Genomic DNA, 72,089 nt, shown 5'->3' with positions numbered 1-72,089 from the left:
GGCCAGGGTATGCACCAAAGCCAGCCAGAACCCACTCACTCTAGTCAGGGTGAGGGAGTTACACACCCAAGATAATCCCTGCTCACCCCCTTGGTAGCTTGGCACGAGCAGTCAGGCCTATCCCAGAGGCAATGTGTAAAGCGATTACACAACACACACAACACATGTGACACACTATCCCCACCACAAAGGAAACACAACACCAAGTTACATAAAAAAACTGGACTGTACACATCATTATCAGACCAAACACAACATGTCAGTAATACTCTGCTACTCAAGCGGTTGTCAGGATGTTACACAATACTGGTAGTCTGCGGAACTCAGCAGTAGTCACACATAACACACAGGTTATGTATTATTCTGCAATATAAGCAGTAGTCTGGAAAACATTACTATAGAAATGCACTTGTCATAACAGTATAAATGCCCATACCAGGAACCCTAGCAAACATATGGCAAGTCACAAAACAGGTTAGCGTTCAATGTCCATAAAAGGAACATTAGAAAATATATAGCCCATCATAAAGAATACAGGTTAGCATGGATGCCCATAACAAGGAACATATGCAAGTATTTGGCACATCATAAAAATGCCCAAAACTGCACGTTGTCAGTGAAATGGTACCTGTCTTCTTATGTAAGTGCCACCTTGAGTACTACGATGTAAAAAGGGGGCCACCTGTGCTCCTCTGTGCCAAACGGGGGCCACTCTGGTGATTGGGAGTAGGAGGCCGGCACGCACCCCCTCCACTTCTTATATTGGGACCGATCCTGGGGCCTGCAATCTTTGCCCCCGCAACCTGGGCCACAATGGGCCCTCCTAGGGGAGGGGAAAAAGGCAAAACCCTGACGAGGGGCAAAAGTAAGGGACCTTGCAGTGAAGTGGGCCTCCGGTGGGGGTTCCCCCCACCCACGACCTCCCAAGACAAATTAGGGGTCCGGTGGGGCGGGGGCCTCGGAAGAGACTTCCATCCCCACCTGGCCTCAGGAAACAACTGCAGGGCCCGGTGGGGCGGGGAGCCTCCGTTGAGGCTTCCTTCCCCACCCGTCTTGTCAACACCGACTCGCCTGCACCCGATCTGGTGCACAAGTCTAGGGCCATCAGCCTGGGTTGCAGCAGTGATCCATCTGGTGTGAGGGCCTTCTGGGTGGTGCTCCTAGGAGCACGCTTCGTCCCGAGGGCACCGCTAGGAGTGTGCTCGTTCCAGATGTCGAATCTTAATACCCGGGGGCACCAAACAGCGCGATTCACCCGTGCTTCGGAAGAACAGCCCGGACGGGCTGCGGCGGTGAAATTGGCACAGCCCGCACTTTTAAATCGTGAAACAAATAAAAAGAAAGAGCTCACCAGGCACTGGGGCAAATTGCCAGAGGAGACGCTCCCAAGGTGCCAGCAGCACAAAAAGCGTTTTTCCCAGCGCTATGTCAGGAAAATGAAGCGCTCCTCCAGGCACTATGCAGGTCAGTTGCAGGGGGTCACAGTCCACAGCACCCAGACCCTGGGAAACACAAGGATGGGGCACAGGGCGGCAGCACCCAGCAGCAGGCCAGCACAGAGGGATGCAGACAGTGGCAGTTCCTCCAAGTGACCTAGCAGGTCAAAGGTCAGCACAGCAGCAGTCCAAGGCGGTTCCTGGTGAGTTCCTCCAGCAGCATTCTGTGTCCATTTACAAGCATGTTAAAGTCCAGAGTGTCTCTGTATTGTGGGGAAAAATCCCCTGTACGTATACTCAGTTTTGCAAAGGTTTAACAAAGAGGGAGAGGGGAGGTTCTAACCAGTTACAACTGGTTCTGGGAGTGTCCCCTCTTTCCTCCAGCACAGCCTCCAAATATCAGTTAGGGGTAAACAAGCCCTTTGTGTGAGGCCAGGGCACAGCCTTTACAAATGCAAGTGTACCCAGCCTCCCCTTCTCTCAGCCCAGGAAGACCATTCAAAATGCAGATGCACCTCTGTGACAACTCCACCCTCGCTGTGTACAGGCTGTCTGAAAGGTATGCACAAAGCCCAGCTGTCACTCTGCCCAGATGTGGATAGGAGTCAAGCTACAAAACACCAGAGTCATAAGCACAGAGAAATACACACTTTCTAGAAGTGGCATTTCTGTAATGATAACAAAACTTCTACCTGCACCAGCAAGCAGCATTTCTCACTACCATTAAAACCATACCAAACATGCCTACACTACCCCTCATAAATCAGACAATACCCCCTAGACATAAGGCAGGACCTTTCCAAAGTAATCCAATGAGAAGGTAGCACTCACAGCAGTGAGAAACCAAATTGGCTGTTTGTCACTACCAGGACAGGCCACGCTACCAGGCACATGTCCTGCCTCCTACATACCTAGCACTCTGCCCATAGGACTAGCTAGGGCCTGCTTTAGGGGTGACTTACATGTAGTAAGAGGGGAGTTCTGGGTCTGGCAAATAAATTTAGATGCCAGGTCCTTGTGGCAGTAAACTGCACATGGCGGCCCTGCGCTAGCAGTCCTCGGACAGGTTTAAAAGACTAGTTCTGTGGGTGGCGCAAGCAGCGCTGCAGGCCCACTAGTAGCATTTAATTTACAGGCCCTGGGTATTTGGAAACCATTTTACAAGGGTATTACAGGTAAATTAAACATGTCAATTAGGTACAAGCCAATCATACCAACCTTAGAAGGGAGAGCACCTGCACTTTAGTACTGATCAGCAGTGATAAAGTGCTCAGAGTCCTAGAGCCAACAGCAAGAGGTCAGAAAATATAGAAGAAAGGAGGCAAAAAGTCTGGGGATGAACCCGCAAAAAGGGCCAGGTCCAACACTCACCATGTCATTCCACTTTATGCCCAGCCATACGCACATCAGTCTTGAGCCTGCTCCTCATAGGAACAGTCCAGCCCGAACTGCGAAGCCAGGTCCTCTATGGACCGGAAACAGGACCAGAAAGTGAACTGTAGCCAGATTAGTAACCAAGTACCCTGATGACTAGTTCATGTTCTTGGTGTGAAAAACAATCTCTCATTCTTAGTATAGTTCCCAGAGAGAAAGAGTGCCTGCAGAGCACATGGCCATTAGTAACATAATGGCTGGACCTTCCCCTTATTGCTGCATTAATGAAAAGTACAAAAGCTCTCTTTTACTAGAAACTACTAAGTCAGACACCCATCAAATTTAGGGCATCTAAGAAGCAAGGGTGGGCAGATAAAGTTAGGGGGTAGCCCTTTCATTCCAGCTGAAATGATGCTCACATGACAGAAAATGGGTGCTCCTGCTCGGTGTAATTTTGTTGGCAAACCCAATCTGCATTTTCTAAGAAACTAAAGCAAGTTATAGCGTGGGGTATACAGCTTTTAGCAAACTAGAAGTGAAGGTAATGAGAGGTAGATCTTCAGGGGTTTTAATTAATTGATTGTACAGTGATCTGAACTGTATGTTCACTAAAATCACTGGTTACCATCAGGATATCCTGCAGCGACTACTTTTAAGACTGGAAAGCAATTGTTGATCGTTCATATTTATAATGAGCTAATGAAGCATTGAGATGGAACATCCTTATTGAGCGCCCATCCCGCAAGAATGCATGGTTACATATGCTCCAAAAACATATACTTGGCATGTCAAGGGCAGAACCATTATATCACTGGTGATTTTTGAGCCAGGTACTCCCCAAAGAGTTGGCAGTGACATTAATTGCTGTGTGAGTACCAGTTATCAGCCAGCTTTGATAACTTTGATACACGGCTTACATTCCTGTAACAAGTAAGTAAGTTTGTGTCAGACTTCACGAGGCATTGCACCTTTAACAGCAGGGTGCACAAAAGCACAACTGACTAGTTTAGTTGAAGTTTCATGATGGGTGTGTTTGGCAAGGAGCGTTCTGAAAGTGACTTAGGGCCACATGTAGGAAACTCCAAGATTGCGACTCGGAAATTGCGAGTCTGTCCGAGTCGCAATTTCCGAGTCGCAATCTCGGATGCAGAACGGTGTCTCAGACACCGTCTGCAACTCGCTATTGGGTCGCAAAGACCCACCTCATCAATATTCATGAGGTGGGTCGCATTTTGCGACCCCATAGCGAGTCCCTGCACTCACAGGGATGGTGGCCTGCTGAAGTCAGCAGACCTCCATGTCTGTGACTGCTTTTTAAATAAAGCAGTTTTTTGTTTTCATTTTGCAGCCCGTTTTCCTTAAAGGAAAACAAGTTGCAAAATGAAAAATATACCGAAACCATTTGGTTTCGTTTTTTCAGAGTAGGCAGTGGTCCATAGGACCACTGCCTGCTCTGAAAAAATATATTTGTCGACATTCATAAAGGGGAAGGGGTCCCACGGGGACCCCTTCCCTTTTGCGAATGAGTTACCACCACTGTGACACTGGTGGTAACTGCGAGTTGCTTTGCGACCGCATTCGCGGTCACAAAGCAATTCTGAATTGCAATGCGAGTCGCAAATAGGAAGGGAACACCCCTTCCTTTTTGCGAGTCGCATTCACAAATTGCGAGTCGGTACCGACTCGCAATTTGCGAATGTGCATCGCGTTAGGCCGTTTGCTTGGCGCAAACTGCGTTTTTCGCAGTTTGCACCATGCACACGGCTACCTACATCTGGCCCTAAGTTCTTGAAGTTTTGCATCTATTACAATGAGTTTGTATGCCCCTACCAACTCTTAGTGAAGCCCGTGATTATGTGCTTTTGTCAAACAATCATGGAAAATTAAAGTGGGGTTACGTGAAGGCAGGAGCAAAAAACTGCCTGGTGCAGAAGGGTCGTTAAAATAAACCTATATCTTTTTTTCAATAGTTTGCGAAACAGTCAAGGTTTCTCTACTGGCTGACATTAGAAGTACGATACCCAGGGACATAACAGCAAGTAGGAAGAAAAAAGGCAGAGTAAAAGAAGTGGGAGAACTCACGGTGACTTGACTTACTTGAAGCAGCCAGACCTATGGAGTAAAACTATTTTGCGATCCTAAATTGAGCCTCGAAACTTGATTCTTGGTTTGGTGGTGAAATAAGGCTATTGCACAATAAGGGCTGTAGAAACAAATCCTGCAAACTACTGCCTAATAGGAATACTTGCAATGTTAAAAAAAATGTTCAGGTGTTCTGGTAGTCACACTGGAAACCAAGAAGTATCCTTTCACATCGTCAGACAGGGTTTAAAAAGAACATTGGAATCACAGACCAGGCGTTTAAGTTCCATTTGCTCTTGGAAAAATGTATCACTAATGGAGGAGCCCCTGCATGTGGTATTACTGGACCTTTGGTCCTCCCTCAATAACGGCCTAAACATTTGCTCTACAGATTAATCTGTGATTTGGTTATCCTACGTGGCCTTCTTAGGCTTTTTAGCAACACCTAAGGCAACATTTACAAAGCCCAGAAATTGTGATTCCCTATTTGCAAAAAAATAGCAACTCGCAAACAGAGAATCACAATTAGGTAAGTACGTAGGCCTGGTGTGGTAAATTTGCAACTCACAAAGCATGCATGTCACAATACTAGGAATCGCATTTTGTGATTACCTATCTTGCAAATGCATTTGCAAGTATCAAATGCATTCTAAAAAGGAGAAAAAACACTTCCTTGAACAAGGGCCACACCCAAAACCCAAACACCTGGACCAGGAAGTGCTAATCAGTAGCTGCCAGAGAAGGAGAGAGATAGAGAGAGAGAGGGAGAAGGTGTGGCATACTGCTCTGGCTGCCTAAAAATGTGATTCTCTGAACACAACACCTCTAATTGAAACAACATGGCAAGCCAGGAAGGAGAGGAATTCAGTGAGGAGATTGAAATCCTGACGGATGAGTGCTGCACCCACCACGACTTATTATTTGGGAAAGCCTCCATAACCGTCCCTAAGGTCCACAAGAAGTAAATCTGTACTGACATGCAGACAAAAATCAATGCTGTTGGGGTCACTGAGTGCTCTGTGGAGATAATACACAGAAGGTGGTATGACCTCAGGTCAAGGACAAAGAAGAAGATTGCTAGACACCTTGCAGAGAGGCGTGGGGCAGGGGGTGGATCCTCCGCAGTACCCCCACCTCCAATCATAGACACAATGGTGGAAAGAACCATTAATCCCTAGGCACTCGCTGGATTCGGACATGTGGACACCTCTGCTCCTGAACCCAACCCAATGATGCTGCATGTACAAGGTTTACTGTAACTAAAACACAAAGGTATGAGTAACAATGATAAAACAGACGGTAACTAGATTATTTTCTGCAACACAGGTGTATTGGGACAGTAAGCAGAAGGGGCAGAGTCCGAGGCAGGTGAGGCAACTCACATGGATGAGGGAGAACACACCAAGCAACCACAATGCGGCCCCTCCACATCATATACTCTCCCCACCAGTGCTGCCATTTCACACCAGCCTGCTTCACCAGAAGATGATGACGGCCATCCACAAAGAAGTCTGACTATGAGTCTCACAGTGACACCACACCAGCCACTTATATCAGGACAAGGTCGACAGCGATTCAGGGTACAATCTGTGCCGCAAACACTTCCACCAGTCCCACAGACATCCAATGATACACAGGTGTTTGGAAGGCTGGAGATGTCAATGTTGCAAATTCAACACCTACAACATAAAGAGATGAGGTTAATGAACAGTAAGTTACACAGAAGCATGACTGTATGGCAGTGGGGTTTAAAAATGTTGCCAGACAAATGGCAGAGAACTAAAGCCACCTGGACCAGAAAATGGACAGCATGACAGATGCCCTTGGGAAGCTGTGTCTTCAACTCTTCAACACTGACTCTGATCAAACACAGTGGGATAGACACAGTGCAGCCAGGATGGACACCTTAAGCTGGCCAATCAGGTGAATGGCACATGCTACAGCAACCATGTGCAGGTGGACTGTCAAGGTCCAGGTAGAGATTGCCCACTTTACTGGTGATGTCACAAGGGGTCTGCAACAGACAACATCTTTTGTCGAGGCAATGCAGACTGACTGCATTGCAGGGGTCACAGGCAAAGAAGGGGTTGATAGCAAGGACAGACCTAGGGTCAGCAATATCTCCGCCTCAGATGTCAGTGCTCTGAGATGCAGCAGCTGCTGAACACATGCTTCCACATGACAAGGAGGTAGGCAATCTGGCCATAGTAGCAAGAAACATTGAGCTGTCTATGCAGTTTTGTATGTCATACCTGTGTTCACTCCTATCTAGAGAATTAACCAGCAGAGTTCCTTTAACATACACACTGCATTGATATTGAAGACGTACATCCCAAAGTATTGTGTGGCAATGTGATCCCTGCATCTTCTTCTATCCACTGCTCTGTTCCAATCTTTCCGCTGCTGTACTGGTGGCTCAGGATCTTCCTCTGACAATTCGATGTGTATGCATCTCCTTGTGGCAATATTGTGGAAGATAGCACCACGTTGCTACCATCCTGCAAGCTATTTCTGGTGCATATTGTAACACCCCCAACTCTTGAGCAAGCACCTGAAACATGATTACAATATGCCACATGCCCGCTCATTTACACTCCTTGTGCTATGATGTGCATTTTTATATTGGTGCTCATTGTGGGAGGTGAGAATAAGTATGGTGTTAGGATCCATGAACGTAGAGCATACACACTGTCACCTTAAACACAGACATAGTTGTGAGGCTACATGACATGATGAATAGTTGACTGCACACATACATCTCTTATCAACTCTGTATTTTGTAGCTAATAGATATCCGTCATCAAATTCCCCTCTTTCCAGCCGTCTGTTTATTCCGTTGTGTCTAAACATATAGGAGTCATGGGTGCTTCCTCAATATTGCTGCACAATATCAGTTATGATACTGTGGGCATTGCATACCACCTGAATGTTGAGGTAAGGTGAATTTTTCCTGTTTCTGAAAATGTATTTTAGATGAGATGGGGGACTTTTGGCACATGTGTCCCATCTATAGACCCTGTGATATGGGGAGAATTAGGAATCATGTAAAACTCTAATTTGGTATTATGGATTTCCTGGACATTTTTGTGTAGGTATATGTGTTGGTAAATGTCGATCAGCATGGCATCTAGGAATGCATGGAAGTACAGTGAAAGTGCACTTTGTGACACCCCTCCTGCTACAGTGATCACACCCTGATAATTCCGAGAGGCTAATAGGTGCAATGAGCACAACACCTGTACATAAGTAGGGATTACATTACTGCGCAGGCTCCCTCTTATAAAATATGGGTGTAAGAGTGAAATAATCTCCAAGATGAGAGTGCTACTTAGCCTGTATTTGTCATATATCTCTTCCTCAGTTTGTTTAAAGAATGTAAGCCTGACTCTGAAAATCCGCTCCTGTCTCTGCTTCCTCCTCCTCCTCTGAACAGCAAGTATTTGCATCCTCTGTGCAATAAGGTAAGAAGCAACCATTGTGGCATGCATTCTGGGCCAGTTTACATACTCTCCACCCATCTACCACCTGTTCCAAATTTCTGCTAAATTACATGTGCAAAAGCTCTGTTTTGTGACTGATCGCTATTTGTGAATGCATTGAACATACCGTTAGCAAATTGCAAACAGTGATTTCTTATTTGTGGTTTGGAGTTTGCATTCTCAAATGTTTGACTCGCAAAACAATTGCATTGCAGTTTGGGGATTGCGAATGGCTTCTCCACATCGCAGAATGCCATTTTTGCAATTGCAAACCCATTTATGACAATTTTGCGAGTCGCAAAAGTATTCTACTTGTGGCCCTAAATAAATCAATAACCTTTGCCATAGTACATTGGGAGTACATTGGGGCCAATCTGGGGGAAACACAAAGCACTTTCCAGTAAGTAAAAGCATGTGGCTCAGTTGCTTCATTGTTTTTCCCTATCTATTGATCAAGTAGTAGAGTTTGTGAGCAAGAAGGACACAAAATCACAACCTCTTTATTGCCTGATGATGCTGCCCTACTGGCCTCAAAGATGCCGAGGGGCACAAGGCACTAAATAGGCAAGTTTGGCAAGGTCTAGAGAGTAGATGCGCTAGTCATCTAAATTGCTAAAACCAAGCTGAACACTTTTAAACCCCACACAGGTTTTAAGAATAGCTTTAGGTTAAATAATTCACCCCTCAAGTAAGTACCCAAATTCACGTACATTTGATTAAGGTATCATTGGACATTTAATGAAAAAAAACTGTTTAGATACCAAGGGACTGCATAGCAAAGCAATATGACGTAACAACAGGCTTTGAAAATGAGTTGGGCAGAAGGACGTTATCTTCTGCCCTACAAGTTTACAAGGCGCAGTCTCAGAATGCTTCACTTTATGGAGCAGAAAGGCTAGTTCCTTGGTTTGTTCAGATGCATTTGTGAGCACTCTGGGTAAATAAGTATGGGCCACATGTAGGAAGAAAAATAATTGCGAGTCGGAAATAGCAACTCCTTGCGAATCGCTATTTCCGACTCGCAAAACAAGATGCATGAAAAAATCACAATACCAAATGGCGATTCAGTTCGGAGTCGCACCGCAATTTGCGACCTCACAATTTGTGAAATCGCTATTTGCGAGTTTGCACTTTGCGAGGTCGCAAATTGCACAAGGGTCTGGTCCGGAGTTGCAAATTGCAACTGGGTCGCAAATTGCACGCAGGTGCAAAACAAATAGTTAAAAACACACTTCCTGGTTCTGAGTGATGACATCAGAACCAGAAAGTACCCCAATGGAACAGGGAGGAGCCTACCCAGCACAATCAGCAGAGTCACACCAAGCTGAGAGGAGCTACTACAACCATGGCATCTCAGGACAAGGAGACACCCAGTGCTGGCAGGAAAAGGAAACTGAAGTTTTCTGAAAAGGAGCTGGGGGACCTAACAGAGGAACGCTGCCTGCACCATGATGTCTTGTTTGGAAAAGCAGCAGTGAGTGTCCCTGACACCCAAAAGAAGAAAATCACGCAGGACATCCTTACCAAGATAAATGACATTGGAGTCAGCCATCGAACAATAGATGAGGTCCACAAAAGGCGGTACGACCTCCGGTCCAGGACCAAGGAAAGGGTGGCAGAGCGTATGAGGGAGATGCATGGCAGGAGGAGAACCATATACAGTACCACCCCGTACAGCCATAGAGACCATGGTGGAGACCACTCTTGAGCCGGAGGCAGTAATCAGAATTGGAGACCTTGACAGTTCTGCTCCGGGAACATCCAAAAGTAAGTACCAAAATTAACTTATCTACACCACTCTATGCACCATGCACACAACTACAGTACACATAAGCATGCATCCTCCAGATTTGCTCCATGCCTATGTTGCAACCTATAGAACAGTGCATTATGGGCAATGTAGTACAGTAGTCCAAATTTTGGGAAATATTTATTCTGAGACATCAAACATATGTGAGGCACTGACAGTGTATCCCCTGCGTCCCACAGGTCTCCCACAACGCCCCACCAAGAGCCCTACTGTGCAGGGAGATGAACCACAACACACACAGCAGACGAGGCAGACACAGAAACTGCTGGAGGTTGCATGACTACACCACCCGTCCAACATGCACTGAGAACATGGATGAGACTGATCTGGGTCTTGAGGCAGGCAACCTGACACCAGGGCCACTGATGAGGGAGAGTCGGCCACATAGGTCAGCTGGCTCTTTGCGGAGACGGCAACGCCCAATGCAGTCAGCAAGTGAGGAGGATGTCACCAATGAACAATTTTTAGGACTGGAAGCATCCTTACTGCAAAGTCACCGGCTGCAAAACAGACACATGCGGGTGATAAATAGGAACCTGAACAGAGTGCAACAGACACTCTCCCAGGGTTTTGCCAATGTGGACAACCAGTTTACTGCTATGAACACAAACATGGCAAACATTACAAGCTACTTAAACAACTTGGTCAGGGAATAGTGGCAGATAGGGCACATGCAAGGCGCAAGGAGCGAAACACTGCTGCCCATTTAGACAGATCGAGTGTATCAATTGGGCACCTTGGGCCAGATGTCTGAAACTTTTTTGCACTCGCAAATGGTGCGAATCGCAAAAATCGTCCATTTGCGAGTGCAAAAAAATGGTCTGCAATGCATGAAAGGCATTCACAGACCAAAAATAAGAAATCGCAAAAATTGCAATTTTTTGCGTTGCGACCTGGTTTTGCGAGTCGAATTTGCAATTCGGTATTTCCAGTAGGAAATTGCAAGGCGCAAATTGCGAGTCGCAAAATCGAAGACGCAAAGAGATGCATCCAAAAATCACAAATTGCGATTTTTCGCCAGAATGGCATTTTGCACATGCAAAATACCACTAACTGAAACCAGGTGGTAACCAGGTGCAACCTACATAAAGAGGCCCAGAATGCTTCAGGCTCTTTTCCACAATGTCTGCACTCTACGTCATGGCGAGGAGGGTGAGGATCTTGGCATGTTTGAGGAGAGGGAGGAGGAGACAGGAGCGCATTTTCAGAGTGCGCATTACACTTTTTAACCTGACAGAGGAGGAAATATATGAGAGGTATAGGTTGAACTCAGCCATGATCCTTGATCTGATAGCTGAGCTACAACCCATACTGCAGCGGAGAACACAAAGGACTCATAGCATACCCACCCATGTGCAGGTATTATGCTCCCTCCACCTACTCACCTCAGGGAGCTATCAAGGGGTCATAGCAGCAGCTGGAGGGGTATCACAGAGTACCCTCTCCAGATTTTTCAGTGCAATTATCAACGCCATGCTGAGCAAACTACACCAGTACATCAGATTCCCCCACACCCCACAGGAAATACAGCAGACAAAAACAGATTTTTACCAGATAGCACAGTTCCCCCACGTCCTAGGTGCCATAAATGGAACACATGTGGCAATCTGTCCACCATCCGCCACAGAGTATGTGTACTGCAACCGGAAATACCGGCATTCAATGAATATACAGGTGATATGCAATGCCTCCTACATCATTACTGATCTCGTGGCCAGGTACCCAGGGAGCACACATGATTCGTACATCTTTCGCCACAGTGGGATTCACACAAGACTGCTAGCTGGGGCTTTTGGTGAAGGATATCTACTAGGTATTGTCCCTCTATACAATGGCGCATTGATGGCATGATGATTACAGATGGCCCACTTCTTATCATACCCTCTGTCCCTTCCAGGAGACAGTGCCTACGCAGTGCGCACCTACATGATGACGCCCTACCTCAATCCTGCAACACCTGCTGAACAGAGATACAACGCAGCAGACAGGGCAACCCGCAATGTGGTGGAGCGCACATTTGGACTGCTGAAGAGTCGCTTCCGGTGCCTCCACAAAAGTGGAGGGGCACTACAGTACAGTCCAGAGGCCACATGTAGAATAGTGGCTACTTGTGCTATCTTGCACAATATAGCTACCACCAGGGGCATACCTGTAGAAATATGTGATACTGAATATGATGAGGATGATGATCCCATACCACCCCTACATCCAGCAGACAGGACCAGTTGAGCAGAGGGAAGGCAAAGGCGTGCCGACATCACACACAACCATTTCAGACGTGAGTATAATTGACACAAATCCTCTGACAACTGTACCTGTAGTGAAATAAATGTATTACCTTCAGTCAGGTAATGTTCGTGTGAGGAACAGCAAAAAAAGGTTAATTGATCAACTAGAAACAATGAAGGACCTTAGTAGTGTCACAGTGAAAACATAAGTCCACTGGCAGCTACAGTCATTTTTTGCGGCCACACACACCACTCGGGTGCTCAGTTACCTCACTGGCACCTCTATTGTCCGCCTCAGTGGCAGTGCTGTGCCTGGCACTGTGCCGTCTGGTGTCCAATGCTGGTACAGCTACACTGCTGAGGCTGGAACTGTCCTCAGTGTCCCCCAGTGCAAGCTCACTCGGTGTAGTTGACCTTTGTCCCATTATGTGGTCGATCACATTGGTGATCTGCACCAGTCCGTTCACGACATCTCTGCTGCTGTGTGCTGCCTCCACTTGTGCAGCCACTGCATGACGGGCAATCAGTGCAGTTGCATTTGCCACCCTGTTAGAAGAACGACAGAAGCTGCCAAACATGTTCCTAAATCTGCGCTGGCTCACCCTCTCATGGCGCAGCTCCTGCCAGAGTTCACGGACAGCACTTGTGAGGTCTCTGGTGTCCTGTGATGCCTACACCTGTCCCTCACGCAGCTGTTCTATGTTGGCGTTGAGGGACTCAAGTTGGCAATGCAGGCCCACCATGTTGCTGTTATGTTGGTGCAAATTATTTTCTAATCCCAGGATCCTCTTGTTTTGTAGGCGCTGCTGCTGCAACATAGCAGCTTCCAGCCCACCAAATAAGGAGGGACCCTCACCTGCCTCATGCTGCTGTGCCGCGGAATTTGTCGCCATCCTGTGTTGTGCTGTGGTCTGCTGACACCTGACCTCCTGCATCTGGCTGCGCCTGCCTGTTGGTGATAGGGAAATTGGCCCTTCCTGCTGCTCATCTGAGTCTTGGTTGAGCTCTGGCAGTGGCAGTGCCCTGGGCCTGCGTCAGACAGGCGCAATGGTGAGAGACCCACTGGTGTTGGAATCGGAGGTCGGATGGGTGTCAGTCTCGCCTAGGCGTGCTGATGCTGTGGCTGCTGGGCCTGGCCCACCTGCAACGACAATATGCACCATGTCAGTTATGTTTGTTACATTTACGGTCACACAATGGTAATAAAGGTACAGGTACTTCTCTACACTGTGTTGTGTGTGTTGTGTTCCTCTGGGTGTCACTCTACTTAAATACATTGTATGTGCTACTTTCAGCTCTTACTTGCTAATTCCTAAGGGGCTTTTGTGCATACACATATGTGGTTACAAATCAATATTGCACTTACCTTGGCTGGTACTTGGTGTGCCGGAGGTGTCTATCTCTGTGAACCCTGTCACAGCTTCAGGGAGGAGTGTGGACTCGACTAGGTCCTCTAATGGGGTGGATGGTGCCTCTGTGTGTGGACCGCCTCCTGTGCCCCTGGCCTCCTGCAGTCTCCTTGCCACCCTCTCCTTCGCACGGGACCGCAGGTCATACCACCTCTTCTTAATTTCTTCTACGGAGCGCTGTGCCACTCCAATTGCGCAGATTTTTGATTGGATATCTGCCCATAGTCTCCTTTTCTCACTCTTAGGCACCTGGAGTGAGCCTTTTCCAAAAAGGCGGTCATGACTCCTGACCACCTCCTCTGTCAGCACCTCAAGCTCCTGCTCGCTGAATTATAGCTTGCGCTTTCTTTCTCCCTTCTCCTGTGCTTGGGCTGAGGTGTCCATCCTTGCTCAGGTGTGCTGCCTCCTTCAGAGTGCTGCTCTGTGTGGCTGGGCTGCTCTCTCTCAGGATTCTGATTTGGATGTGGCACCTGAAACGGCCTGGGATGACTCATTTCCTGCTGGTGATGTCATCAGGTTCCTCCAGGTGTGTTTTCTCAAAACTTCTCGCAATTTGCGATTTTTTACCGAATCTCAAATAAATCGTAATTTGTGAAAATGCAAATTGCGATTCAGTAAGTGGGCCTCGCAAACCAAAAATAGCGATTTTTAAGAAATCGCTAATTCCGAATCGCAATTTTGTTACATGGCCAATTGCGACTCGGAAATAGCGATTTCTTAAAAATTGCTATTTGCGATTCGCAAGGCCATTTTTTCATACATATGGCCCTTTGCAACCACAACAACCTGCCTGTCAAGGCGCACAGTGAAGCTGCAGGTGTAACTTGGCCATTTTGCTGGTGATGTGGCAAGAGGAGCAGGGCGCATCAGCTATGCAGTGGACCTGATAGAGCCCAGCCAGGCAGCAAGGGGCATTGGCGATACCCCTCAGGATAGCGAGGAGATCTCCAGTGACAGCAGTGTATCTGCCCCTGATGCACGGATCCTGCGGAGTAGCAGTGCCCGGCAAGGATCAGGGGACCAACCTGGATTGGGCCATGGTGGCCGTAGTCGCAGGATGCTGTTAGCTACCAATCTGTGTTTTGACTGAGGCACATGAACTTAATGTGTCAGACATAATTTTTTGCTTTCTTCGTGCAGTTGAGTTGACAATATTTTCTGCATTATATTCCTAAAATTAAAGGGATAATTTGTTGTACTACACAACTGGGCTATGTGTGTCTTACGTTAGTGAGTGTTGTCATGGTTGCCACGTACCTGCCAAAGTAGTGGGTTGCAATGTGGTTCCGTCTTTGTCTGCCCTCCATTGCGATGCTTCCATCCCCAGGCTTTCGGTGTGGTAGCTCTTGCTCCTCATCCTCCGAATCTGTGTCGTCAGGTGTGAGATATAGCCCACGTCTGGTGGAAATGTTGTGGAGGATGGCACAAGTTGCAATGATCTTGCATGCAGTTTCTGGGGCATACTGGAGTGTCCCTCCACTTCTGTGCAGGCATCGGAAAAGGGACTTCAACAAGCCGAACGTCCTCTCAATGACAGCTCTGGTCCGCCGATGTCCTATGTTGTATTGCATCTCATTCTGATTGCCAGGTGTTAGGTATGGGGTGAGTATCCATGGTCTCAGGGCGTATGCACTGTCACCTGTGTGACAAAAGAGGCTAAATTAGCAGGGCATCACAGGGTTACGCAGTGACATGTATTTAAGGCATCAGAGTGTACTCGACAGTACCTAATAAATATCCTTCACCAAACTCCCCACGTTCTAGGCATTGGTGTATCCCACTGTGCCTGAATATGTATGCATCATGTGTACTCCCTGGATATTTAGCCACAATGTCAGTAATGACATTATGGGCATCACATACCACCGGGATGTTTAGTGAGTGGGTACATTTCCTATTGCGGAACACATATTCCAGATTTGCTGGTGGGCAAATTGGTATATGTGTCCCGTCCACACACCCTATCACATGGGGGAAGTTGGCAATTCTGTAGAAGTCCAACTTGGTGCTGTTAATTTCCGCCTCATTCCTGGGAAGGTATATATATCTGGACATGTGTGCGAGTATGGCATCTAGGAAACATCTGAAGAATCTTGAGAGGGCACTTTGGGATACCCCACCTGCCACTGCAATCACCCCCTGATAGCTACCCGAGGCAAAGAAATGCAGTGAGCAAAGCACTTGCACATGTGTGGGGATGGAGCAGCCGCACATTGTCTGCCGTTCAAGCTGAAGTTTCAGCAGTTCAATGATCTCTAGGATAACTGCGCTGCTCAGTCTGTAATTATCATAAATCTCATCCTCAGTTTGTTGAAATAGTGTCTGCCTGGTTCGGTATGTCCTCTCCTGTCTCCTCCTCCTCTGCTGGGCAGCCTGGACTGTCCTCCTCCATACAATCACGTATAGTGCAGCCATTTTGAGAATGCCAGATGCCTTCTGGGTCTCCTTTTATACTTTGGTTCTGGTTACCACCTGTTCGGAATCAGTGCCAATCTGGGTGTGGAAAACGGGCTTTTTGCGACTAGTCGCAATTTGTGACTGCCTTGTGCATCCTTTTTGCGACTCGCAATTTACGACTTCAATCGGTAATGGGTTGCATCGCTATTTGGAACTCCAAAATTGCATTGGTACATACCATTTCACTTTTTGCGAGTTGCAAATAGCGCTGCAACCCATTTGCGACTCGCAAAAGTTTCGTACATCTGGCCCTATGTCCCTTTTATGGTCTACACCCAAGTCTATCCCTACTGGCCCAGCAGATGTAGTTAAAGCTGTGTGAAAATTATGGTTTTAGGAAAAGTTACTAATTGATAACCCTGAAAGGACGCTGATTGACGAGGTTTTAACCTGAGAAAGCACACCTAAATTCGGGCCAGATGTAGGAAGCAGTTTGCACGTGGCAAACAGTGAATTTCACTGTTTGCGATGTGCAAAATGCACTTTGCAATGCACAAGACCCATTTCGCGATTCAGTAACCAGGTTACCGAATTGCAAAATGGGTTTACGAGTCGCAATTAGGAAAGGGTGTCCCCTTCCTAATTGCGAGTCGCAGTGCAATGCATGATTGCATTGTGACCGCGAACGCCGTCGCAAACCAATCGCAGTTTGCACCCTTTTGAAATGGACCCCTTCCCCGTTGTGAATTGCCCTGCAAACATTTTTTCAGAGCAGGTAGTGGTCCTATGGACCACTGCCTGCTCTGAAAAAATTAAACAAAAAGATTTCATTTTTCGTTTTTGTAATGCATCTCGTTTTCCTTTAAGGAAAACGGACTGCATTACAAAAAAAAATAACTGCTCTATTAAAAAGCAGTCACAGACATGGTGGTCTGCTGTCCGCAGCAGGCCACCATCCCTGTGAAAGCCACCACTCGCAAGGGGGTCGCAAATTGCGCCGAACCTCATGAATATTCATGAGGTGGGCCTTTGCGAACCCCTTGCGAGTCGCAGATGGTGTCAGGGACACCATCCAACATTCTGAATTGTGACTCGCAAATTGCGAGACGCTCTGACTCGCAATTTGCGGGTCGCAATTCAGAATCTTCCTATTCGAGTCTTAATTGGATGAGGCGGAGCATTAGCAAAGGCTTTCTTTGTTAAGCTCAGGGTAGACATTTAACCTTTGAAAAGGTTTAACCGCAACTGGGTATCAGTAACTGGCCAGACTGTGCACTGTTATAACTGCCCAAACTGGGTGGCCAAAGAGGTAAACTTTTTTTTTCTTATGCCCATTAGAAACGATTATGGGGGCTAAATGTATCCAACACTCAAGGAATTTGGGTGCTTGCAACTCGTAACTGTCAGTGGTCCTAGTCAAAACAGAGAACGGTAGGTTTCACAATGCCACATTACCTCCTGGCTGCCTGGATAATTAACTAAGTGTCACTTCGTTGATTTCTATTCAAATTTCATCTTAAATTATTGTATGTTTCTGATAGTCAATTAAATATTTGATTTAATTGTATTTTAGTTTGGCCTTATAGACTGTTACCTGAAATAACTTATTACTGTCGGCTGCATAGACCCTTTTGGGTCCATTCTGTGGCCAACCATAGGCTGTAGCCACCTCTATGTGAACTCTGACTGTAGTGCCCAAGTGGCCAGCTGGCCACAGCGGAGCAGGCCAAAGTGCGTGGTGTACAAGCAGTGTGCACTGACCCGCCCTCCTGGTCTCTAAAAGGTGTCGGTGATGTTAAAAATGACGTCACGGTTGAAGAACCTGCCGTGAATCTGCTGAATCAAACTATCCAATAACACAATCCAATTATATCAGATTGTCCCTGCTCCTGAAAGAACAGTTGCATGTCTTTCTGGTTTCACCATTCGTATCACTTAGTCTGCGTTATAAATGTTTTCTTCGTCTGAGCTCAAATTAAACATATCAAGAGTGATGCATTTACCAATTCATCATCATTGGCGATATTTTTATTCACCTGGTCAGAGGCTTCTCGAGAAAAAAGACAGCGCCGCCCCATGACAGATAGATCCTGTAATTGTTTCCTCCCTCGCTGCATCCTTCATTCATTTATAAAGGTCACAGGTATATGAAACCTTCTAGCAAGCTCGACTTTCATATCACTCTTCACTGGGTGCAATAACATGTTTCACAGTTAGAACCAATCATTTTTATTTTTTGTGAAACGCTGCACACATTTCCCATTAGTTGACTACTGGAGCTTAATTATTAACATTTACAGTTTCTTAAAGTGCCGCCTTTGTTCACCGCCCTTTACCCGTCCTTTCAAACTACATTTTTTACATTTTGAACCTCCTTTATCAGATTTATTTTATGAGCTCTGCCTATATTTTGAATGCTTATTCACATGGGCGCTGCCTTTACTCTGATTTCATGGTCACACCTCCATTCTCAATTATTATCATAAATTGATAGTTTCCATGAAATATAATCTGTAAATTCCATTGCTGCACTAGTTGAAATCATGGTAAGAGACAGGCTAACCTAGAAAAAGCGATTTTAGTGAAGTCGAATTTAAACTGGAACTCACTAAGGATTTAGTAGGCACAAGGAATATGTTTACTCCAATTTCTTTCCAAGATATTGAATTAAACTAGATTGAACTTCCAGATATCGAGTTATTGGAATTCAATCAGTAGCGGCTCGCGGGCAACGAAAGGGGCGGGGCGGGTAGGTGAGAGGGGGGGAGGGAATAAACATTTAATTCAATTTTTTTTTAAATCACTTACCTTGTCTGACTCTCCTCTGTTCCTCGATGCTCCTCACTGCAGGCACAGACTCCCAGCCTGCCCCATGCCAATCCTGACGCTGCTCAGAGCAGTGTCACGATTGGCTGGGAGCGCCCAGCCAGGGCGCTCCCAGGCAGACTGGGAGCCTGTGCAGGCTCTCTCGGTTTCTGGGATGGAGAGAGCCTACAGCGCATGTGTGTTTGGCCAGCCTGAGACAGCAGGCCAAACACACATGCACTGTGAAGGGATAGTGCTGAGCACTCCCCCTCAGTGTTTGTCACCTCTTTGGCCCCGCCCCTTTAAAAGAAAACGATAATAAACATAATTATAATAATTTTCCATTAAAGGTTTTGCAGCTGCTGCTGCTGGCGGGGGTGACACTCCTCCTCCCAAACAGAGGAGCTGCCACTGAATTCAATCAGTTTCCATTACAATCCATACAACTCTATTCTATGTTACACTGATTATTGGAGCAGAATTCATACCAAATGGATTTTTCTGCAAATGAAAACAAACTACAAAATGGCGAACACAGAATGTTGTTGGGGTCCACACTGCAAATGTAAATAGCGTTCACTTACATGGCCAAAGCTAGCAGCAGGGAGAAAGGGCATAACAGGCCCAAACACAGTGGCTGATAATCAATGGAGTGTCTCATTTCAGTATTTACGTTTTAAGCTCATTTTTAGTATTTGTATTTGTTTTTTAAAATGTTTATTGGCATATGAAAAATTAACAAGGGAACTCTGTGAAAATAAATGGTGGAAAAAAATTACTGTTACAATGTGTAAGATGCTGCTAGATAGCACCATGGTAGTATTTAGGCTAATTAAACCCAGATCTTCATCATCTCTTGAATTACCTTCACACACAGGGCAAAACCAGTTTTGGGTTGCTTGTGTTCGGGTTCTGGGAGGATCTTGCCTGGAAGTTCCAGCAGCCCTGTTCCCAATGAACAAGGGTGAAGACTGATTTGCAAATGGCTGAGTCCAAAGTGAGGTGGCATGGGGTGCAAAATAATGAGAAACTGGGGCGTGGCCACAAGCAACTACCAGAGGCTGAGATTAATTGAAACATTTCATCCATCACTTTTTTATATACTTCAATGTGATTCCCTAGGTGGGACGGTATACCCAGACATGTGTCCTGCACACTGTGCCACTGGAACCGAGCTATACTTGACTGATCAGTCCTAACACAGGCAAACCCGGTCTTTGGTTACTTGTGTTCCGGTACAGGGAGGATCTTGCCAAGTGGTTCGGCAGGACTGTTCCCATTGAAGCAGGGTCAAGACTGATTTTCATATAACTGGGTCAAAAGTGAGCTGGCATTGTGTGCAAGATGGTAATGGACTGGGTGAGGCCCCCCAAAAATTACCAGTGGCTGAGATTAGTTTCATCCATCACTTTTTTGAATACTTAGAAGTAATTTAGCTGCAGAGATTGGACTAGTATAGGAGGTGGTGTGACCAGCCCTAGAGAGAATCAACAATGTCCAAAGTAAAAGCTAGGATTAGGTATCTCGAAAACTAAATACAAGTTTTTTTTTTAGCTACGCTAGACTTTTCCCTCTTTTTCCAAATTCCTCAAAATTCTGAGCTTGCACTAGGTTTAGAAGGAAGATAAAGTTTCTTGTAATTGGTGAGGTGCCTACCCAACCTGGTGGTGCCGCAACATCGCTCCAAGCCTTCTTGTCATTAAAAGGAACCTGCAAAACTGCCTGTTCCAAACTTGAGCTGCATTCATGATAGGACTGTAAACAGCAGCTCAAACTAACAAGCATTTGCAATGCAACAGGTCTTGCATTTGCTCGAGCGAGAGCAATTAGCATTGTAAACTCCTAAACTGACTTTTCTTGCCACATAAATTGAAAATGAAAAGAAATACAGTTTGACATAAGTGAGCCAATTCAAAGCGCCACGGCATCTGCATGAAGGAGCAGACAAAAGGAAAAAGAAGTTAGCTTGCAGTCAAATGTATCAGAAAAAGTGCAATTAGCCATGTGAAACGGCGATGTACAAGGTGGTAACTAAACCGCCCCAAGGAGGGACAAACGCAAAGCATTTACCAAAGAAAATAAAGGATTTTTGAAGGGCAAGCCCATGAACGAGTGACAGTGATGAGCGTTCGGAGGGCATGGTTAAAAGCCTAGATACATACCAACACGATGGAAAAGCAGCACTTACGCACTGCTATACTCAACCTAAAAAGGGGGCACATCTCCGCCTGAGTTCATCTCTACTGTGCTAGGAATGTCTGTTCCCTCTAAAACTTTTGAAAGTGACCCATTCAGGAGAAGCAGTGACAGCAAGCCGGACTCTTCCATTGTCAACTCGTGGGAGCATACCTCTTCGTTATTAGCAAGCAAGTGAATGATGGCAGCTATGGAAAATATGACCCTGTCCACTTCCTTAATAAGTAGATTTTTCACCCTCCTGGAATGATCCTGTTGTCTCCTGACACCTGTGATCTGTCAGATGGTGCAGTACAGTCAATAACACAGCCAGGCAGCACAAATGGCAAATCTCATTAAGGGCTGGCTCAGAATAATATGACATTTCAAAAAATATTTTAAGCTATAGCAATAAGCCAAAAAATGACCTCCTATCTGGGTTCTGGTCTCACAAATGTATATACAAGGTACCAATTCTGATCTTTGTATCATGTTCCATTGTGAAGTTACAGTTAACAACTAATTTAATGATATAGTAAACAGCGAAACATTACACATTTTACACATGACATAACAATGAATAGGTATGTCCCTTTTGATCTCCAGTTGAACTGGAACAATTTATAATGCGCCCTCTCTGCATTGTCGTCCCTATTTTAAGATTCCAGACTGAGTCAGATGACCGTCTTCGTCACTCATCCTTTAAGTGTGCACACATGCATGCACAAGTGTCAGCATTTCCTACTCAGAGCCCCTTTCCTCAGATGGCCACAGCACCTAGTCCTATTTTACATAGTGGGGAATGAAAGTTGTAGCTTGAAATCCTTTTTCACAGAGCATTACAGTAGGTGGAATACGAATTTAGGGTACGATGCCACAAAAAACAAAGGTTTAAAAGTGAACAAACTGGTGGGTTTTTGTAGTTAGAAGTCACTCTGCTACAGTTTTTCTAACAGCTCCATTATATCAGTTAGCTGAAAGCACTCTAACGATTCCTGACATTTTAGATTGACCAAGATAACCACTAGTTTTTCTGGTCTGCGTCGAATGTCCATGATAATTGAACAAAATAACTACTCCTGTGCTTAGCAGAATATTTATTTACCATGACAAGTAAGATGAATATAATAATCAGGCATACAGACATCATGTATTAAGAGGCCTACACAAATGCTTTTTCACCATGGCACCACAGAAGGATGACAATAACCAATAATTATTGTGAACAGTTATATTATTTTTGGAATAATTACTGAACAGACTGTGTGAGGTCTTTTTATTGGACCCTTCGTTAGTCAGTTGTTACTAGGAAATACTAGTGCAGTGAATTGTCATTTACCACCTCAATATTGCATTCGAAATTGATAGTCAAGACTCTCTTTGTATACTTGACTCTCTAAAGGTAGCACATTGAGCAGTCATGACTTGCCATGGACGTTTTAATATGTTTGTGACACGTTGAACATAATAATACCATGCAATAAAGTCATTGCCCACTGAGAGCTATATCTTTATGAAAAATAGGTTTTATTGACATAAAAACATTTAGAACACTTAAATTAAGACACAACAAAAGATGTCAGAAAGTGCTAGCACCATTTAGGCCTGACATTAAAAACCTCAATCTGTGCAAATGGCATCAATAGAGTATGGAAGGCATCACATGCCAATTATCTTGATAATCTATGCACAAAGATATTTCATAGACACGGTCACTGGAGTTGTACAATTATTGCAACATTTTCCACACTTGTCACAGATATCATTATTCACTGTATACTTTTTAGAGTTCTAGACCAAACATATCAACGTTTACTACAAACCGCTATACAATGAGTGCAGCACAGTGCCAGACACTTTCCAAATTTGCCTGATCAACTTTCATCTATTGCTGTTGTAATCACACAATTAAAGAGGTGTGAATTTTGCCGGATGGTGTTAATATCATCAGCTGGTGTGCTGGATACATGCCTCTCACAGTTTAGAAAATTCTCATACATTTTGCATCTCTTTTGTAGGTTTGTTGTTTGTAACCCTAAGAGGGGTATAATTGTGCTATTAAAAAATGTATGGATCATCTTTGTTTAAATAGATGCTTCAATACGATTTTGCCTATGAACACAGTGTAAACTACAAGCCAAAGATAAATGTTTTGATACATAAATGGAATTTGTAGAATACAAGAAATGCATTTGAAGTGGGTCCATGTAATATTGTTTTCTGCTAAGTTTCAGACATAGATCTTTACAGTCTAAGGTAAGAAGGGAAGTGGCCTTAACATATCGCTCCCTTGCATTCATTGTTGATGCAGTAGTTTAATTAGGCTCTGTGTATATTTTTGTTTTTAAGAAAATTAAGCATTGTATATGGCATTGGGATTCCATTTATATCAAAGTGTGCTAAAATGTCAACCTAGCTGACTAATAATGCTACAGAACGCGCTGAAAAAATATGCTTTAAATCATAAAATGACACATAATTTGCCTTTCATTGTCACCTGATTTCCCTTTATTTGCTGTTCAATTTTGTCAGTCCTGTCACCTAGTTTGGTCCCCCATTGCTGAGTAAGTTCAGTGACCCTGTCTATGTGAAGGGACCATAAACAGTGAGAAAACATTACTTTCCCTTCTGACTTGTCAGGCTTACGATGGAGTTGTGTTTCTAGAATCCACTAAATGTAGTCCGGGGCAATGAGAAGCTTGCTCTTTGTATTTGTTTTTCTGCAGTTCAGATTCAAGGAACATACTTCAGTATTTTATAAGTTACTATTGTGCAGCCCATGCCAAAATACAATAATTTATTACACAAAAAGTGAACACCAGTCCCAATCCTACTTGAAAAGGTCTGCTGCTGCTTGAAAAAGGGCGAAATGACCAATGCTTGCAGTTTCTGTGGAGTCTAGTAAAGCAGGACCATTGACATTCTCTGAACTTTAATGGGGGGATTAACAGACAGAGGTATGGGTATCAGTTATAACTCCAGCTGGCCTCTAACAAACTTCAAGCCAAGCGATCCCAAAAACATGAGTACATTTGAAAGTTAGACTCAAGACTCGGGGGCCTCTAAATCAGTAAAGAGGGATTGAGGTCAAAAGCTTCTGATTTTAGGGCTACAAACTGATCCTGAAGCATCCACTCATCAACAGGTTGGAAGCAATCAGGAACAAATGGACACCTAAGTACATGGTTTGGTGTTCATCTGACCTTCAAATGGCCTGTGGTTCCTAGTTTCGTTCAATCAGCACTAACCAAAATCCCAAAACCAAGCAGGCTACTGAAAATATGCTAACACGTTTTTGACACAGAAATTGGCAATTTCATCAATCATCTGAGAAAATATTCAGAAGAGTAGTTAATTATTCTCATGTCACAAACGTTTTAGGTCTAACACAGGCTACAAACTCCAGAGATTCAGGAATCTTGTGCGGTTTTTACAGCATTTTACTCATTCCCAAGAACGGAACATTCTGCACCTAATTCAAGATACTGAGCTGTGGTAATCAGAATTTAAAGGGGGGGGGGGCAGAATAAAGCCATTCTCTATAATCTGGGGATTTTTACAGTATTGTATCTCCCCAATTAAACCGAGTTAGAAAATGGGTCAAAACGTAGCTAGGAGGGCTGAGCCTGACCATTGTTTGTTTAAAGAAGACCCACACAAGAAACACTCCCATTCTTGAGTGTTCAAGGCTGTGTCCTCTAGAATGAGGTTCCAGCTTCAATCAGAGCGGACAGCTAGGCACACACAGGTACCCATGCCAAACTGTTGGAGTTGGAAGACATTTATTGTGGCCACGTTACACATGGGAAAAAACATAGGGATCTACCCCTCCTAATCTCAAGCCTTGTATGCCTGTTCACTTCTTGGTAGAGTTGATCCAGCTGTAATGGTTAAATGATTGGAAACATACCTTAAACCCCACACGTTTGGCCTAACTAACAACAAACCTTGAGGCTTCCTTCTCAATAGCAAGTTTAAAAAAAGAACAAAGCACTGTAAGTATTCAGGGTCTCTACAACCCCTACTTAAGCTATTTGGCCACTTGTTCTTTAATACTAAGATGCTTTGCTGCCTCTCACAGGAGAAAGCCAGTCACCATTTTAAGTCTTCACTTTGGAAGTGGTCACCAAAGCTGCTCTTTCTGTCCACTAAGAACCCATAAAAGCTTTTATCCATAGACCCAGCTTGAAAATCAGGAGTTTCTAATATAGCTAGTCAACTGCGCTTTTGATCTCTCTTTCTCACAGAAGTCTATCTACAGACGCACTGGGACAGGACATTCAAGGAAGTAAGTGCCTTGCTCTTATTCCAGCCAGTGATTCCTTTGAGGCAATCCATATCAAGATCTCCTTGTACAGCTACTGTGATATTTTCTGCCATCAATCTACCGCCCTTATAATGACAGGACCTCTCTGGTACAATTCTATCGGACCATTGTGTGTGGGACAGACATTCTCTGGTTTCTAGGAGTATGCCAGCCTAGTCAACTCTTGTCTGTTCAACTAGATTTCCCAATAAATTGGTAGGTGCTCTGCAGTTCTATAAAGACAACACCAATGAACCCGTTCCCACTAATCAGTGTCACCATTCCGGATTATGTAAACTGTAAAAACCAAAAACAGTCACTTTATGTGCCTTTGTTGTCCATAGTTGAAGATTTAACCAAGCAACTTGCTGAGGGGCACCATTTTCAAAATATCTTTTGCCCCAATAAATGGAACCATTCCTGTCAAATTTCTGTCCCATCTGGGAGCTCTGCAAATGTTTATGTTATTTCATAAAAAAATGGTCTATGGCCTTCATGCTGAGTGTTCTTTTTTCTGCCTCCACAAGTATGCTGTAGGCCTTCCTTCTTCTGACCCATTCTAGTTGCTACACACCGGTCAGCTATGACTATCATTTGTTCAAGCCATGTAACAGCACCTCAGCCAAGTTTTACTTCATCTCCACAGGTGACTTGGCAGAATGTTAATATTAAAGAGAAAGGTTTAAAAGGGCTTTTCAAGTTGCCACCTTCTTGACTATCACACATTGTTAGACCTTGAATCCTAGGTGTGGGTTTACCCTAACTTTTTGCCTTCAACCCTTCTATTTTGTTGACATCGTTTTTGCTGGCTTTAGAACTATGCGACCTTTACCACTGCTAACTGGTGCTAAACTGCTGTCCCTAAAACATGGTTGAATTGCCTTATACCCAATTGGCATATTTAGTTTACCTGCACGTCCCTTATAAATTGGCTCTACTTGTCCCTAGGGCATGTAAAGTTAATACTACTAGTGGACCTGCAGAACTTATTGCATCAACCAGTTAAGTAGCACTTTAAACATTTCTCAGGTCTGTCATTGCAGCCTGTGATGGCAGTTTTTAAACTGCTATGTTAACCTGGTAAAATACACTTTTTCTCAGGACCAAACATTCCTTTTTAATACATGTAAGACACTCCCAGGGTAGGCTCTGTGGTGTCTTGTGAGTGTGAATGATGGAACCAATTTGGCTCCTGAAGGACTACGTGTTACAACATGATGAAGTAAATGCAGGTTTAGAATGTTGAGTTTAAGGTTACACACAGATAAATAAAGATGTTAATACATAGCTCCACATGTGGCATTTCCATTGGGGGTACCCAGGGTGGGGAGGACGCTACAAGTGGCGATGAGATAGGGGATAAGTAACTCAAAGATCGACAGTGTTCTCCCAGAGAGTTTGCTGTGGTCCAAGCAAACTGCTCATGCGTGACGCCTGTGCCTTCGTCGAAGTGCCAAATCGACGGTTGGCGTATGTGGAGTGAAAGTGCAACTCCAGCCAGTGTGAAGAGCTTGAGGAAAAACAAAGCTTCAATGAGAAGCCTACCTATCACTGCAAGAACCTACTGGCAAGACCATACAGAGAGGTACTGCTGTACTACGAAATATGAAGCCATACAGTACACGGAGTGCTACTGTTGAAGATGGATTCAACGAGGTTTTGAAAGTGTAGCAAATTACACAATAGCATTGCGATCAATAGTGCTCTGAGGCAGAGCTCAACCAGGTGTCAAAAACAGTAAAAGAATGCCTGAAAAAACAACAATTCAGATACAAGGAAAGTTTATCTGCTTACTAGAATTGATTAAAGAGAGTCATCATACAACAAGTTGGAAAGTGGATTATTGGTAGGGGCAGGTAATTACCTACACTTAGCAACAGGCCACTAACCCTCATTAGGTCCTGTCAGGCCTCAATAAATTAATCCCAGCTCAATCCTTGGTAGCTTGGCGATGTGCGACAAGGCTTAATTTAGGAGACAATGGCCCTTATTATGACCCCGGTGGTCTTCTTACTACTAGGGCCACAGTGGCGGTTTCACCGCCAACAGGCTGTCGATGAAGACCGCCACATTATGAGTGTGATGGGTTGGCCTCTGCCAACCCGCCATATCCCCACTCATACCACCAGAGCGGTTGGACATGCCGGGCCGGAGATGAGCATCTCCGATTCAGCGGTCCACAGAAGTCTGCAGCGGTATTTTGATCCGGCTTTCCCCCAGGGTTTCTGTGGCGGTAGCACCGCTATGAAAACCCTGGCCGAAAGGCTACTAGTGACAGGGAATTTATTCCCTGTCACCGGTAGATGACTCCCCCACCCACCCCCAGCAAGCACAATACCCCCGGCCCCCACTTCCCCCTTCCAGGTACAGCACCCCCCCACCAGGTACAGCGCCCCATCCTCGCTCCATGCACACATACACAGACACCCACACGGACCCCGCATGCACCCAGTCACCAACACTGACATACACGCTTTCACTCACATGCATCCATGCCCTCATTCACTTTAACATACATTCATGCATTCACTTCAACATTCATACATGCATACTCACAAGCAGACAAACACCCACTCACACATGCATACACACATGCAGATAAACACACATACACACACACGCATTCAAACACCCATTCACACACGCACACACAACACCCCCACTCTAGCACCCCTCTCTCCTGTCAGACGCCTGACTTACCTTACCCGGCGAGGAGGTCGTCCAGCAGGTAACAGGAACAGGCGCCCCACCACTGGCAGCGCACCACCCTTTGGACACCGCCAGGCCATATTACAGGTCATAATATGGCTGGTAGCGTCCTTTTGGCGGGGCAGGCCGGGCAGGTGGTGGAACTGCACATGCACCTCGACCCGCCAGCACGACCACTGCTGGATTTCCGCCTAAAATGTGGCAGAAATCCAGCAGTACTCATAATATGGTAGGCAGAAGACCACCAGCACAGGCGGTCTTCTGCTGCCCGCAGCTTTGGCAGTCTTTAAAAAAGACCGCCAAAGTCAAATAGAGGGCCAAAGTGTGTAAAGCATTCAAATATCACAAAACAATAATTAAATAAAACACAGGAAACAGTTTAAAAATCCACAACCAATTTATAAAAATAGAAAATATTTTTATCACTTAATTTGACACCAAAACAATTAAAATTGGATGTGGGGAACTGGAGGTATGAATTTTCAAAGAATAAATGTATTTTAGCTCAAAGATACTAAAAGCACCAGTGTGCACATCTGGTCGCAATCGACCAGGGAAAAGTCAAAATTTGAGGCTGAGCGTGATGGAGCCCTGCTAGGCTACAGTGAGCGGAAGGCCTTGGTCAAAGTTTTACCTTCAGACATAGGTGGTCATTCTGACCTCGGCGGTAAAAGGCGCCTACCGCCGGTCAGAAATCCTCCATAATCCCGCCGCGGTCGCGGAAACCCGCCACGGTCATTCTGACCCGCAGAAGGCAAACCTCCGAAAATCCGACCGCCACAACAGACCGCCAGACCAGCGGTCGGCGGAAAGGTGGAGGTGACAAAACCTCCACCGTCACGCCAACAGAAATACGCCCATGCCATTACGACCCACGAATCCACGCGGCGGTCATTCAAACGCGGTATTCCATTGGCGGGACACACCGCCGCGGTCAGAATACACACAAACGAACAAAACTCAGCCACATTGGACGATTTGAATCCCACACACCTGATACACATACACACACCACTCCCACACACACAATACAATATAAAACACCCATCCACATCACCCACAAACCCCTACGCTAAAAAATTCGTAAAGAAGGCAAGAGCGAGACACCAGCATCCAAAAATTAACAGCCACAGCCACTCAACACCATCACCCACACACTATCCACACACAAAACAACACACACCACCACACTCAACTCACTTAAATACACATACTCCACCCCACACATCATACACACCACCCCATGGCACCCCAAAGACAACCCCGCTTCACAGACGAAGAACTCAGGGTCATGGTGGAGGAAATCGTTCGGGTAGAGCCCCAGCTGTTCGGCACACAGATACAATACACCAGCATTGCCCGGAGGACGGAGCTATGGCAGAGGATTGTCGACAGGGTGAACGCAGTGGGACAGCACCCCAGAAATTGGGAAGACATCAGGAAGCGATGGAACGACCTACGGGGGAAGGTGCGTTCCATGGTATCCAGGCACAACATCGCCGTGCAGAAGACTGGCGGAGGACCCCCACCTCAACCCCCACAATTCACATCATGGGAGGAGGAAGTCTTGAACATCCTGCATCCTGACGGCCTCGCAGGAGTCGGCGGAGGAATGGATACTGGTAAGTTGAAGCTTCAATACTGCTTCCCCCCCACCTGCATGCCAAATCAGACCCCAACCCTCACCCCCATCCTCGAACCCCACCCTCACCCCCACCCCCATCCTCACCCCCACCCTCACCCCCACCACCATCCTCACCCCCACCCCCAGCACACCTATTCCCCGCCAATGTCTCACCATCACAACCCACACATCCCAAAACCTAGGCCTGCATGCGTCCACTAAGCATGGACACCCATCACCAAAGCATGCCCAATGCATATACACATCCCCCCCACAAGCCACCCTCACCAAAGCCCCCACACACGAATGCCAGCACTTGGGCACACAAGAACCCACAGATACACCCATATGCCACACATTGAAACTATAACCATACCTCTATACCCCTGCAGGACCCGACCGTCAACACACCGCGGCGGAGGGGCCAGAATTCTCCACACCCCCCACCCAAGAGGCCGTCAGCGATGACAGCAGCTCTGTCGACCTGGACACCGATGACCAGCCCGGACCATCGGGGACCTCTGGACAGTCGGTTCCCCTCACACAGGCCCAGGCCACTACAGACCCAAACCCCTCTGGGAACACCAGCACAGCTCCCACCCAGCGGGCCCATGCCTCTGTCTCCAGGGCGCGTCAATCTGCGGTGTGTCTACCACTACAGGGCACCCAGGATAACCCACCACCCCAACAACAACAGGGACCTGGGGGCAGTGGTAGTGGGCACACCGGCCAGGGGGCAGAGGCCCAGGGAAACAGGGGAACTCGGAGGGCAGCTGTGCGACGGGGGGGGAGGAGAGGCCCAGGGAACCCACTCTCCACGAGGTCCTCACCACCATCATGGGAGCATACAACCGCTCCCAGGAGACGATGGCGACTGTACTGGCCCGGTTCCAGGAGATCCAGGCGCTGCAGGAGGAACACTATCGAGGGTACAGGGAGGACATCAGAGCCATCAACACCACCCTGGTTACCATGGTAGGGCTGCTGCAGGACCTCGTCAACAACAGGGAGGACACTGAACAACACCCAAGGGCCCCTGCCACTAGCCTGGACCAAGAACAGCCAACCACCTCCGCCGGCGCTAGTGGACAGGAGGCCCCCGCACAGCAGCAGCCCACCAGACCCCCACCTCCTGCAGGAGAAGAACTACCCCGCAAGAGGGCCCTGAGATCTCGCAAGAAGACAGAGTAGGATGTCAAGACCCCCGCCAGCAATGGATACCACCTGATGTCATCCCACTGTCCCACATTGTCACCCTGTCCATCCTTGAACTGCCCATGCTCCATCTCTCCACAGGCCTCTGGACAATGCACCTGTGTGACTGTTACTCTGGACTCTGCCATGGACATTCCTTCACCATAGCCCCCACCCACTTGAAACCACCCATCCCATTTTGAGCACTTCAATAAACACCTATTTTGCACCAAAATATCTGGAGTCTGGCTGTGATTTCAATAGATTGTAATTGACATGACAGTGCAAATATGTCCTTGTACATGGTGAAGTCAACAAACAGCTGCCACAAAGCTGTAGTCCATGGGGAAACGAAGCACAGGACTCGTAGTGGGGACCCCAGATCTGAAATAGGGAGGGAAAAGCCAAAACTCAGTCATCATACACTGGGGCAAATAGACAGGCAGCAGAGATGCAGGAGAGTAGTTAACATTTACTAAATTATCTTTGAAATGTTACCTGTGTCCTATTGGAAGTACTGTGCAATGATTCTGTCCCTGTTGTCTGTTTCAGCCCCGTCGTCTTCCTCCTCGTCACTCTCCTCAGGTTCCACCGCTGCCACAACACCACCGTCTCGACCATCCTCCTGCAGGAAAGGCACCTGGCGACGCAAAGCCAGGTTGTGAAGCATGCAGCAGGCCACGATGATGTGACACACCTTCTTAGGTGAGTACATTAGGGATCCACCTGTCATATGCAGGCACCGAAACCTGGCCTTTAGGAGGCCAAAGGTGCGTTCGATCACCCTCCTAGTACGCCCATGGGCCTCATTGTACCGTTCCTCTGCCCTGGTCCGGGGATTCCTTACTGGGGTCAGTAGCCACGACAGGTTGGGGTACCCAGAGTCCCCCACTAGCCATACACGGTGTCTCTGTAGCTGTTCCATCACGTAAGGGATGCTGCTATTCCTGAGGATGTAGGCGTCATGCACTGACCCTGGGAATTTGGCATTTACATGCGAGATGTACTGGTCAGCCAAACACACCACCTGGATGTTCATTGAATGGTAATTTTTTCTGTTCCTGTACACCTGCTCCCTGTCTCTTGGGGGAACCAAAGCCACATGGGTCCCATCAATGGCACCAATTACGTTGGGAATATGTCCAAGGGCGTAGAAATCACCCTTCACTGTAGCCAATTCGCCCACCTCAGGGAAAATGATGTAGCTCCTCACGGATTTCATCAGGGCAGACAACACTCTGGATAACACCTTCGAAAACATGGGCTGAGACATCCCAGAAGCAATTCCCACGGTTGTCTGAAATGACCCACTTGCCAAGAAATGGAGTACTGACATGACCTGCACCAGAGGGGGAATCCCTGTGGGTTGGCGGATGGGGGACATCAGGTCGGGCTCCAGCTGGGCACACAGTTCATGGATAGTGGCACGGTTAAGACGGTAGGTCAGGATAATGTGGCGTTCTTCCATTGTCGACAGGTCCACCAGCGGTCGGTACACGGGAGGATTCATCCGTCTCCTCGCCCAACCCAGCGGACGGTGCCTAGGAAGGACAACATGGAGCACACAGTCAAGCAACCCACAGGTATGTACTCACAGCTAGCACAGTAAACTATTCTCTATGCAGTGAATGGCGTGTCTGAGTGGCTATGCAAGGCCTAGGCCTGTGTGACGCAGTTGAAATTGAGCCATGTGGGCCCTGGAAATGGCGGCTGCCTGACCTGTGAAGTGTGACAATGGGATGTGAGGTCAATGCGCTGGCGTGGCACACCGCGGCGGGCGGCGGGCCAAGACCGCGGCGCCAAGCCGCATTGGTTAACATTGAAGCCTATGGGTTTCAGGAGCCAATGGCGAAGGGCGCCGGCGGTGGCGGGACGCACCGCCGCGGTACGCACCGCCGCGGACGTGACCGCCATTTTCTATCTACTTATCCACTTGCGACTTGAACTTTCACAGGAGAGGACCTATACTGCAAGTGTTGCTGTGACCTCGGTCTGGAAGGGACAATGGCTGCTGCACCTGGGGAAAGGGCCCCTGCCTTCACTGGAGAGGAGTTGGAGAAACTTGTGGATGGGGTCCTCCCCCAGTATGCGCTACTCTACGGTCCTCCAGACCAACAAGTGAGTTTAATTCTATCTGGATTTGGGGCCACTGGCTGGCTTGGGGGCATGGAGGGGGGCCTGGCGGGGATGGGGGGCATGTTGGGCCTGGCGGGGGGCATGGCGGGGGGCCTGGCGGGGGGCCTGGCGGGGATGGGGGGCATGTTGGGCCTGGCGGGGGGCATGGCGGGGGGCCTGGCGGGGATGGGGGGCATGTTGGGCCTGGCGGGGGGCATGGCGGGGGGCATGGCGGGGGGCCTGGCGGGGATGGGGGGCATGTTGGGCCTGGCGGGGGGCCTGGCGGGGATGGGGGGCATGTTGGGCCTGGCAGGGGGCATGGCGGGGGGCCTGGCGGGGATGGGGGGCATGTTGGGCCTGGCGGGGGGCCTGGCGGGGATGGGGGGCATGTTGGGCCACTGGCAAGGAAAATGCTGACAAACTTGAACGTGGTATTTCTCCCTCCCTGTACGTGTCACTTAAGTCCGCGCCCATGAGAAGATCGGGATTTGGCGATCCATCGCCAAGGAAGTCCGGACCCTGGGGGTCCACCATCGACGGGGCACCCACTGCCGCAAGAGGTGGGAGGACATCCGCCGCGGGACCAAGAAGACCGCCGAGTCTCTGCTGGGGATGGCCTCCCAACGTAGGCGGGGTGCCTGCCGTCAACTGAGCCCCCTGATGTTCCGGATCCTGGCGGTGGCCTACCCTGATTTGGATGGGCGCGTGAGGGCAGCACAGCAGACACAAGGGGGTGAGTACAAGCATTATCTACTCTGTTGTCGCGCAGTGGAGGTGTCTGGTTGGGGGAGGATGGCTGGGGGTCCCCCTAGGCCAGGGCGATATCTGTAGGCTGGGCACCCCCGTAAGCCCCTGTGTCCCCAGCCACCACCCTCAGTAGTTTGTCAGTACAGCCATCCCTGGGCCGTGTCATCCATGGGTGCAGTTGTCAACTCTAGGCGTGTAGGGCATGTTCCACGGAATGCGTAGCGGACCCCAAGTGCGCAACTTAGTGCAGGGGGCATCTGTGTCTGTCATGTCCGCTAACTGTACCGGAGATCCATGTACTCAATATCCCTTTATTTCTCTCTCCCCCCCCTTTTTGTTTGTCTTTCTGTGCTTGTGTGCATCAGCATCATCAGGCGGAGGAGAAGTGGCATCGGGGCAGGAGGGAGCTGCATCTCACATGGCCCAGGAGGGCCATGCCACAGAGTCAGACTGGACCAGTGAGACGGAGGGCGAGGGGAGCTCCATGACGGGGACGACTGGAGCCTGCAGCGACACGGACACGTCCTCGGAAGGGGGCTCCCTTGCGGGGGTGGCACCATCCGTGCCCCCCGCCATTACAGGTACAGCCGCCACCCAGCGCACCATCTCCGCCCTCCCAGCAGCCCCTCAGCGTTCGCCCCGTGCCCGCTCTGCCAGGAAGCCGGGCATCTCCTTCGCCCCAGGCACCTCAGGCCCTGCCCCTGTTACCCCCGCTGCCCTCAGTGAGGAGGTCATTGACCTCCTCCGAACGCTCATTGTTGGGCAGACTACCCTTTTGAATGCCATCCAGGGGGTGGAGAGGGAGGTTCATCGCAGCAATGCGTACCTGGAGGGCATTCATTCGGGTCAGGCTGCCCATCAGCGATCGTTCCAGGCTCTGGCCTCAGCACTGACGGCAGCCATTGTCCCTGTCTCCTGCCTGCCTCTACTAACTCCCTCCTCCGAGTCTCCTGTTCCTCTGCCTGTCCCACCCACACCATCAGACCAGCCTGCACACACCTCAACACCCAAGAGAAGCTCATCCAAACATAAGCACCACAGATCACGCAGACATTCACACACGCAACATTCCGATGCAGACATGCCAACAGTCACTACCACCTCTGTGACCCCCACCTCCTCGTCTCCCTCCTCCCTCCCTGTGACGTCTACACTCACACCTCCATTCACCTCACCATCAGCCAGTGTTTCCATCACCAGCACACCCTCCACTCCAGTCCGCACACGTGCAGTCACCACCCCCACTGCCATTTACACGTCCCCTGTGTCCTCTCCCACTGTGTCTGTCACCCCCTCTTCCACACCACACAAACGCAGCCACCCACCCACCCAACAGCCATCCACCTCACGACAGCCTATCCCTCCTGCACCTGCACCCAAAGACAGCAAACGTGACTCACCTACAACCACATCCTCTCCCTCCACTCCCATTCCCACTGTACCTAGCACTTTCCATTGTCCCAAGAAGCTCTTCCTCGCCACTACTAACTTCTTTCCTGACCCTGAGCCCCCCCCTCCTTCTCGTCGGGGTAAGAAGAGCACCTCAGCCACCACCAGCCCTGCAGCCCCCTTGACAAGGGTGCAGGGGTATTGGAGCCCGCCAGCCCGCATGTCTGGATCTTCGCCCAGCAGCAAGGGGACAGCCAGCCCACCCCCTGGGAAGAGGAGCAGAAGGCGGAAGGGGCGCCGCAGGAGCCCGCCTTCTACATCCCCCCCGGACACCACCCAGAGACAGTCACCAGCCACAGCTCCAAAGGGAGGCAAGGGCCACAGGCCCACGACTAAGGAGGGCAAGGGCAGCAAGTCGGAGAGGTCAGGCGGCAGGGCTGCTGCCCAGGAGGAGCCCACAACCCCCATAGCCGCTGCCCCGGGAGGAACCGGCACAGCTGCCCCGGGAGAGCCCACCACCCCCATAGCCGCTGCCCAGGGAGGACCCAGCCCAGCTGGCCAGGAGGGCCCCACCACCCACAGCCCAGGTGGGCAGTGAAGGAGCACCATCCCCGCTGCCCAGGAGGGCACCACCAGGCAATTAGCAGTTGGCCATAGACCGTCCGCCGTCTCAAGAACCGCTGAACTGGGCCCCGCCGTCTCAAGCACCGCTCCGCTGGGCCCCGCCGTCTCAAGAACCGCTGAACTGGGCCCCGCCGTCTCAAGAACCGCTGAACTGGGCCCCGCCGTCTCAAGCACCGCTGAACTGGGCCCTTCAAGGCAAGGAGCGCTGAACTGGGCCCCGCCGTCTCAAGCACCGCTGAACTGGGCCCTTCAAGGCAAGGAGCGCTGAACTGGGCCCCGCCGTCTCAAGAACCGCTGAACTGGGCCCCGCCGTCTCAAGCACCGCTCCGCTGGGCCCCGCCGTCTCAAGAACCGCTGAACTGGGCCCCGCCGTCTCAAGCACCGCTGAACTGGGCCCTTCAAGGCAAGGAGCGCTGAACTGGGCCCCGCCGTCTCAAGCACCGATCCGCTGGGCCCCGCCGTCTCAAGCACCGCTGAACTGGGCCCTTCAAGGCAAGGAGCGCTGAACTGGGCCCCGCCGTCTCAAGAACCGCTGAACTGGGCCCCGCCGTCTCAAGAACCGCTGAACTGGGCCCCGCCGTCTCAAGCACCGCTCCGCTGGGCCCCGCCGTCTCAAGCACCGCTGAACTGGGCCCTTCAAGGCAAGGAGCGCTGAACTGGGCCCCGCCGTCTCAAGAACCGCTGAACTGGGCCCCGCCGTCTCAAGCACCGCTGAACTGGGCCCTTCAAGGCAAGGAGCGCTGAACTGGGCCCCGCCGTCTCAAGAACCGCTGAACTGGGCCCCGCCGTCTCAAGCACCGCTCCGCTGGGCCCCGCCGTCTCAAGAACCGCTGAACTGGGCCCTTCAGGGCAAGGACCGCTGGCCCTTTGGCAGACGTGGCAGGGCAGGATCTATCTCGGGCAGGGCTGCAGGATGTCCTCTGGCCAACTTGCCTCCTCCAGTGGCAGTGGGGTCTGTTATGGACTGTATGGACTGTGGCTTTGCTCTCCCCAGGATGGCCCAGTGGGCAGGCCACCCACTGTATGGACTGTTTGGACTGTGGCTTTGCTCTCCCAGGATGGGCCAGTGGGCAGGCCACCCACTGTATGGACTGTTTGGACTGTGGCTTTGCTCTCCCCAGGATGGCCCAGTGGGCAGGCCACCCACTGTATGGACTGTATGGACTGTATGGACTGTGGCTTTGCTCTCCCCAGGATGGCCCAGTGGGCAGGCCACCCACTGTATGGACTGTTTGGACTGTGGCTTTGCTCTCCCCAGGATGGGCCAGTGGGCAGGCCACCCACTGTATGGACTGTATGGACTGTGGCTTTGCTCTCCCCAGGATGGCCCAGTGGGCAGGCCACCCACTGTATGGACTGTATGGACTGTATGGACTGTGGCTTTGCTCTCCCCAGGATGGCCCAGTGGGCAGGCCACCCACTGTATGGACTGTTTGGACTGTGGCTTTGCTCTCCCCAGGATGGGCCAGTGGGCAGGCCACCCACTGTATGGACTGTTTGGACTGTGGCTTTGCTCTCCCCAGGATAGGCCAGTGGGCAGGCCACCCACTGTATGGACTGTTTGGACTGTGGCTTTGCTCTCCCCAGGATGGGCCAGTGGTCATGGAGTCCCCTCGTGGATCTGGCGTCGTGTACTCAAGTGGCTGAGGTGCCCCCCCTTCCCTTCCCCCTGAGGTGCCTGTCCTATTTTCTTTCTGATGCCCCTGCAGTGTTCTCTCCGTGGAGTTCTTGTCGTGGGACTGGGCCTTGCCCCTTTGCACAGGACCCCTGTGATCCACGGACAGTGGTTGGACTACATTTAGTAGCTGTATATATTTTGTACATAGTTTATTTATTTATTGGGATTACTGGTGTCCATATTTCAATATATCTGCCCGTTTATGATCTCTTCTTTTGGTCTTTGCATTATTTCGGAGGGGGGTGGTTTGTGGGTTGTGACAGTGATCTGTGGGAATGCATTGATGTGTGTGTTGTAGTGGGTGTGGGTGGGTGGGTGTGTGCCGGTAATCTTTTCCCTCCCCTGTGTCGTAGGTGCAGTACTCACCGATGTCTTCCGCGCCGCCGGGCGTGCTCCTGGTATATGAGCAGGAATAGGAGTGCGGGGATGACCTGCAACTCTGGTTCCATACTGCCGGAATCTCGCGTGGAGTGCGTAGAGGTGAGCGTTTTCCCGTTCGTAGTCTGTTTCCGCCGTGTTCTTATCGGCGGTGCTCCCGCCCCGGAAAAGGTGGCAGATTGGTGGGTCGTAATAGGGTGGGCGGTACATTGTCTGCCGCCTGGCTGTTGGCGGGAACCGCCGCGCTGTTTGTTTGTACCGCTGTGGCGGTCGGAGTGTTAAGTTGGCGGGCTGTGTTGGCGGTTCCCGCCAGGGTCAGAATTGCATATTTTAGACCGCCGGCCTGTTGGCGGCTTGGCCGCCGCTTTATCACCGACCGCCAGGGTCAGAATGAGGGCCATAGTCTTTTTTCAGGGCGAGTTTCTCACTGTGACAAAGTCACAGATTAGATCTGACCTCCCTGGAGCCCTCTTCAGATACACATCGCAGGAGACCTCGGTGAAGATTTATACCTTCAGACTAAGTAGATTTTCAGGACGGAAATCTTCGTCTGGGCCAAATTTGAAATTGGATTCGATGTCCCTGGAGCCCTCCTCAGATACGCTGCATGGGTAGCTTTGGTCAACTTTTTACATTCTGACTTTGTCACTTTTTTGGAGCCTTTTCTTTCCGATGTTGGATGACCCTCCACAGCAAGCCGATTTTGAGTCTAAGTCATTGGATTGCCTTTCCAGGAGCCCCTGGTGAAATCCATGAAGTCTGGGGCTCTGGAGCTTTTCAGAGGGACAAACCTGCAAGTCAGGCCTGGTCACGGTTAACGTAAGCCGGCTTCACTCACGACCTCGGTCGGTGCCTTTACGGAGCTTTTTACCAAAAGTTCTCCAAATGTCTGGATCTTCTTCCAGAAGGCCTTTGAAGGTCACAACTCACCCCATGGTTCAAGAGCTCTGAGTTTCTCCTTGAGGGTTAGGACTCCAACTCCCAGAATGCACTTGGCTCAAACTCAAAAATGACCACTGCACAGTGATCAGCTGGTCAGGTTCTTCAAGCTTTGATGCAAGAGACTCCGGTCAGCTATTTTTTACCTGTAGCAAACAGGGAGTCAGTTCTTGAAGCAGTTGAAGACAGGCAAAGTCCTTTTAGCGGTGAAGCCTAAGTGTGCATCTGGTGCAGAACTTCAGAGTGCAGTGTCCAGGTGAAGGTCAAGGGTCCAGCAGGGCAGTCCATCCTCTTCTTGTTTTGTTCCTTGTAGGGGTATTAGGTGTGGTTGCAGCTCTGCCATTATTGTCCTTGCTCCCGGGGTGGAAATCATGGGAGGGCAACTGTCCAATCACAGGCAGTCCACCACTCTCTTGGATGACCACTTCCTGGGAAGTGTGGCAAAAATCAACCACACAAAGCAACATTCTTCAAAAATCCAAAATGGCAGAAATTCAATATTGGAGTTTAGGGTTGGCTGAGTCCACCCACTGGTGTGGCTGAATTCCCTTAGCACACCCCTCTCCAGCCATCTCCTATTCTATTCACATGGCTGTCTGGGTTTGCAGGAAATGGGGGCGGTCCAGAATTGACACAACTGTCCTTCCCTCCTTTGAAGGCCAGTTTGGCTGCTTTCCCCCCATTCTGTTTCACCATCTGTTGAGGCAGATCTCCTCCCCCAGGCACGTTCTTTGTCCTCAGCCCATGCCACTTCACACCTCATTAAGGCAGTGTTGGACTTTTTTCCTTATGCAGGGTCATCCCAAATCTTTTTGCCTCCTGCTTCCTATGTTTTCTGACCTGTTTTTATTGGCTTTAGAACCCTGAGCACTTCACCACTGCTAACCAGTGCTCAAATGCATATGCTCTCTGTGTAAATTGTATTGTTGATTGGTTTATCCATGCTTGGCATATTTGATTTACTGGTACATCCCTAGTACTGTGCACTAGAGGCGTCCAGGGCCTGTAAATCAAATGCTACTAGTGGGCCTGCAGCACTGGTTGTGCCAACCACATTAGTAGCCCTGTAAACATGGCTCAGACTTGCCACTGCAATGTCTGTGTGTGAAGTTTTAAACTGCCAATTCGACTTGGCAAGTCTACCCACTTGGCAGGCCTAAACCTTCCCTTTTCTTAAATGTAATACAACTTAAGGTAGGCCCTAGGTAGCACTATGGACAGGGTGCAGTGAATGATTAAGGTAGGACATATACTAATGTGTTTTATATGTCCTAACAGTGAAATACTGCTGAATTCGGTTTTCACTGTTGCAAGGCCTATTTCTCTCATACGTTAACATGGGGCTGCCTTTAAATGTGATTAAACCATAGATTCCCTTTGGGAGCGGATAGACATGTGGAGTTAGGGGTCTCTGAGCTCACAATTTAAAAATACATTTTTTAGTAAAGTTGATTTTAAGATTGTGTGTTTGAAAATGCAACTTTTAGGAAAGTGAGCATTTTCTTGTTTAAACCATTCTGTGACTCTGCCTGTTTGTGGATTCTCTGTCTGGGTCAGTTTGACAGTTGGGCTGTTTGCACCTCTCTCTAGACAGTGACACAAAGGGGGCTGGGGTGTAGCCTACATATCTTGATGAGCCATCTGTGCTAGGAGAGAGGGGAAGAGTGGTCACTCACACCTGAAAGGGCTGTGACTGCCCTCACACAATGCAGTCTCCAACCCCCTGGTGTGTGTCCGGGGCCTGGCCTGGGCAAGGCAGGATTTCACAAGAGACTTTCCTTTGAGGTAAGCCCACTTCAAAGACCAAAATGGGTATAAGAAGGGCACACAAAACCACAGACTTTAGATCACTTTCGGACATCAAAAGGAACCTCTGCCTGGAGAAGAGCTGAGAAGTGCTGCCCTGCCTGTGACAGTGTTTTGTGGCGCTATCCTGCAGTTGCTGCTTCTGCCTGGTGAAAGGGGACAAAGACTGAAATTTGTTGTGCATTCCTCCTTGTGAAGAAATCTTCAAGGGCTTGTCCTGAGCTTGCCTACTGTTGTTGAAGTCTCAGGACCATCAAAGACTTCCCCTGCCAGCACCTGGACTTTCTGCTGAGACTCCTGCCCTGCCAAGTGGTGCCCTATCCAGTTCCTGGGCCTTGACAAATGAAGCTGGCAGACCAAGATTGAAAATCCACGCACCGACCACTGTGTGGGAAAATTTCCAATGCAACCTCAGAGATGCGTTGGAGAAACGACGCGCCACATCGCTAAGGGGGGGCTGGTAACATCGCAACCCACACAGCGATGTTTTGCTAATACCTTGCGGCAGGATTTTTGATGCAAACCTTGCTGGGTGCAGAAACATTATGCAACGCCTGCCCGTACCCCAGTGCTGCCCGGATCAAGCATCGCTCTCCTGCAGAGACGAAAACCAACGCCGACCTGAGCAGAGAAGGAGAAACGATGTACGATCTTGCTTGTGGGTGAGAAATCGACATACCGCTTAACTTTTTCGATGCACACTCACCCGTGCATGTTATTTTAACTCTACCCAGGTACTTTTCAATGCTAACAGTGTTTTACCTGTTTACAAAAGGATTTAAGACTCTTTAGCTTTTAAAATTAATAACTTGAATTGTGTATGGTGGATTTTTGTTGTTCTGGTCTTGTTTTGTTTAGATAAGTATTTCCTATTTATTTCTAACCCTGTGTTGTGTCATTTTGTGGTGTTTTCAATAAGTTACTGTGTGTGTTGGCACAAATACTTTACACCTAGAACTCTGAAGTTAAGTCTGCCTGCTCGTGCCAAGCTACCAAAGGAGTGAGCGAGGGTTAGCTGAGGGTGATTCTCTTTCACCCTGTCTAGAGACAGGGGCCTTGCTTGGACATGGGGTAACCTGACTGCCAACCAAATACCCCATTTCTAACAGGCAGCCTTGCCAGACCGTCAGAGGCTGGCCAATCCTAGAAGGTCACTACAGGGCTGAAATTGGCAACTTAGAGGTAGAGTTCTAAAACTCTTTCTCTGAGTTAGGTATATTAAATTTAACAATGGCAAGTTGTAGGATTAATTTTATACGTTTGATACCAAACTTGAAATAGTTAGCTCCTTTTGATACTTTATTAATTAACAACAAAGTCTCCCAATGTTAGCCTATGGAGCCCATTCACCAAAGTGAGGGAAAATTAATTTGGCTATTTTTCCCTCACCAGTGCTTATAAAACAACTTTTATAAGTTCCCTGCTGATAGCTATACGCTACCCAGGGCACACCTTAGGGGTTGGCATATATGTAAAAATAAGGTAGTTTAAGACTTTGGAAGTACTTTTAATTACAAAGTCGAATTTTAAGGTAACTTTAATTTAAAAGCAGCCAGCAAGACAAGCCTGCCTTTAAAATGACACTGGGTTCCTCAGCAGTAGGTGCACTACCTATGCTTAAGTCCCTAAAGCTACGTGCCCTATCATTTTCTAGGGACTCATAGGTAGGTTGATAGAGCCAATTATAATTAGCCTACTTTGCATATCCACTTTACACAGAGCACTGGCCCTGGGAGTAGTTAGCAGTACCCAGGGCACAGCTAGGAGTCAGTAACCACCAGTATCTGTCCAAAACGTTTGGGGGTAACCAGGCAAAAAGGAGGACTTTCTTACACCACAGAGCTGAGAAGTGGCCCAAGGAGAAGTGTCCGGTTTGTGCTAATGGAGCCGTTCATACCTGAATCAGTGAGAGGCTCTCTAGAAGGCTGTCCTTCCAATGGAGACCAAGAAAGAGGCCACATTCCCCACAGGTTGAAAGGATGACCCTGAGGCCAGCACATCACAGGGCCTGGCTGATGGTAAGAATGGAACAGGTCCTAATGGACATGAGATGAGGCAGGAGAGACCACTGATATCAATGTCAGTAATTCACACAAATTATTATAATGCTGCCGCCTTCCTGAAACAACCACCACCATTCAATACCATCAAAAAGAAAAATATTGGTGATAGACGGACTGCTTGGATAGAGACATATAATTTAATTGATGCAATAGAAGACACAGGTAACAAAAAGATTATCAAGTATCTGAAGAATCTTGCTGGTGATTATGTAACAGGAAGTTATAAAGTAAATGCAGTGAGCTAATGAAGCTATGTGCTGTCAAATTAAAGAAGCTTTGAATCTCAAGTTCATGTCAGGCCATCAGTCTCCTCAGTGCCTCTGAGGCATGGCCCCTTTAAAGAAATGGAGCAGGCTGTAAGTTGCACGCAGCACCTCGGAACACCACACATCATTTGTACTAGCTGCTGGTGTTTCCAGTGAGAAATGCTGTTTCATCTCTTCTTCTGCCGTATTCAGACTACTTCCGACTTCCTGCTCTTTGGTTGTCTTTGCAGGGTTCTACCAGCGGCTCGGCTTGGCCCTGCTGAGCTTCTCCTCTCTGGACATTTGTTCTTCGTTTTGTAACTCGCTTGTAGTGCTAACTTGTTTGAACCTTTAATCTTTCTCTTCAAGGCTAAAAACATTCTTACTCTTGACACTTTGAATTCTGCAGTATTGCTCATCTTCACAAGTGTTTGTTATTGGATGAGTTTGTTTCATGGATATTACTCATAGCCCTTCTAAACAAACGGAGTCATATTACTTGGACCCGTGTTTCACAGCATATGTATAAGAACTTTATGTGAACATAAAATGTGGTTGTGACCTTGTTATATTTTCTTGTTATTCAAGTTTTGAAACTAAAAGACTTTCCTTTAGTATTATACAAGGATTTGAAGTAGTACTACTGATGAAGTATACTGCAATGGATTAATTAGTGATTTTCTATCACAGTTTATTGTTATAGTGGAACTATCTACTATTTACTCTGAATACGTTGAGAAACCATTGTTTCTAGGACTCAGTGAATTGTATTAGAGTTGATACTTACCTTTTGAGTTTCATTTGTAGATTCATAAGTCAGATCCTTCAAGACAACATTAACACAAAGATAGGGAGGGGAGATGTTAAGGTAAATCAATGTTACTTGTGAGTCTAGTTCTGGATAACTCTATCATTGAACACAAAGGTATTATTGGTGATTTCTTATGTTATCTATGCTGATAAATCCACCACAACAGAGGTGATTAGAGGTACCCTAGTGACCTAAAAAATACATCTCTTCAACCCGGGGAATCAAGCTGGCTCCAATATCTTTATGTAGTGGGTTTGGTTATTTGGGATACATGTTATCGTCATATCCATTTCACTCCTGTAGGAGTCTGACAGTTCAATCCAAGCCTGAATGTAGATTACGAAAGGTACAGTTTCCGTCTAGAATGACAAAGAGTTAGTGAAACCATAGACAAACTTGTTGTGAGACTGGATGCGCTCATCAAGCACGTAGATTCAATTAATTTAATGATGAAGAAGCAACATGTTTCAGAGTTATTACCAGATGCCTATCACATTCATCTAGATGATGAATGAAGAGAGAAACTCTTAGTCTGGAGCAAGTTCTCGTGTCTGTCAGAGCTGAAGAGTGTGCTGATTGACAAGCTGCTGACAAGGAGGCCGGAGGTGTCCAAAGTGTGTCAGTGATGTCTGCAGAGAAAAAGAAGGTGTGTTTCAGGTGCAGATTGTTGTTTCCTCGTAAAAGTAAATGTCCCACCATTGGACAGATATGCAAAGGCTGTGGTAAGGAGAACCATTTTGTAACAGTTTGCAGGGCAAAGGAAAAAGTATGTGCATCACGACCAGATGACAGAATGGCTTGCCAAACGTTCCAGAAGTGACACTCAATTTTCATCACATCTGCTGATATGGGACTGATCTCAATGAACTACAACATGAATGCTCATCACAAAATAGTAACTCAGTTCCCTTTATTTTTTAGGGGGTTAGGTAAAGTTAAGACTATGAAAGTACAATTGCATACTAATGAGGATATCCATCATGTTGCACAAAGACACAGAAGAATTGCATTTCATTCACAAGAAGCTGTTGAAAAGGAACTCAAATCATAACTTAATCGTGATATCATTGAGTGTTCCACTGGTACGATGCCATAAGTTTCTCCCCTCGGGGCAGTGCCCAAAAAAGATAGTGCAGGAGCTGTACGCATCTGCATGGATATGCATCAAGCGAACAAGGCATTTGAAAAGAACCACATCAAGGTCCACACATTGCTGACTTGATAACACAATTGAATGGTGCCAAAGTCTTCTCTCGCCTTGATTTAAATAAAGGAAATCATCATTTGAAACTAGAGTGGAAATGCAGGTACAGTACAATGTTTTCTACACATATTGGTCTGTTTTGATACAAAAGACATACTTTCAGTGTGTCATCAGCTGAAGAGATTTTTCATACAACCTGTCATGAATTCTTTCAGCTACAGTGAAGACATCTTAGTTTTTGGAGCTGCACAGAAGGAACACAATAAAGCTCTCAGACAAGTGTGTTGTTTACTTGTTCATGCAGGTCTGACACCGAATGCTAAGAAATGTGAATTCAATAAGACAAAGCTCAAATTATTTGGCCATATGTTTTCTGATGGGGGCATGACACCAGATCCAGCTAAAGTGCAAGTGGTGTAAACTGCCGGTCCCCCACAAGATGTTTCCATGTTACGTTTGTTCCTTGGCATGGCCAACTACTGTTCTAAATACATACAAGTCTTTGACACTGTGAGTGCTCCATTGAGACAGCTGAGAATTTTTTTTTCATTTTACTGGTCACACGAATCCGAGTAGAGTTTTAGGTAAATCAAACAAGCTATTGAAAATGCTATTGAAATGGCATATTCTGATCCAAAGTTACATACAGAAGTTGTTGTTGACACTATCTTTGCATAGCACAATGGACACCCAAATGCTTGAAGACATATTGTGGCAAATGCAAGCAGGAGTTTGTCCCAGACTGAACATGCTTATTCACAACCTGAAAAAGAGAGGTTAGCAGTAGTGTGGGCCTGTGAACATTTCCACGTGTTCCCATATGGAAAACCTTTTATGCTTGCGATAGATCATCAAGCATTGCTGAACATCTTTGGCAATCGAAAGGCCAAAATGCCTCTACGCATTGAACGTTTAAACATTGGGGCTTACGATTACAAGAGTACAACTACACAATTGTGCATCACCCAGGAAATAGTCAAAACTGTTCCATTTTTCCAGTGTGCCTACACAGTGTCAAGGTAACCCTTCTAAGATAGTTGAAACCTGCACAAATTGTGATATCAAACATGTCAGCTACAGTTTTGTTGGAACAAATTGTTACTGCCATGAGTCAAGATAGAGATATGTTAAAACTGAAAAATATTATTACACATCGATAGAAAAGGGGTCTCTAGTTGCCAGTGGTATACATCCTGTCAAAGCAGGGACCCTCCCTCTAGTCAAGGTAAGGGAGTCACACAGCTAAGATACCCCTGCTCACCCCTTGGTAGCTTGTCTCCCGCAGTTAGGCTTAACTCAGAGGCAATGTGTAAAGAATTTGTATACACACACAGTAACACAGTGAAAACACCACAAAAATACTCCACACCATTTTAGAAAAATAGCCAATATTTATCTGAGTAAAACAAGGCCAAAACAACTACAATCCAACATTCACAAGTCAAAACATTTCTTCTTAAACGTTTAAGCAAGTCTTAATCCAATGGAATCAATGGATGTATCTCTTTAGCACAAAGTACCTGGGATGCATCAAAAACAAAGATGATGTGGCCACAGGGGAGGTTAGGCACTGGAAAAGCAAAGCAATGCATTGGTTCCTTACTATGCAGGGGAGGGGATGTGTCGATTCTTTCCTCGCAGGTGAGACGATGCGCCAGTTCCTTACTGGCAGGGGACGTGATGCCTCGATTCTTTCCTTGCAGGAAAGGCGATGAGTCACTTTCAGGACAAGCAGCCTCGGTTCCTGTGGTGCAGGGTCGATGAAAAATTGGTGCCCAGGATTGATGCATGGAAAATCAAGATGCGCTCTTTTGATGGAACCACAGTGAAACAAGTGCTGGGTAGATTCTGCAGCCGCTACATTGATTCTTCAGGCGCGGGCAGGAGCACCATTGATTCGTCATCCATGAGACAGCCACTGCATCCATTTTTCAGCATGATACATTGATGCATGGATTTTCTCCTTCAGATTACCAGCTTGCACTTCCAGGGGCCCAGGGACTAGAGTTGGCACCACTTGGCAAGTTCGGACTCTCAACAGAAGAGCCCAGGCACTGACAGATGAAGTCTTGGATGTCTCTGTGACTTCTTAACCGGAGGCAAACTCAGTCTAAGCCCTAAGAGAAACTCTGGAGGCAGGATGTAGAAAAGCAAGTCCAGTCCAGTCCTTTAACTCCCAGGACAGAAACAGCAAGCAGCAGCCCATTACAACAAAGCAGAGTGGCAGTCCCTCCTACTGCATCCAGCTCTTCTTCCTGGCAGAATTTCCTCAGTCCAGAAGTAGTCTAAGTATGTTGTGTCAGAGGTTCAGTACTTATACCCATTTCTGTATTTGAAGTAGGCTGTCAGAGTCACCAGATCCTCAGGGTCTGTGCACGTTCCCAACACTTCCACCACAAGACAGCTCCAATACTCTGATTAGAATTGTCACAGAGTCTAAGAGAGTCCAAGTGGGGAAAAGGGGATTAGGAAGGGAACAGCTGGGAAGGAGACCTGTAGGAAGCAAAAAGGTTAAAACGCACAATATCAAAATTATATCATATTAATCAGTACTAGACTATGACTCTAAGCATTGTCATTCTGAAAACATGGACAACCTAAGCATAGACTTAAATAACTAGACTTCAAGATGACTGAATACCTGTGAGGGAATCAAGAAAGGTTAAATGCAACTTTTAAATTCAAATATTATCTTTTCATGAGGATCAGGAAATAATCTGAATGATTTCTAAAATCATCATATGAATCTTATTTGAGAAAACTTATTATGTACATCCAACATTATGGGGGTCATTCTGCTGAGACTCCTGCCCTGCCAAGTGGTGCCCTATCCAGTTCCTGGGCCTTGACAAATGAAGCTGGCAGACCAAGATTGAAAATCCACGCACCGACCACTGTGTGGGAAAATTTCCAATGCAACCTCAGAGATGCGTTGGAGAAACGACGCGCCACATCGCTAAGGGGGGGCTGGTAACATCGCAACCCACACAGCGATGTTTTGCTAATACCTTGCGGCAGGATTTTTGATGCAAACCTTGCTGGGTGCAGAAACATTATGCAACGCCTGCCCGTACCCCAGTGCTGCCCGGATCAAGCATCGCTCTCCTGCAGAGACGAAAACCAACGCCGACCTGACCAGAGAAGGAGAAACGATGTACGATCTTGCTTGTGGGTGAGAAATCGACATACAGCTTAACTTTTTCGATGCACACTCACCCGTGCATGTTATTTTAACTCTACCCAGGTACTTTTCAATGCTAACAGTGTTTTACCTGTTTACAAAAGGATTTAAGACTCTTTAGCTTTTAAAATTAATAACTTGAATTGTGTATGGTGGATTTTTGTTGTTCTGGTCTTGTTTTGTTTAGATAAGTATTTCCTATTTATTTCTAACCCTGTGTTGTGTCATTTTGTGGTGTTTTCAATAAGTTACTGTGTGTGTTGGCACAAATACTTTACACCTAGAACTCTGAAGTTAAGTCTGCCTGCTCGTGCCAAGCTACCAAAGGAGTGAGCGAGGGTTAGCTGAGGGTGATTCTCTTTCACCCTGTCTAGAGACAGGGGCCTTGCTTGGACATGGGGTAACCTGACTGCCAACCAAATACCCCATTTCTAACAGGCAGCCTTGCCAGACCGTCAGAGGCTGGCCAATCCTAGAAGGTCACAACAGGGCTGAAATTGGCAACTTAGAGGTAGAGTTCTAAAACTCTTTCTCTGAGTTAGGTATATTAAATTTAACAATGGCAAGTTGTAGGATTAATTCTATACGTTTGATACCAAACTTGAAATAGTTAGCTCCTTTTGATACTTTATTAATTAACAACAAAGTCTCCCAATGTTAGCCTATGGAGCCCATTCACCAAAGTGAGGGAAAATTAATTTGGCTATTTTTCCCTCACCAGTGCTTATAAAACAACTTTTATAAGATCCCTGCTGATAGCTATACGCTACCCAGGGCACACCTTAGGGGTTGGCATATATGTAAAAATAAGGTAGTTTAAGACTTTGGAAGTACTTTTAATTACAAAGTCGAATTTTAAGGTAACTTTAATTTAAAAGCAGCCAGCAAGACAAGCCTGCCTTTAAAATGACACTGGGTTCCTCAGCAGTAGGTGCACTACCTATGCTTAAGTCCCTAAAGCTACGTGCCCTATCATTTTCTAGGGACTCATAGGTAGGTTGATAGAGCCAATTATAATTAGCCTACTTTGCATATCCACTTTACACAGAGCACTGGCCCTGGGAGTAGTTAGCAGTACCCAGGGCACAGCTAGGAGTCAGTAACCACCAGTATCTGTCCAAAACGTTTGGGGGTAACCAGGCAAAAAGGAGGACTTTCTTACACCACAGAGCTGAGAAGTGGCCCAAGGAGAAGTGTCCGGTTTGTGCTAATGGAGCCGTTCATACCTGAATCAGTGAGAGGCTCTCTAGAAGGCTGTCCTTCCAATGGAGACCAAGAAAGAGGCCACATTCCCCACAGTTTGAAAGGATGACCCTGAGGCCAGCACATCACAGGGCCTGGCTGATGGTAAGAATGGAACAGGTCCTAATGGACATGAGATGAGGCAGGAGAGACCACTGATATCAATGTCAGTAATTCACACAAATTATTATAATGCTGCCGCCTTCCTGAAACAACCACCACCATTCAATACCATCAAAAAGAAAAATATTGGTGATAGACGGACTGCTTGGATAGAGACATATAATTTAATTGATGCAATAGAAGACACAGGTAACAAAAAGATTATCAAGTATCTGAAGAATCTTGCTGGTGATTATGTAACAGGAAGTTATAAAGTAAATGCAGTGAGCTAATGAAGCTATGTGCTGTCAAATTAAAGAAGCTTTGAATCTCAAGTTCATGTCAGGCCATCAGTCTCCTCAGTGCCTCTGAGGCATGGCCCCTTTAAAGAAATGGAGCAGGCTGTAAGTTGCACGCAGCACCTCGGAACACCACACATCATTTGTACTAGCTGCTGGTGTTTCCAGTGAGAAATGCTGTTTCATCTCTTCTTCTGCCGTATTCAGACTACTTCCGACTTCCTGCTCTTTGGTTGTCTTTGCAGGGTTCTACCAGCGGCTCGGCTTGGCCCTGCTGAGCTTCTCCTCTCTGGACATTTGTTCTTCGTTTTGTAACTCGCTTGTAGTGCTAACTTGTTTGAACCTTTAATCTTTCTCTTCAAGGCTAAAAACATTCTTACTCTTGACACTTTGAATTCTGCAGTATTGCTCATCTTCACAAGTGTTTGTTATTGGATGAGTTTGTTTCATGGATATTACTCATAGCCCTTCTAAACAAACGGAGTCATATTACTTGGACCCGTGTTTCACAGCATATGTATAAGAACTTTATGTGAACATAAAATGTGGTTGTGACCTTGTTATATTTTCTTGTTATTCAAGTTTTGAAACTAAAAGACTTTCCTTTAGTATTATACAAGGATTTGAAGTAGTACTACTGATGAAGTATACTGCAATGGATTAATTAGTGATTTTCTATCGCAGTTTATTGTTATAGTGGAACTATCTACTATTTACTCTGAATACGTTGAGAAACCATTGTTTCTAGGACTCAGTGAATTGTATTAGAGTTGATACTTACCTTTTGAGTTTCATTTGTAGATTCATAAGTCAGATCCTTCAAGACAACATTAACACAAAGATAGGGAGGGGAGATGTTAAGGTAAATCAATGTTACTTGTGAGTCTAGTTCTGGATAACTCTATCATTGAACACAAAGGTATTATTGGTGATTTCTTATGTTATCTATGCTGATAAATCCACCACAACAGAGGTGATTAGAGGTACCCTAGTGACCTAAAAAATACATCTCTTCAACCCGGGGAATCAAGCTGGCTCCAATATCTTTATGTAGTGGGTTTGGTTATTTGGGATACATGTTATCGTCATATCCATTTCACTCCTGTAGGAGTCTGACAGTTCAATCCAAGCCTGAATGTAGATTACGAAAGGTACAGTTTCCGTCTAGAATGACAAAGAGTTAGTGAAACCATAGACAAACTTGTTGTGAGACTGGATGCGCTCATCAAGCACGTAGATTCAATTAATTTAATGATGAAGAAGCAACATGTTTCAGAGTTATTACCAGATGCCTATCACATTCATTTAGATGATGAATGAAGAGAGAAACTCTTAGTCTGGAGCAAGTTCTCGTGTCTGTCAGAGCTGAAGAGTGTGCTGATTGACAAGCTGCTGACAAGGAGGCCGGAGGTGTCCAAAGTGTGTCAGTGATGTCTGCAGAGAAAAAGAAGGTGTGTTTCAGGTGCAGATTGTTGTTTCCTCGTAAAAGTAAATGTCCCACCATTGGACAGATATGCAAAGGCTGTGGTAAGGAGAACCATTTTGTAACAGTTTGCAGGGCAAAGGAAAAAGTATGTGCATCACGACCAGATGACAGAATGGCTTGCCAAACGTTCCAGAAGTGACACTCAATTTTCATCACATCTGCTGATATGGGACTGATCTCAATGAACTACAACATGAATGCTCATCACAAAATAGTAACTCAGTTCCCTTTATTTTTTAGGGGGTTAGGTAAAGTTAAGACTATGAAAGTACAATTGCATACTAATGAGGATATCCATCATGTTGCACAAAGACACAGAAGAATTGCATTTCATTCACAAGAAGCTGTTGAAAAGGAACTCAAATCATAACTTAATCGTGATATCATTGAGTGTTCCACTGGTACGATGCCATAAGTTTCTCCCCTCGGGGCAGTGCCCAAAAAAGATAGTGCAGGAGCTGTACGCATCTGCATGGATATGCATCAAGCGAACAAGGCATTTGAAAAGAACCACATCAAGGTCCACACATTGCTGACTTGATAACACAATTGAATGGTGCCAAAGTCTTCTCTCGCCTTGATTTAAATAAAGGAAATCATCATTTGAAACTAGAGTGGAAATGCAGGTACAGTACAATGTTTTCTACACATATTGGTCTGTTTTGATACAAAAGACATACTTTCAGTGTGTCATCAGCTGAAGAGATTTTTCATACAACCTGTCATGAATTCTTTCAGCTACAGTGAAGACATCTTAGTTTTTGGAGCTGCACAGAAGGAACACAATAAAGCTCTCAGACAAGTGTGTTGTTTACTTGTTCATGCAGGTCTGACACCGAATGCTAAGAAATGTGAATTCAATAAGACAAAGCTCAAATTATTTGGCCATATGTTTTCTGATGGGGGCATGACACCAGATCCAGCTAAAGTGCAAGTGGTGTAAACTGCCGGTCCCCCACAAGATGTTTCCATGTTACGTTTGTTCCTTGGCATGGCCAACTACTGTTCTAAATACATACAAGTCTTTGACACTGTGAGTGCTCCATTGAGACAGCTGAGAATTTTTTTTTCATTTTACTGGTCACACGAATCCGAGTAGAGTTTTAGGTAAATCAAACAAGCTATTGAAAATGCTATTGAAATGGCATATTCTGATCCAAAGTTACATACAGAAGTTGTTGTTGACACTATCTTTGCATAGCACAATGGACACCCAAATGCTTGAAGACATATTGTGGCAAATGCAAGCAGGAGTTTGTCCCAGACTGAACATGCTTATTCACAACCTGAAAAAGAGAGGTTAGCAGTAGTGTGGGCCTGTGAACATTTCCACGTGTTCCCATATGGAAAACCTTTTATGCTTGCGATAGATCATCAAGCATTGCTGAACATCTTTGGCAATCGAAAGGCCAAAATGCCTCTACGCATTGAACGTTTAAACATTGGGGCTTACGATTACAAGAGTACAACTACACAATTGTGCATCACCCAGGAAATAGTCAAAACTGTTCCATTTTTCCAGTGTGCCTACACAGTGTCAAGGTAACCCTTCTAAGATAGTTGAAACCTGCACAAATTGTGATATCAAACATGTCAGCTACAGTTTTGTTGGAACAAATTGTTACTGCCATGAGTCAAGATAGAGATATGTTAAAACTGAAAAATATTATTACACATCGATAGAAAAGGGGTCTCTAGTTGCCAGTGGTATACATCCTGTCAAAGCAGGGACCCTCCCTCTAGTCAAGGTAAGGGAGTCACACAGCTAAGATACCCCTGCTCACCCCTTGGTAGCTTGTCTCCCGCAGTTAGGCTTAACTCAGAGGCAATGTGTAAAGAATTTGTATACACACACAGTAACACAGTGAAAACACCACAAAAATACTCCACACCATTTTAGAAAAATAGCCAATATTTATCTGAGTAAAACAAGGCCAAAACAACTACAATCCAACATTCACAAGTCAAAACATTTCTTCTTAAACGTTTAAGCAAGTCTTAATCCAATGGAATCAATGGATGTATCTCTTTAGCACAAAGTACCTGGGATGCATCAAAAACAAAGATGATGTGGCCACAGGGGAGGTTAGGCACTGGAAAAGCAAAGCAATGCATTGGTTCCTTACTATGCAGGGGAGGGGATGTGTCGATTCTTTCCTCGCAGGTGAGACGATGCGCCAGTTCCTTACTGGCAGGGGACGTGATGCCTCGATTCTTTCCTTGCAGGAAAGGCGATGAGTCACTTTCAGGACAAGCAGCCTCGGTTCCTGTGGTGCAGGGTCGATGAAAAATTGGTGCCCAGGATTGATGCATGGAAAATCAAGATGCGCTCTTTTGATGGAACCACAGTGAAACAAGTGCTGGGTAGATTCTGCAGCCGCTACATTGATTCTTCAGGCGCGGGCAGGAGCACCATTGATTCGTCATCCATGAGACAGCCACTGCATCCATTTTTCAGCATGATACATTGATGCATGGATTTTCTCCTTCAGATTACCAGCTTGCACTTCCAGGGGCCCAGGGACTAGAGTTGGCACCACTTGGCAAGTTCGGACTCTCAACAGAAGAGCCCAGGCACTGACAGATGAAGTCTTGGATGTCTCTGTGACTTCTTAACCGGAGGCAAACTCAGTCTAAGCCCTAAGAGAAACTCTGGAGGCAGGATGTAGAAAAGCAAGTCCAGTCCAGTCCTTTAACTCCCAGGACAGAAACAGCAAGCAGCAGCCCATTACAACAAAGCAGAGTGGCAGTCCCTCCTACTGCATCCAGCTCTTCTTCCTGGCAGAATTTCCTCAGTCCAGAAGTAGTCTAAGTATGTTGTGTCAGAGGTTCAGTACTTATACCCATTTCTGTATTTGAAGTAGGCTGTCAGAGTCACCAGATCCTCAGGGTCTGTGCACGTTCCCAACACTTCCACCACAAGACAGCTCCAATACTCTGATTAGAATTGTCACAGAGTCTAAGAGAGTCCAAGTGGGGAAAAGGGGATTAGGAAGGGAACAGCTGGGAAGGAGACCTGTAGGAAGCAAAAAGGTTAAAACGCACAATATCAAAATTATATCATATTAATCAGTACTAGACTATGACTCTAAGCATTGTCATTCTGAAAACATGGACAACCTAAGCATAGACTTAAATAACTAGACTTCAAGATGACTGAATACCTGTGAGGGAATCAAGAAAGGTTAAATGCAACTTTTAAATTCAAATATTATCTTTTCATGAGGATCAGGAAATAATCTGAATGATTTCTAAAATCATCATATGAATCTTATTTGAGAAAACTTATTATGTACATCCAACATTATGGGGGTCATTCTGCTGAGACTCCTGCCCTGCCAAGTGGTGCCCTATCCAGTTCCTGGGCCTTGACAAATGAAGCTGGCAGACCAAGATTGAAAATCCACGCACCGACCACTGTGTGGGAAAATTTCCAATGCAACCTCAGAGATGCGTTGGAGAAACGACGCGCCACATCGCTAAGGGGGGGCTGGTAACATCGCAACCCACACAGCGATGTTTTGCTAATACCTTGCGGCAGGATTTTTGATGCAAACCTTGCTGGGTGCAGAAACATTATGCAACGCCTGCCCGTACCCCAGTGCTGCCCGGATCAAGCATCGCTCTCCTGCAGAGACGAAAACCAACGCCGACCTGACCAGAGAAGGAGAAACGATGTACGATCTTGCTTGTGGGTGAGAAATCGACATACCGCTTAACTTTTTCGATGCACACTCACCCGTGCATGTTATTTTAACTCTACCCAGGTACTTTTCAATGCTAACAGTGTTTTACCTGTTTACAAAAGGATTTAAGACTCTTTAGCTTTTAAAATTAATAACTTGAATTGTGTATGGTGGATTTTTGTTGTTCTGGTCTTGTTTTGTTTAGATAAGTATTTCCTATTTATTTCTAACCCTGTGTTGTGTCATTTTGTGGTGTTTTCAATAAGTTACTGTGTGTGTTGGCACAAATACTTTACACCTAGAACTCTGAAGTTAAGTCTGCCTGCTCGTGCCAAGCTACCAAAGGAGTGAGCGAGGGTTAGCTGAGGGTGATTCTCTTTCACCCTGTCTAGAGACAGGGGCCTTGCTTGGACATGGGGTAACCTGACTGCCAACCAAATACCCCATTTCTAACAGGCAGCCTTGCCAGACCGTCAGAGGCTGGCCAATCCTAGAAGGTCACAACAGGGCTGAAATTGGCAACTTAGAGGTAGAGTTCTAAAACTCTTTCTCTGAGTTAGGTATATTAAATTTAACAATGGCAAGTTGTAGGATTAATTCTATACGTTTGATACCAAACTTGAAATAGTTAGCTCCTTTTGATACTTTATTAATTAACAACAAAGTCTCCCAATGTTAGCCTATGGAGCCCATTCACCAAAGTGAGGGAAAATTAATTTGGCTATTTTTCCCTCACCAGTGCTTATAAAACAACTTTTATAAGATCCCTGCTGATAGCTATACGCTACCCAGGGCACACCTTAGGGGTTGGCATATATGTAAAAATAAGGTAGTTTAAGACTTTGGAAGTACTTTTAATTACAAAGTCGAATTTTAAGGTAACTTTAATTTAAAAGCAGCCAGCAAGACAAGCCTGCCTTTAAAATGACACTGGGTTCCTCAGCAGTAGGTGCACTACCTATGCTTAAGTCCCTAAAGCTACGTGCCCTATCATTTTCTAGGGACTCATAGGTAGGTTGATAGAGCCAATTATAATTAGCCTACTTTGCATATCCACTTTACACAGAGCACTGGCCCTGGGAGTAGTTAGCAGTACCCAGGGCACAGCTAGGAGTCAGTAACCACCAGTATCTGTCCAAAACGTTTGGGGGTAACCAGGCAAAAAGGAGGACTTTCTTACACCACAGAGCTGAGAAGTGGCCCAAGGAGAAGTGTCCGGTTTGTGCTAATGGAGCCGTTCATACCTGAATCAGTGAGAGGCTCTCTAGAAGGCTGTCCTTCCAATGGAGACCAAGAAAGAGGCCACATTCCCCACAGTTTGAAAGGATGACCCTGAGGCCAGCACATCACAGGGCCTGGCTGATGGTAAGAATGGAACAGGTCCTAATGGACATGAGATGAGGCAGGAGAGACCACTGATATCAATGTCAGTAATTCACACAAATTATTATAATGCTGCCGCCTTCCTGAAACAACCACCACCATTCAATACCATCAAAAAGAAAAATATTGGTGATAGACGGACTGCTTGGATAGAGACATATAATTTAATTGATGCAATAGAAGACACAGGTAACAAAAAGATTATCAAGTATCTGAAGAATCTTGCTGGTGATTATGTAACAGGAAGTTATAAAGTAAATGCAGTGAGCTAATGAAGCTATGTGCTGTCAAATTAAAGAAGCTTTGAATCTCAAGTTCATGTCAGGCCATCAGTCTCCTCAGTGCCTCTGAGGCATGGCCCCTTTAAAGAAATGGAGCAGGCTGTAAGTTGCACGCAGCACCTCGGAACACCACACATCATTTGTACTAGCTGCTGGTGTTTCCAGTGAGAAATGCTGTTTCATCTCTTCTTCTGCCGTATTCAGACTACTTCCGACTTCCTGCTCTTTGGTTGTCTTTGCAGGGTTCTACCAGCGGCTCGGCTTGGCCCTGCTGAGCTTCTCCTCTCTGGACATTTGTTCTTCGTTTTGTAACTCGCTTGTAGTGCTAACTTGTTTGAACCTTTAATCTTTCTCTTCAAGGCTAAAAACATTCTTACTCTTGACACTTTGAATTCTGCAGTATTGCTCATCTTCACAAGTGTTTGTTATTGGATGAGTTTGTTTCATGGATATTACTCATAGCCCTTCTAAACAAACGGAGTCATATTACTTGGACCCGTGTTTCACAGCATATGTATAAGAACTTTATGTGAACATAAAATGTGGTTGTGACCTTGTTATATTTTCTTGTTATTCAAGTTTTGAAACTAAAAGACTTTCCTTTAGTATTATACAAGGATTTGAAGTAGTACTACTGATGAAGTATACTGCAATGGATTAATTAGTGATTTTCTATCGCAGTTTATTGTTATAGTGGAACTATCTACTATTTACTCTGAATACGTTGAGAAACCATTGTTTCTAGGACTCAGTGAATTGTATTAGAGTTGATACTTACCTTTTGAGTTTCATTTGTAGATTCATAAGTCAGATCCTTCAAGACAACATTAACACAAAGATAGGGAGGGGAGATGTTAAGGTAAATCAATGTTACTTGTGAGTCTAGTTCTGGATAACTCTATCATTGAACACAAAGGTATTATTGGTGATTTCTTATGTTATCTATGCTGATAAATCCACCACAACAGAGGTGATTAGAGGTACCCTAGTGACCTAAAAAATACATCTCTTCAACCCGGGGAATCAAGCTGGCTCCAATATCTTTATGTAGTGGGTTTGGTTATTTGGGATACATGTTATCGTCATATCCATTTCACTCCTGTAGGAGTCTGACAGTTCAATCCAAGCCTGAATGTAGATTACGAAAGGTACAGTTTCCGTCTAGAATGACAAAGAGTTAGTGAAACCATAGACAAACTTGTTGTGAGACTGGATGCGCTCATCAAGCACGTAGATTCAATTAATTTAATGATGAAGAAGCAACATGTTTCAGAGTTATTACCAGATGCCTATCACATTCATTTAGATGATGAATGAAGAGAGAAACTCTTAGTCTGGAGCAAGTTCTCGTGTCTGTCAGAGCTGAAGAGTGTGCTGATTGACAAGCTGCTGACAAGGAGGCCGGAGGTGTCCAAAGTGTGTCAGTGATGTCTGCAGAGAAAAAGAAGGTGTGTTTCAGGTGCAGATTGTTGTTTCCTCGTAAAAGTAAATGTCCCACCATTGGACAGATATGCAAAGGCTGTGGTAAGGAGAACCATTTTGTAACAGTTTGCAGGGCAAAGGAAAAAGTATGTGCATCACGACCAGATGACAGAATGGCTTGCCAAACGTTCCAGAAGTGACACTCAATTTTCATCACATCTGCTGATATGGGACTGATCTCAATGAACTACAACATGAATGCTCATCACAAAATAGTAACTCAGTTCCCTTTATTTTTTAGGGGGTTAGGTAAAGTTAAGACTATGAAAGTACAATTGCATACTAATGAGGATATCCATCATGTTGCACAAAGACACAGAAGAATTGCATTTCATTCACAAGAAGCTGTTGAAAAGGAACTCAAATCATAACTTAATCGTGATATCATTGAGTGTTCCACTGGTACGATGCCATAAGTTTCTCCCCTCGGGGCAGTGCCCAAAAAAGATAGTGCAGGAGCTGTACGCATCTGCATGGATATGCATCAAGCGAACAAGGCATTTGAAAAGAACCACATCAAGGTCCACACATTGCTGACTTGATAACACAATTGAATGGTGCCAAAGTCTTCTCTCGCCTTGATTTAAATAAAGGAAATCATCATTTGAAACTAGAGTGGAAATGCAGGTACAGTACAATGTTTTCTACACATATTGGTCTGTTTTGATACAAAAGACATACTTTCAGTGTGTCATCAGCTGAAGAGATTTTTCATACAACCTGTCATGAATTCTTTCAGCTACAGTGAAGACATCTTAGTTTTTGGAGCTGCACAGAAGGAACACAATAAAGCTCTCAGACAAGTGTGTTGTTTACTTGTTCATGCAGGTCTGACACCGAATGCTAAGAAATGTGAATTCAATAAGACAAAGCTCAAATTATTTGGCCATATGTTTTCTGATGGGGGCATGACACCAGATCCAGCTAAAGTGCAAGTGGTGTAAACTGCCGGTCCCCCACAAGATGTTTCCATGTTACGTTTGTTCCTTGGCATGGCCAACTACTGTTCTAAATACATACAAGTCTTTGACACTGTGAGTGCTCCATTGAGACAGCTGAGAATTTTTTTTTCATTTTACTGGTCACACGAATCCGAGTAGAGTTTTAGGTAAATCAAACAAGCTATTGAAAATGCTATTGAAATGGCATATTCTGATCCAAAGTTACATACAGAAGTTGTTGTTGACACTATCTTTGCATAGCACAATGGACACCCAAATGCTTGAAGACATATTGTGGCAAATGCAAGCAGGAGTTTGTCCCAGACTGAACATGCTTATTCACAACCTGAAAAAGAGAGGTTAGCAGTAGTGTGGGCCTGTGAACATTTCCACGTGTTCCCATATGGAAAACCTTTTATGCTTGCGATAGATCATCAAGCATTGCTGACCATCTTTGGCAATCGAAAGGCCAAAATGCCTCTACGCATTGAACGTTTAAACATTGGGGCTTACGATTACAAGAGTACAACTACACAATTGTGCATCACCCAGGAAATAGTCAAAACTGTTCCATTTTTCCAGTGTGCCTACACAGTGTCAAGGTAACCCTTCTAAGATAGTTGAAACCTGCACAAATTGTGATATCAAACATGTCAGCTACAGTTTTGTTGGAACAAATTGTTACTGCCATGAGTCAAGATAGAGATATGTTAAAACTGAAAAATATTATTACACATCGATAGAAAAGGGGTCTCTAGTTGCCAGTGGTATACATCCTGCCAAAGCAGGGACCCTCCCTCTAGTCAAGGTAAGGGAGTCACACAGCTAAGATACCCCTGCTCACCCCTTGGTAGCTTGTCTCCCGCAGTTAGGCTTAACTCAGAGGCAATGTGTAAAGAATTTGTATACACACACAGTAACACAGTGAAAACACCACAAAAATACTCCACACCATTTTAGAAAAATAGCCAATATTTATCTGAGTAAAACAAGGCCAAAACAACTACAATCCAACATTCACAAGTCAAAACATTTCTTCTTAAACGTTTAAGCAAGTCTTAATCCAATGGAATCAATGGATGTATCTCTTTAGCACAAAGTACCTGGGATGCATCAAAAACAAAGATGATGTGGCCACAGGGGAGGTTAGGCACTGGAAAAGCAAAGCAATGCATTGGTTCCTTACTATGCAGGGGAGGGGATGTGTCGATTCTTTCCTCGCAGGTGAGACGATGCGCCAGTTCCTTACTGGCAGGGGACGTGATGCCTCGATTCTTTCCTTGCAGGAAAGGCGATGAGTCACTTTCAGGACAAGCAGCCTCGGTTCCTGTGGTGCAGGTTCGATGAAAAATTGGTGCCCAGGATTGATGCATGGAAAATCAAGATGCGCTCTTTTGATGGAACCACAGTGAAACAAGTGCTGGGTAGATTCTGCAGCCGCTACATTGATTCTTCAGGCGCGGGCAGGAGCACCATTGATTCGTCATCCATGAGACAGCCACTGCATCCATTTTTCAGCATGATACATTGATGCATGGATTTTCTCCTTCAGATTACCAGCTTGCACTTCCAGGGGCCCAGGGACTAGAGTTGGCACCACTTGGCAAGTTAGGACTCTCAACAGAAGAGCCCAGGCACTGACAGATGAAGTCTTGGATGTCTCTGTGACTTCTTAACCGGAGGCAAACTCAGTCTAAGCCCTAAGAGAAACTCTGGAGGCAGGATGTAGAAAAGCAAGTCCAGTCCAGTCCTTTAACTCCCAGGACAGAAACAGCAAGCAGCAGCCCATTACAACAAAGCAGAGTGGCAGTCCCTCCTACTGCATCCAGCTCTTCTTCCTGGCAGAATTTCCTCAGTCCAGAAGTAGTCTAAGTATGTTGTGTCAGAGGTTCAGTACTTATACCCATTTCTGTATTTGAAGTAGGCTGTCAGAGTCACCAGATCCTCAGGGTCTGTGCACGTTCCCAACACTTCCACCACAAGACAGCTCCAATACTCTAATTAGAATTGTCACAGAGTCTAAGAGAGTCCAAGTGGGGAAAAGGGGATTAGGAAGGGAACAGCTGGGAAGGAGACCTGTAGGAAGCAAAAAGGTTAAAACGCACAATATCAAAATTATATCATATTAATCAGTACTAGACTATGACTCTAAGCATTGTCATTCTGAAAACATGGACAACCTAAGCATAGACTTAAATAACTAGACTTCAAGATGACTGAATACCTGTGAGGGAATCAAGAAAGGTTAAATGCAACTTTTAAATTCAAGTATTATCTTTTCATGAGGATCAGGAAATAATCTGAATGATTTCTAAAATCATCATATGAATCTTATTTGAGAAAACTTATTATGTACATCCAACATTATGGGGGTCATTCTGACCCCGGCGGTCAGAGACCGCCGGGGCCAGGGTCGGCGGGAGCACCGCCGACAGACCGGCGGTGCCCCGCAGGGCATTCTGACCGCGGCGGTTCGGCCGCGGTCAGATGCGGGAAACCGGCGGTCTCCCGCCGGTTTCCCGCCGGTTTCCCGCTGCCCTGCAGAATCCTCCATGGCGGCGGAGCGTGCTCCGCCGCCATGGGGATTCTGACACCCCCTACCGCCATCCTGTTCCTGGCGGGTCTCCCGCCAGGAACAGGATGGCGGTAGGGGGTGCCACGGGGCCCCTGGGGGCCCCTGCAGTGCCCATGCCAATGGCATGGGCACTGCAGGGGCCCCCGTAAGAGGGCCCCACAAAGTATTTCAGTGTCTGCTATGCAGACACTGAAATACGCGACGGGTGCCACTGCACCCGTCGCACCTTCCCACTACGCCGGCTCAAGTCTGAGCCGGCGTCCTCGTGGGAAGGTTGATTTGCCCTGGGCTGGTGGGCGGCCTTTTGGCAGCCGCCCGCCAGCCCAGGGCAAATCCCAAAATACCCTCAGCGGTCTTTTGACCGCGGAGCGGTATTTTGGTGGGGGAACTTTGGCGGGCGGCCTCCGCCGCCCGCCGAAGTTAGAATCACCCCCTATATCTAGAACTCTAACATTTTTGTTTTCTCAAAATTGCAGGAACATGAATTGCGCACATTGCAAATGTTCACAAAGGTTGTTAATACCATGGAATGATTGTGCACCATGAATAACTTAAAATAGACTCGAGAAATAAATCAAGCGTCTGGCCAACTCGAAAGCCACCAAGTAAATGCCATGAAGTGATAGCGCATAATGAACACTGTGATTTTAAACATGAGAAATGAATCGCGCATTCTGACGATTCGACTGTCAGCCAGTAAATGTCATGAAATGGTAACACAAAATAAATATCATGAATTAGACACAAGAAAAGGAATCGTGCGACTTGCCGATTCGAATGTCACCAATATGAATGTCAGGAAATGGTAACGTACAATGAATAACATGAATTACACACGAGAAGTGAATCGCGCGTCTTGCCGATTCGAATGCCACCATGAAACTGCCAAGAAATGGTAGCGCACAATGAATATCAAGGGTTAAAGCACAAGAAACGAATTGCGCGTCTTGCCGATTGGAATGCAACCATGAAACTACCAAGAAATGGTAGCGCACAATGAATATCAAGGGTTAAAGCACGAGAAATGAATCGCGGGTCTTGTCGATTTAAATGCCACCATGAAACTGGCAAGAAATGGTAGTGCACAATGAATATCAAGGGTTAAAGCACGAGAAACGAATTGCGCGTCTTGCCGATTCGAATGCCACCATGTAACTGCCATAAAATGTCAAGCGCACTTTCACACGCACAAGAGCAAAATGGATTTATCATACTAATTAGGCCCAAGAACTCTAAATCCTTCGAGAACGGATTCGGGGGCCCCGCCCGACCTCCGTCTTACCGCCCTGATCAAGAATCACCCAGACAAGTGAAAGGGCGAGGCCTGGAAGATCAAAGTAGGCCACCGGAACAGGAGCTCAGGAAGTTGCTGCTGCTCTGCACCGGGACCTCTGAATAGTGAGCACGTGGAGCTGGGCTGGCTCCCTTATATAGAGTCTTGGCCCAGCCCACAAACCACACCCAGGCATGCTGCAGGGAAAGCTTCTAGAAGGCCCTGGAAGGGGACCACACCCTGACACAGTCTGAAAGCCTTCAGCAGTACATTACATGGGAACAGTATTTATATGCATGCTGAACATAAGTCTTCAGGGTTAAACTCTGCAATGCAAAAGGTTAAACAACATCATATCAGCACAATGCATAAATTATGTTAGCTTGAAATTGTTAGATTTTTGCTTTCTAGTCGCCTGTAGAGTGCGCACTGCTGTGATGTTGACATAGGCAAGCTTCAAAGAGGAGTCTTTGTAGTGCAAAAGACCCTGCCTTTCCTTGTCCTGGCCCCAGACACATTCCATAGCGTTGGAGACTGCTTTGTGTGAGGACAGGCACAGCCCTATTCAGATGCATGTGTCAGCTCCTCCCTCCACTCTAGCTGAGGAAGACCCAGCAAGCCTGGTGATGGGCCATCAGGATATGCAGGGAACACCTCAACTCCCTTTGTGTGACTCTTTAAAGTGATTGCACAAAGAGCTGTCATCCTGACCCAGAGATGTATTCAGCAGACAGGCAGATGCACAGAATGGTTAAGCAAGAAAATGCCCACTTTTTAAAAGTGGCATTTCCAAACTTACAATTCAAAAACCAACTTCACCAAAAGATACATTTTTCAATTGTGAGTTCAGAAACCCCAAGCTCCATAACGCTGTCTGCTCCCAATGGGAAACTGCACTTAAAGGATATTTAAAGGAAGTCCACATGTTAACCTATGAGGGAGATAGGCTTTGCAATAGTGAAAAATTAATTTAGCAGTATTTCATTATCAGGATATGTAAAACACACCAGTACATGTCCTACATGTTAACTACATTTCAAACTTCCCATAGAGCTAGCTAGGGCCTACCTTAGGGGTAGCAGTTTTAGAAAGTGGGCATTTTCTTGCTTAACCATTCTGTGCCTCTGCCTGCTTATGGTCAGTTGGGCTGTGTGTGAATTCCCTCTAGACAGTGACACAAAGGAATTTGAGGAGTGTCCTGCATGCCTTGATGAGTCTCTTGGGATACAATGGGGAGGGAGGAGCTGACAATTACACCTGAAAGGGTTGTGCCTGTCCTTGCACAATGCAGTCTCCAACCCCCTGGTGTGTGTTTGGGGCCAGGCCTGGGCAAAGCAGGATCTTGTGAACAACTGAGACTTTCCTTTGAAGTTCGCAAACTTCAAAGGCAGAAATGAGTATATGTATTGGACCCACAACTCCAGACTTTTAGATTACTTCTGGATTAAAAGTAACCTCTGCCAAGGAGAGGAGCTTGATGCTTGAGGAGGACCTGCCACTGTGCTTGTTGCTTTGCTGTGCTGGCCTGCTACTGCTTCACCCTGAAAAGGGAAAGGACTGGACTTTGCTTTCTGGAAGCCTGTTTGTGAAGCTTCTCCAGTGCTTGGACTGAGGTTTCCCCCTGTGCTGAAGTCTCAAGAACATTAAAGACTTAATCAGCCAGCACCTTGCTGAAACCACTACCCTGGCAAGTGGTGTCACATCCAGTCCCTGGGCCCCTGAAAGGAGAAGCTGCTGAACCCAAGGTGATAATCTACATCCCCGGAGCCTAGCGGCAGAAAAATCGATGCAGCGCCTGCACCTCGGCTAACAAAGTCAATGCATTTCCTGATGAGCCATCTGTGCTATGAGGGAGGGGAGGAGTGGTCACTTGCACCTGAAAGGGCTGTGCCTGCCCTCACACAATGCAGTTTCCAACCCCCTGGTGAGTGTCTGGGGCCTGGCCTGGGCAAGGCAGGATTTCACATTCCAAAGAGACTTTACTTTGAAGTAGGCCTACTTCAAAGGAGAAACTGGGTATAAGAAGGGCACCCAAAACCACAGACTTTAGAACACTTCTGGAAACAAGAGGCACCTCTGCCTGGAGAAGAGCTGAGGAGCTGAGGAGAAGTGCTGCCCGTGACTGTGCTTTGTGGAGCTATCCTGCAGTTGCTGCTTCTGCCAGAGTAAGAGGGCAAAGACTGGACTTTGTGTGCCTTCCATCTTGTGAAGAAATCTCCAAGGGCTTGATTTAGAGCTTGCCTCCTGTTGTTTGAAGTCTCAGGGACAGCAAAGACTTCTCTCTGCCAGCACCTGGAGTCTCTGGAGAGACTCCTGCTCTGACAAGTGGTGCCCTATCCAGTTCCTGGGCCCCTGGAAAGAAAGCTTTGTGGAAATCTATTGAAATCGACTTCGGATGACTTCGGACCGACGCCGCTGCTGAATCCGGTGACGCCGCCTGCACCCGACGCCGTGACCTTCGCTGGAACGCGACGATCTTCGCAGTCCCAACGCCGCTGCAGCCCCGCTGAAGTCCGCGACTCCGTGGAAGTTGCCACACCACGTTGTGACCAATGCCGCTCGAAGGGCACGGATTCAACGTTTCGCACAGATGCCGTGATCCCTGAATTCGCACATCGACTTGTTTTCACTCTTCACCAAAGGTACTGTACTTGGGAGTCTACGCGTCTCCGTGTCCGGCGCCGCTGGTGTCGGCTTGTTGGGAACCACTCCGTCACGATGCCTTGTTAACACCTCATTGAAGCATTTTGTGTTTCTAAGCGCTATTTTTGAGTTTAATCTTTAAAAATTCATAACTTGACTTAAACCAATGCACGCCGACCTGACCAGAGAAGGAGAAACGATGCACGATCTCGCTTGCGGGTGAGAAATCGACATACCGCTTAACTTTTTCGATGCACACTCACCCGTGCATGTCATTTTAACTCTACCCAGGTACTTTTCAATGCTAACAGTGTTTTACCTGTTTACAAACGGATTTAAGACTATTTTATTTTGTTTAGATAAATATTTCCTATTTTTCTAAACTGGTGTTGTGTCGTTTTGTAGTGTTTTCATTAAGTTACTGTGTGTGTTGGTACAAATACTTTACACCTAGCACTCTGAAGTTAAGCCTACTGCTCTGCCAAGCCACCAAGGGGGTAAGCAGGGGTTAGCTGAGGGTGAATCTCTTTTACCCTGACTAGAGTGAGGGTCCTTGCTTGAACAGGGGGTAACCTGACTGTCAACCAAAGTCCCCATTTCTAACATTGGTGATAAGCGGTTGGGATTTGGACTTGTATTTGTACTTGACATACAGTGATTAGGTGTACACTACTATTTTGAGTGCAGACCACTACGTGACCACATACTATTTGTTTGGTGATCTTTAGATTTTTTCTCTTTGGGACTGTTTTTTTTTTCTACTTCAATTTTTTTGCTGATTCCTTGATTGACTTTCTTTGGAACTTCATTAGAGAACTTGTTTTTCTGCCTTGGGAACTTTGCACTTGTTTTTGAATCTTCGTCATGTCCCAAGCTGGAGATGCATCAGTTGGAGCTGACTTTGACCTTGAGAAATTGGAGGGTTATACCAAAGCTCAGTTGAAGCAGTTCTGTAAAAGTTTTGACTGTCCCATTAAGAGCTCATCCAGGAAGGAGGAGCTGCAACAGGCGCTGAGAGCCTGGTTGTCAGCCAAGAGCACTGAAGGGCACACAGAGGATGAGGAAGATACAGATGGCTCATGAGCTTAGCTTGAGAGAGATGGATCATAGAAGCCAGTCCAGTAAAGATGGTGGCAGCAACCCTACAGTGTAGCCTGAGAGGAGGGTGCACATTCCTAAAGACCTTGTGAAAGATTACAAGAGGGAGGATGACATATACTTGTGGTTCAAGGGGTATGAGTCTGCTCTCCACATGAATCTGGTCCCTGAAGCTCATTGGGGGGGCAGGTCTGTGGAAGCACTTTGAGGTAGAGGGGGGGATACACTGACAGCCTTAGGGGATGTTCAGAATCTCACCTACTCTAACAAGAAGGATTCCTTGCTTACAAGGTATGGTATTACCCCTGAGTAGTACAAGGATAATTTTAGGTTCTACAAGAAGAAGGAATCCCAAACGTGGTTGGAATGTGTTGATTCTTATTGCAGGTCACTGGATGGTTGGGTGAAGGGCAGTAAGGTAACTATGTATGAGGGGCTTTACAATCTGATTGCTTGGGAGCACTTGTACAGTTTATGTTTTCCAGAGCTGCGCCAGCACCTGATTGACAGCAAGCTGACTGACCCCAGGAAACTTGCACAGGAAGCGGACGGCTGGGAGAGCACCAGGGTCCAAAAGAGGGAGACCACGCCAAGGGTGGGCAGGGTCCCTCTCAGAAGAAAGGGGGTGTAAGGGTAAACAGGGGGAGGTCTCTAAAGAGCCCCAAACTAATTCCCAGGGTAAGGATTCCCAACCCCCCAGTGAAAAGAAGCCATGGTTCTCCAAAGGGAAGCCAGTGGCAGGTGCTCCCCCATGTAAGTGCCATGCATGTGACCAGTTGGGTCATGTGAGGGGGGACCACAAATGCCCCAAAAGTACACCTGCACCCATTGGTGCGCCGTCCCAGGGTTTGGCCAGTATAGTGCTTGGGGAGGAGTTGGTTTCAGGTGGGTGGGAACCAGCTGAGATGACCCTTGTCTCACTAGGGGACAGTGAGATGGTCCAGAGAACCCTAGTGCCTGAAAACACTAAGAAGTACAGGCAGTGGGTGACCATTAATGGACAGAGGGTGGAGGCTCTGAGAGACACAAGAGCCAGTGTGACTACAGTGAGGAGTCAGCTGGTGTCTGAAGAGCAGATTGATCCCCGGTTACTTCACCAAGTAGTTGCAGTGGACAACTCAGAGCGCCTGTGCAGAGTGACGCAGGTTCCCTTTGAATGGGGGGGGGGGTCTCAGGTTCCTTGAAGGTAGCTGTGAGTCCAACCATGCCTGTTGATTGTTTGCTAGGCAATGACCTGGAGGATTCCCCTTAGAAGGAGGTGGAAGACAGGTCTCACTTGGAGATGTTGGGTCTGCCTGGCTGGGTATGCGTATCCACCCGGTCAATGGCAGCCTCTTCAGGGTAATCAAGAGCCCCTGGAGCCTGAAACAGTGGCCCAGGGGACCGCCAAGAACAGGAAGGGCAGGGGGCACGGGAAACCGGCCCCAGAGGTTCCCACGGTCCGGGAGGAGGCCCAGCCTGAGTGTGGCGCCCCGGAGCCTAAGGGGGAACAGGTGGCTGAACTGGGGGAGGTCCCTGAGCTGTCGCAGTGGCAGGAGGAAGGGGGGCCCACCAGGGAAGCATTCTGTGCAGCACAGAAGACATGCCCTACTTTGGAGTGTTTGCGGCAGCAGGCTGCAGACAAGGCGACTGGCAAGGAGCCAGGATGACACCTGATTTATTGGGAGGATGACCTCCTGTATAGCGAGCCTAAGGTTCCTGAGCCTGGGTCAGCCCGTGTGCTGGTGGTATCCCAGTGCTTCAGGGCCTTCCTACTGGTGTTGGCTCATGATCTGCCTTTAGGTGAACATTTGGGGCAGGACAAGACCTTTGAGAGACTTGTCACCCACTTTTACTGGCCCCTAATGCGCAGGCACTCAGATGCACATTGCAGGTCTTGTCAGACTTGTCAGGCAAGTGGCAAGAGTGGGAGGAAATGTAAAGCTCCCCTCCAGCCTTTGCCTGTTGTCAGTACTCCCTTTGAGAGGGCAGGCATTGACATTGTGGGGCCTCTGGATCCCAAGACAGCCATGGGCAACAGGTTTATCCTGGTCTTGGTGGACCACGCCACCCGGGACCCAGAAGCCATTCCTCTGAGATCAATCACTTCCCCTGTGGTGGGTCGTGCATTGATGGGGGTTTTTACCCGCAAGGGGTTCCCCAAGGAAGTGGTATCTGATAGGGGTACCAACTTCACATCCACGTATATGAAGTCTCTGTGGAAGGATTGTGGGGTAACCTACAAGTTCACCACCCCTTACCACCCCCAAAGTAATGGTCTGGTTGAGAGATTCAACTGCACCTTAAAAGGCATGAAAAAGGGCCTGTCAGAGCCCTTGAGGCGGAATTGGGACGTTCTCTTGCCATGCCTTCTGTTCGCCTACAGGGAGGTGCCTCAAAAGGGACTTGGGTTTAGCCCCTTTGAGCTGATTTATGGCCACCCTGTGAGGGGACATTTGAGTCTGGTTGAGGAAGCTTTGGAAAAAGCTCCTATTAAACCCCCCCAGGATGTATTCAGTTACATGCTGGCTTTGAGAAACCAGACAGCCCGCTTCAGGAGTCTCGCTTAGGAGAACCTGGAAGCAAGCCAGGAGGACATGAAACGCTGGTATGACAAGAATGCCACTCCGGTCGAGTTTCAACCTGGACAAAAAGTGTGGCTGATGGCACCAGTGGAGCCAAGGGCGCTCCAGGATAAGTGGAATGGGCCGTTTGAGGTGGTGGAGCGCAAGAGTGAAGTCACCTACCTGGTGGACTTGTGGTCTCCAAGGAACTCTTTAAGGGTCCTGCATGTCAACCGCCTCAAACCTCACTTTGAGCGGACTGAACTGTCCATGCCCCTTGCGACAGATGATGGGGTAGAAGAGGAGAGTGAGCCTCTTCCTGACCTCCTGTCTGCAGGAGAAAAAGATGGGTCAGTGGGGGGAGTGATCCTCTCCCCCTCTCTGACTGAGGAGCAGCAAGGTGACCGTCGCCACGTGTTGGGACAGTTTTCCTCACTGTTTCCCTGATCCCAGGAGGCACACACTTGTGCACACATGATGTGGACACTGGGGACAGTACACCCATTAAACAGAAGGTTTACAGGGTGACTGACAGGGTCAGGGCATGCATTAAGGATGAGGTATCCAAAATGCTTACACTAAGGGTTATTGAGCACTCCAGCAGTCCTTGGGCCAGCCCAGTGGTATTGGTCCCAAAGGCTCCTGCCCCTGGTGCCACTCCAGAACTCAGGTTTAGTGTGGACTACCGGGGACTCAATGCAGTCAGCAAGACTGACGCACACCCCATCCCCCGAGCTGAAGAGCTCATTGACAGGTTGGGAGCTGCCAAGTACCTCAGTACGTTTGATTTAACATCTGGGTACTGGCAGATTACCTTAACTGAGGGGGCCAAGGAGAGGTCAGCATTCTCTACACCAAATGGACACTTTCAATTTAAAGTGATGCCATTTCAGATGAAGAATGCCCCTGCCACCTTTCAGAGGTTGGTCAACCAGGTGTTGACTGGACTGGATGAGTTCAGTGCTGCCTACTTGGATGACATTGCTCTGTTTAGTTCCACATCGGAGTAACACCTGCAACACCTCTGGAGAGTGCTAGAGGCCCTGCAGAAGGCAGGCCTCACTATTAAGGTGAGCAAGTGCCAAATAGGGCAGGGTTCTGTGGTGTACTTAGGACACCAGGTGGGGAGTGGTCAGGTGGCACCCCTACAGCCTAAGGTTGACACGATTCTGGCTTGGGAGCCTCCCCAGACCCACACTGAAGAGAGAGCCTTTTTAGGTCTCACAGGATATTACAGGAGGTTTGTTAAGGGATATTGTACCATTGTTACTCCCTTAACTGAGTTGACTTCTAAGAAGCAACCCAGAAAACTGATCTGGACAGAGGCTTGCCAGAACGTTTTTGATGCCCTGAAGGCTGCCATGTGCACAGCACCTGTGCTGAAGGCACCCGACTACTCCAAGGAGTTTGTTGTGCCAACAGATGCCTCAGAGCATGGTATTGGAGCAGTACTCTCACAGCTTAATGAAGAGGGCCTAGATCAACCCGTAGCCTTCATTAGCAGGAGGTTACTACCCAGGGAACGTAGGTGGAGTGCCATAGAACGTGAAGCGTTTGCTGTGGTCTGGGTACTGAAGAAGCTAAGACCTTACTTGTTTGGGACTCACTTCCGAGTTCAGACCGACCACAGGCCCCTCAGATGGTTAATGCAGATGAGGGTTGAGAATCCAAAACTGTTGAGGTGGTCCATTTCCCTACAGGGGATTGACTTTACGGTGGAACACCGTCCTGGTACTGAACACACCAATGCTGATGGTCTGTCCAGGTTCTTCCGCCTTAGTGATGAGAACTCCCATGAGGTTGGGTAGTTGCTCCCCACTTGAGGCTGGGGGGGTGGGGGGAACACATGTTAGACTTTTCATCCTTGGAGTGGTCTCCCTTAACTTTTTTCCTTTGTTCCCCAGGTTGTTGATGTGTGCTGGACTCTGATTTTGCTGTTTTTGTTACTCTGGGCACTTTACCACTGCTAACCAGTGCTAAAGTGCAAGTGCTTCTTTACAAAATGTGTATGTAATTGGCTTATCCATGATTGGCATATTTGATTTATTAGTAAGTCCCTAGTACAGTGCACTAGAGGTGCCCAGGGCCTGTAAATCAAATGCTACTAGTGGGCCTGCAGCACTGATTGTGCCACCCACATAAGTAGCTCTGTAATCATGTCTCAGACCTGCCACTGCAGTGTCTGTATGTGCAGTTTTAACTGTAAATTCGACTTGGCAAGTGTACCCACTTGCCAGGCCTAATCCTTCCATTTTCTTACATGTCAGACACCCCTAAGGTAGGCCCTAGGTAGCCCCAAGGGCAGGGTGCAGTGAATGGTTAAGGTAGGACATATAGTAATGTGTTTTATATGTCCTGACAGTGAAATATTGCTAAATTCGTTTTTCACTGTTGCAAGGCCTGTCCCTCTCATAGGTAACATGGGGGCTACCTTTAAATCTGATTAAAGTGTAGATTCCCTTTGGGAGCGGATGGACATGTGGAGTTTGGGGTCTCTGAGCTCACAATTTAAAAATACACCTTTTAGTAAAGTTGATTTTGAGATTGTGCATTTGAAAATGCCACTTTTAGAAAGTGAGCATTTTCTTGCTTATACCATTTCTGTGACTCTGCCTGTTTGTGGATTCCCTGTCTGGGTCAGTTTGACAGTTGGGCTGTTTGCACCTCACACTAGACAGTGACACAAAAGAAGATGGGGTGTAGTCTGCATTTCCTGATGAGCCATCTGTGCTAGGAGGGAGGGGAGGAGTGGTCACTCGCACCTGAAAGGGCTGTGCCTGACCTCACACAATGCAGTCTCCAACCCCCTGGTGAGTGTCTGTGGGCCTGGCCTGGACAAGGCAGGAT

This window comes from Pleurodeles waltl, chromosome 10, assembly GCF_031143425.1.
Source record: "Pleurodeles waltl isolate 20211129_DDA chromosome 10, aPleWal1.hap1.20221129, whole genome shotgun sequence".
NCBI classification, from domain to species: Eukaryota; Metazoa; Chordata; class Amphibia; order Caudata; family Salamandridae; genus Pleurodeles; species Pleurodeles waltl.
The sequence above is the reverse complement of the archived record's forward strand: the minus strand, read 5'-3'. Positions refer to the sequence as shown.